The 52,468-nt window shown below is 30.8% G+C and overlaps 5 protein-coding genes and 1 non-coding gene across 7 annotated transcripts in view; 5 read left to right on the top strand and 1 right to left on the bottom strand.

The window, feature by feature from the left end:
• LOC130946470 (serine carboxypeptidase-like 40) overlaps window positions 1-5,192 on the top strand; it is a 6,702-nt gene extending 1,510 nt beyond the window's left edge. Inside the window, exons 2-7 of one of the 2 annotated variants that reach the window (XM_057875229.1) lie at window positions 1,286-1,393; window positions 1,490-1,770; window positions 2,708-2,977; window positions 3,245-3,453; window positions 4,425-4,530; window positions 4,948-5,192. In XM_057875229.1, the coding sequence (XP_057731212.1) occupies window positions 1,286-1,393; window positions 1,490-1,770; window positions 2,708-2,977; window positions 3,245-3,453; window positions 4,425-4,530; window positions 4,948-5,106 (1,133 nt within the window). In that variant the 3' untranslated portion in view covers window positions 5,107-5,192. Of the gene's footprint in view, window positions 1-1,285; window positions 1,394-1,489; window positions 1,771-2,707; window positions 2,978-3,241; window positions 3,454-4,424; window positions 4,531-4,947 lie in introns of both variants that reach the window. The other variant, XM_057875228.1, reaches the window with a different exon arrangement.
• Window positions 5,193-9,253: 4,061 nt separating this feature from the next.
• Window positions 9,254-13,508, top strand: LOC130945091 (uncharacterized). The gene is made up of 9 exons (XM_057873758.1): window positions 9,254-9,430; window positions 9,922-9,993; window positions 10,093-10,167; window positions 11,093-11,176; window positions 11,627-11,696; window positions 11,768-11,859; window positions 11,939-11,980; window positions 12,293-12,373; window positions 13,191-13,508. The coding sequence occupies exons 1-9, from the start codon at window positions 9,368-9,370 to the stop codon at window positions 13,260-13,262; spliced, it is 651 nt and encodes a 216-aa protein (XP_057729741.1). The 5' UTR covers window positions 9,254-9,367; the 3' UTR covers window positions 13,263-13,508.
• An 8,665-nt stretch (window positions 13,509-22,173) lies between these two features.
• LOC130944604 (F-box/WD-40 repeat-containing protein At3g52030) lies at window positions 22,174-29,497 on the top strand. Its single transcript, XM_057872993.1, has 9 exons — window positions 22,174-22,479; window positions 22,617-22,796; window positions 24,183-24,237; window positions 25,181-25,279; window positions 25,797-25,900; window positions 26,931-27,020; window positions 27,200-27,339; window positions 28,269-28,353; window positions 28,897-29,497. Exons 1-9 carry the CDS (start codon window positions 22,289-22,291, stop codon window positions 29,246-29,248), a joined length of 1,296 nt encoding a protein of 431 aa, XP_057728976.1. The 5' UTR covers window positions 22,174-22,288; the 3' UTR covers window positions 29,249-29,497.
• Window positions 29,498-29,920: 423 nt separating this feature from the next.
• LOC130946020 (uncharacterized) lies at window positions 29,921-31,197 on the bottom strand. The gene is made up of 5 exons (XM_057874703.1): window positions 31,098-31,197; window positions 30,926-30,980; window positions 30,754-30,883; window positions 30,313-30,642; window positions 29,921-30,226 (listed from the first exon to the last, which is right to left on the bottom strand). Exons 1-5 carry the CDS (start codon window positions 31,195-31,197, stop codon window positions 29,921-29,923), a joined length of 921 nt encoding a protein of 306 aa, XP_057730686.1.
• An 11,423-nt stretch (window positions 31,198-42,620) lies between these two features.
• On the top strand, window positions 42,621-45,264 carry LOC130946010 (N-terminal acetyltransferase A complex catalytic subunit NAA10). Its single transcript, XM_057874694.1, has 2 exons — window positions 42,621-43,045; window positions 44,662-45,264. Exons 1-2 carry the CDS (start codon window positions 42,746-42,748, stop codon window positions 44,983-44,985), a joined length of 624 nt encoding a protein of 207 aa, XP_057730677.1. The 5' UTR covers window positions 42,621-42,745; the 3' UTR covers window positions 44,986-45,264.
• Window positions 45,265-46,838: 1,574 nt separating this feature from the next.
• LOC130947059 (U5 spliceosomal RNA) lies at window positions 46,839-46,956 on the top strand. Its single transcript, XR_009072471.1, has one exon. It is a non-coding gene; the product is annotated as a U5 spliceosomal RNA (small nuclear RNA).
• The last annotated feature ends 5,512 nt before the right edge of the window (window positions 46,957-52,468 follow it).

The following is a 52,468-nucleotide window of genomic DNA, read 5'->3' as shown; positions in this document are numbered from 1 at the left end:
ATAATTTGTTAAATTAGGTAATCATTTACAGACATGCCTAGTTTGTCAAAATAACAATTATTAGTAATCAAATTAAGAATCTTGCCTGAAAAACTAGTCATGTACATCCTCCTGTATCAATGGTCTATTTTGTTTTATTACTTACTTATTTAGTTTGGTCTATTTTTCACCCTAAGCCAAAAAATATCTTTAATTTACTTGTAACTAATATGTTGGTTGAAGGAAAGTACAATAACAAAAAAGATATTACCCCTACCTTCCCAACATTATTTAATTTGTGCTTAATTAATACTTAAAAGAAGAAAATTTTTGGACCTATATCCTGAGATCTCACCTATTCACAGGAGTAGTTCAACCAACATATTTTCTCAATCACACACTCTCAAAAGTCATAATTATTTGGAAACGCTCATTATTCTTTATTTTCTTATGTTCAGTGAACTGTAATGTTAAATATTTATTTAAGATATAGACTGATTAAATAGATTAATAATATGCTAAGAAGAAATTATTTTAATAATGAGTAGTTCCTTTTTTTTTTAAATTGTTATGCCAATGTGCTCTCACATTGGCGGTGATTTGTGTGATGTAATTAGATATTAATTGATCTCTTTGATTATTTAACTTGCCCGTACAGTTATATATTGGAATAAATATTTAAATTCGTCCCGATCACTTATTTTTTAAATTGATTTTAAAATATGTTTTTAATCAAATTTATTTTTTAAAAAATTTTAAATTAATCATATTGATGTTTTTGTTATTTTTTTTTGTTAACATCAAAATTTATTGATATTATATATTAAGTGATATTACAACACATACCTAAAAATTTTAATTAGCTGCTAACATTACAAATTTATAAAATTAGATCAAATCAAAATTTAATAGAGAGAGAATTTTGAGGCATCATAATTCCTCAATTTGAGATTTATTTAATATAATTTTATAAATTTATTATATTAGCTAAAAAATTATCTAAATATATTAATCTGATTAGATGATCGTATTAAATTTTTTTACTATTAGTATATTAAAGTTAACACACACATATATGTTTGATATCATAATTTTTTATCAGAGTAATCCACTATCAAAAAACAATTCACAGTAAAATAATCAAACTTTTTACACTTGAATAATTAATTTTGTTCATAGCAAAATAATTACATTTTTTATGAATATAAAAATGGGTCACCAATCAGCAACCATCATTTTATTTTTTATGCTTTTAATTTTATAGATGTTTTTGTTATAAATGTTAAAGAATCTGGTTTGACTATAGGTCCTGGATGTTCATCCCTTGCCTATGGAGCAATGCAAGAACTTGGACCCTTCCGAGTAAACAGTGATGGACGAACACTTTACCTAAATAGATATCGTTGGAATCATGGTATGTATGTATATATATACTAGCTCAATTGAGTTCCTTTATTTGAGTAATTTATTTCTAACATATTATGTTGTGACTTAACTGAATAAATTGAAGCTGCAAATGTTTTGTTCCTGGAGTCACCTACTGGAGTGGGATTTTCTTACTCAAACAGATCATCAGATTATGCTGATTTTCATAATGGTGACAAGAAAACAGCAGCAGATAACTATGTATTCTTGGTGAATTGGTTGGAGAGGTTTCCTGAATATAAGAAGAGGGATTTCTTCATTGCTGGGGAGAGTTATGCAGGGCATTATGTTCCTGAACTTGCACATACTATTCTCTACCATAACAACAAGGCCAACAAAACAATCGTTAACCTTAAAGGAATACTGGTATTCAATTACATTTTTGCCTCTCTATTTCTCCCCTATGGATATTGTGATTCTTATTTTAATAATGTAACTGTTTTTTTTTTTTTATAAATTCATATAAAGATATTCTGGAAAAAAATAATATATCGAGTAACATTATCAAAAATAAAAAAGACTATGAGAATTCCATGCATTTTTAAATTTAAATATTGTGCTTCAATAAGTGAAACACGGTCTTATTAACCAAAATGGGATAATAATATAATATTGGAAAAAACTTCACATGAAATTGATAGTTGAGAGTCGTTAAATAATTTGATTGATTTGACTAAATTTTGCCTAATAATATAAGGGCCATCCGTGGATTGCTGTGTTTTTAAATAAAATAAAATTGGGATTTAGACATTCAGTAGAATTCAATCTCCCCAAACTGTTTTTTCTTTAATTTTAAAAGAAAATTATAAAAAAATGAGTCTCTACTTTTTTAATTCGAAGATATATAAATCGTTGGTTAATTGAAAATATAAAAACATCCTTAATCTTTTAAAATATGAAATATTTAAATTTTTTTATTTAAAATAGCTAAAGGCTAATCAGTCTTTTAAAAGGACTTAAATGTGTCAGCATTTTAAAAAGTAAAAGACTTTTTGTATTTTTATAATTAGTCAATGATTTATTTCTATTTGAAATAAAAAGTTAAAGAATTTTTTATGTTTACTCTGATAATTTGCAATCAGGCATTTCTAAATTGTATTGTTTGAATTTTTCTAATATATTGTATATTTGCGTAACGTCTCCATATATACATAAAACACTAAATTCTCCAATAATACTGTATTTTATACTTAGTCCCCAATATATAAAAAAAACCTAGCCGATTTCATGAAGTAGTATGAGAAAAATGATATTAATGAAACAAAACTATATTATTATTATTATTATTATTATTATGATGCAGATTGGGAATGCAGTGATAAACGATGAAACAGACGATGCTGGAATGTACGATTTTCTTGCAAGCCATGCAATAATCTCAGACAATGTTGCACACGACATCAACACATATTGTGATTATAAGTCTTCAGATCCTTCCGATCCGCGTAGCCTCCTGTGCGATACAGCATCGGATGCATTTAATAGGGCTACTCGTTTCATTGATATCTACAACATCTATGCTCCACTTTTTTGCCCCAATGAAAACCTCACAAAACGGCCCAAAAAGCACTCTGTGAGATTCGAATTCCAATTATTGAACCTTCAATTGTGATACAAGCTAAGTTAGTGAAATATTTGATGTGTTTAACTTTTGAATATCATAATTGTTTGTCCATACATAGCTTAACTAATATTTATATATTTTAACCAACTAAAGTCGGTCTAAGCTCACTTATTCATTGAAATAAGTGTTAGAGTTCGAATTCTGTTTTGTATATACAACTATTCATTATATTCATTGGTGGATTTTAATTATTTATTTTTGGTGTGTGTGTAGCAGCTTGTTACTGATCCGTGTAGTGATTATTATGTGACTGGCTATCTTAACCGGGCAGAGGTTCAAGAGGCCCTCCATGCGAATGTTACCAAACTCAAGTATGACTGGCAACCTTGTAGTGGTGTCATGGGCAGGTGGGGTGATTCCCCTTCAACCATGCTTCCCCTTCTACATGAATTCCTTCACAACGGACTAAGGCTCTGGATTTTCAGGTACTCATAATAAGGTTTTGCATAACATATATACTCCATTCGATTTCTTTTTACTATATTATCTATCCAGATTTTATAGAATTCTCTTGGTTTTAGTCCGATTATTTCATTTAGAGTTATTAGAGTAGGGTCTATTTTTTGGAAATATAAGTTGAAGTAATAATAAGAATATTTCTAGTGGAACATCTTTATTATATCACGAATTAAAAAATCTATAAAGAGTAAATTTAATTATATTAGTGTCTATAATAGATTTTTTTTTGTATAATACTAATCAATAAAATCTCATTCATAAGTGTTACAAGATCTCATACATTAGATTCATTAAAAAAAAAAAGAGAAAAGAAGAAAGAAAAACTTACATCGATTTTTTCTCTCTCATTCTATATCTCTAATTATGAAATATGTATGAGAGCAATTACTTTTTGTCTTTTGAGTAAAAGTTAGATATCGCCACATAATATCACTTTTAATTTGATAAGATTTTGATATAAATATATACGTTTCATATTGAAAGTAAAATTTTTTCAAATAAAAATGATATTATCAAATTTAGGTGTAATGATATTCATTCTCTTAAACTCATTGCTTAAATAGTACTATCCTTTTCGTATTTTTTTTGTTTGGTAATCAAGTAATTTTGGTAATCATTCTTTTCATATGTTTGAGTCGTAATATATATAACATTTTTTTCATGAAGACATATATTAAATTCTTTTCAATTTTTATTTAGATTATATAATACTTAGTAGATTCATATTTCATTAGACGTCATAATTAGTCGCCGAATTTTTTGGTTTAGAAATCAGTTCTGGTTATAAGTGTGGATTTATCCTAATCTTTGAAACAAGTTTGTAGTTGTAGCATTCTCTTCTCGTTCTTTGGTTCACGTAAATTATTCTAATAAATGTATGTGTACTGGTGAATTATTAATTATTTATTGTTGTTTATATATATCAAATGATATGCAGTGGTGACGTAGATGGAAGGGTTCCTGTTACTTCAACAAAGTATTCAATTAAGAAGATGAACCTTTCTGTTGAAACTGCTTGGCATCCTTGGTATCTGTTTGCAGAGGTAATAACCAATAATTGTTCTTACACAATTCTTTTTTGTTTCATTTTCTTTTTATGCTTTAAGAATTAGAGAAATAATACTTCCAACATCTTTTAGTACACTTTAGCAGTTAATTTTATATGAAATTCACTGTATCTAATTTTCAACTATATATTTATATGAATTTAATTTTGATGTATTATCAGTATAAAATAATTTATATGTGTATTTAATTATGTAAGGTTATGTTAATAAAAATAATTATTTTTTTATATTAATTGTATAAATAATTATTAAAAAATTAATGTAATTAAATTATTATATAAAATGTTTTATATTGGTAATGTATTAAAATTAAATATATTATATTCATTTTTTTATATTAAAAAAAAGTGTGCACAAATGTGATTTTATTTTATGAAACTTAATTGGAAACAGGCTGGTGGGTATACAGAAGTGTACAAGGGAGGGTTAACTTTTGCGACAGTAAGAGGAGCAGGGCATCAAGTGCCAAGCTACCAGCCAGCAAGAGCCTTTTCTCTCCTCAAACACTTTTTAGACGGCACCCCGCTTCCAGATACTACAAGATACACTTAATTTGTCCTGCAACAATAACACTTTTCTTTTTTTTTTTCTTTATTTAATATAATAATAATAATAATAATAATAATAATAATAATAATAATAATCTCTCGCTAGAAGGCAAATTAATTTCGTATTGGATTTTGATTTGAACTTCTACTGCATGAGAATTAGTGAAAATAATAGTGTTTATTATCGGCTTATTAGTAACTTTTTATTGGATGTTTTCTTTTTTTTTTATTCAATTTTTTTAACAGAGTTTGTGGAAAAATATAAAATCTAGATTTTGTGTAGAATCTAAAAACTGGATTAAATAAATAAAAATATAATATTATAATAAGATTTAAATAATAAAATAGTTAGATTTAATAAAAAATTTATAAAATCAATCGATTCATTTAAAATTATAATATTAAAAAAATTTAATAATTAAATTGGATTCTATCATGTTATGCGAGAATGGAGTCGATTTATAGAGAACAACGGATTTCGCTTGCATTAATTGTAGCCAAAATGACGTGATATGTGTGGCCTTGGAAGTACAGGGAAGCCAACTCCGTTCTAGACTTCTAGCACAATGGTAAAATATTTGATGGTCTAAACAATTTCCAAATTATTAAATGGTGGTAATAATAAAATAAATTTTTTAATAATTATTAAATAATTTTTATTTAATTTTAATTATTAATTAATTTTTTATACATTATTTAATTATAAAATTTATTTTTTATTTTATAAATAATTATTTTATTATTTATTAATTATAGTCTATTTTATCTTTAAAATTTTATCATTAAATTCTATAAATATTTAACTGTAATGTCTTTTTTAATTTTATTTTAATGTTCAAATCTTAGTCTTGTATTTTTTAATCTTAAGATTATTCATTTCTTAATCTGTCATCAATTTGTTTTTCAATTATCCAATTCTATAATTGTAATATTTATGAATCTCCTTTCGTGATTATCACACTACAAGAAAAAAGGTATGCCGCCACGCTTTTTATTGTTATACTTTAAAAACATGGCCAAAAGGGGTCCATGGCCACGCTTTTATAAGAATGACGATTGATTAGAAATTTGTCGTGAAAAATCTTTTGCAAACTTTAAGATAAGTAAACAAGGTTTGATTTCTCTAAAAGTATAAATATCTCCGAAACCCTTGACTCTCACCATCACTATCTTCTCTCAAATCAACATTCAGACTCTCTATTCCTAAGCATTCAAGCATTCAAGGTTCTCAAGCTCTCGGCAAGATACAAGTTTCACCCTCATCAATCCATGTTATTTTAATTTAATTAGGCATTTAATCTAATAATTGCTTGTTCAATTCTTTAATCCTCGTGGGAACGATATCCACTCACCGTGGTATTACTTCAACGATCCGGTGCACTTATCGGTATTAGTGAGTTTTAATTTTTGCTCATTAAAGAAACAGAGATGGTGGCATATCAAAGCAGCACCATAGAGGAGAACAAGAATGGCGAGTTCAAGTGGAACCTGGGAGGAGCATAGACGATGTGCAACCAGGAAAACCGCACTCATCACCATCGAAGAGCAGGGGATTCAAATCTCCTTTTCCTCCATTTTCTGGCGATAGTGTCGAAGACAAGTGGCGGTAGTAATTTTGATGGTCGTGGTGGTTTCAAATCTCTCTCTCTCTCTCATTTGCATTCTCTTTCTCTTCTTTCATGGTGGTGACAGCGCGGTGGCAGATTTCTCACTATCACTACCTAATCTTTTTTTCTATCATATTTTCAAAATATATGAATTATTGTGATGTTGTTGTTGAGTTTGAAGGATTGGATTCTTGAATTTTTTGTCTTGAATTTGAATGTTATGTTGTTGTTGATGATGGGTTCTTAAATCTGAATGTTCTGTTGTTGATTATGAATAAAATAGATAGTTGTGGGAAGAAATGGCTAATAGTTGGTGGGATAAGGCAGTGGTAGTGGTGGTGGTGGAAAATACAGAGTGTGCTGGTGCAATAGGGGATATTTTTGTCTTTTAAAAAATTATTTTTTCAAAAGGATGATTTTAATACCAAATGAAACGGGGACAATTTCGAATAAAAAATAAAATTAGGGACGAATCATAACTCTAAAAATCGAACTAGACCGACTGGTTCAACCGAGTTAATTAGAAACCGATCACCTAGTCAGTTCGGTTGATCTTATAAACCAAATGGCGAAAAATCGATCAAAAAATCAGACGAACTGGCGGTTAATTGATGAATCGCCTGGTTTATTTAAGAGTTTCCGGTTCAATTACAATTCCTCAAAATGGTGCTGTTAACGTTTAAAAAAAAACAGAAAAACCCTATTCCTCGAAATTCCCAAACGTAGCCGGTATCTAGGGGTGTTCATGGGTCGGGTGAAACTGGGTTTGTCCTGACCCAGACCCGGTCTTAAATATACACCGGATCTATTTTTTAGACCCTAACCCTCCCCTAGACCCGATAAAATATAAATATTTTCGGGCCACAACTATATCGGGTCCAAACTGGGTCTTTAAAGCTTTAACAATAATTTATAAAGAAACTTATTTATAATGCACTTATTTATAAAGAAGAAACTTGTTACCGAAAAGTTGATATCCATATTTTAATTTGAATTTGTCCATAAATTATAATTTGATGCTTGTTTGATCTATTTTCTAATTCAACAAGTGTGATTAAAAATAAAACAATAAGCTTATAATTAATATAACATAATATTAAAATTAATTTAAAACATATATATCTTTTTTAGCTCCCTTATGGTGCACATGAGTCCAGTAAAGCCGGGTTCGACCTGGACTCGACCTGAAATAATGATCGAGTCTATTTTTGAGATCTTTACCTGATCCTAGACCCGATAAAATCACACCAAATTAGCCCCTAAAATGTTCGGGACCAGACCAAGTCTTCGGTCCGGGGCGGGCCATGTGCACCCCTACCCGCAGCCCCCAGTCCCACTCCTCTCTTTCTCTCTGAAATTCAAATTGCCAGTGGAGAATCCTAGTCCCCAAACATAGCTCACAGCCCCATAGCCTCGCAACTACCGTCCCTCTTCGAAGTCATCGCGAACTCTTCCCCTCCGGAGACATGCATCGTGTGTGGAAGCTCTGTGGCCGTCGTAGGAAGCTTTGTCGCCATCCTAGAAAGCTCTGTTGCCGTCGAGTGGAAGCTTTGTTGCGATTATCGTCTTGTCTGTTCGAGCGCTCTCTCTCTGTTTTTGCTGGTAGTTCCCATTCTTCCGTCGTCGCTGTCACTTCCCTTTCTCTCTCGCCGCCGGTAAACACTGTTGGCTGGAACTTTTTTTTGCTTGTTTTGTAATTTCTACTGTTTTTAATAATATTGAGTTGGTAATTTTCAGGTTTTGATAATACTTTTGTAGTTTTGTTAATAATACCGGTATTAGTGATTTTTGTATCGTCTTAGTTTCTGAATGATTCTATTGAATATTTTTTGTTGAGTTGATTTTGTTTATTTTTTTTATGTTGGATTATTTGTTTATAAAAGAGATATTAAAATACTTAATGATGATTATGATTTGTGATGAGTTATTCCTTTGATTAATTAAAAATTTGTTTGTTAATATTTTTTTTTAGAGGAGTTTTTTGTTGACTATGATTTTTGTGCCTAAATTGCCTAAAAATAGAGATAGAAGAAGATGAGACTCACTCTTCTATTTTTGAATTCCATATCTAAAATTTAAGAACCATAAAAAGTACTATTTTTTTATGATAAAATATCATATGTTTGTCATTATGTACTTTTAGTTGTTTTTAATTATGAACTTTAGTGTTTAAAAATGTTTATAAATTTTTAATATTAAATTATGATAATAAATTGAGTTCTCAATTTTAAAAGAATTAATAAAAATAAAAAAAATATTTTTTTCTATTATTCTTATGTTGTTGTGTTGGGTTTTAGGAGTGCAATCAAACAATGAAATTATTTACTAACGCTGAATCGGTGGTTTATAATAATAAATTTTGTTATAAATAAAAGTGTATTAGTAAAAGCTTTGAATATAATAGATAATTAAAAAAATATATTTATAAAAAAAAGCAAAAAAACTTAAAAATATATTTATCTTTCTTAAAAAAAATTCGTTTTTTTTTTAAATATCACAAAAATTAATCCTCGCTAATAGTTTTTTTTTGGTGACTTCGCTAATAGTTTTGATACTAAAGATTTTTTAATAATTAAATTTTTAGAGTTTTCTTTTTTTGTAGCCTCCTGTTTCTTAGGAAGCATCTCTGTGCTTATCTATGCTACTGCGTAGAGCAACATGAGCGTACATGACACGCTGCGCAGAGGACTATCCATGGCTGCGAAAAATCCTTCGATTAAGGTATGGGACTTCTCCTATTCACACTTTGTTTCCCATTCTTATCCTATAATGCTCGAATCGAATAAATAAGCTCACGGACTGTGCAGCATTTCGCTTCCGCAGCAACAAAAAGATGACTGAATAAACGGTTTCAAATATTTTACAGTTTCTCCTCTTTCATTCAACTTTTTAATGGCTGCACTTTGCACTCTTGCAATTTAAAATTGCAACTGATTAGTTATTAGTCTTATTTTTTCTCTTTTTTTCCCTTCCCTGTAATGTAATGTAATTGACAAATGGTAGCATTTTTGTTTTGTCCCTTTTTTGGAGAGCTAATGCTGACTTTTGTAGTGGAGGTTTCGATAGATCAAAATAGTATGAGTCAAGCTCGAAGACAGATTAGTATCAATTAAATATCAATTTAATGCAATAGTATCAATTAGCCTTTTTTACAAACATGTTAAGACGTATTAGTAAAAGTAAAATTGGTTGATGTTAGTTATCTTCAACAGATTATTTTGGGTTCTTCTTCCAAGGCTCGAAGACAGATTCTTGCTGAGATGGGATACGAGTTTACAGTAATGGTATATGTACTAGCGTGTATTGTGGCTTTGTAAATTTTTAATTCCTAATTGGTTACCATAACAGAAGGCTGAGCATATTTATTTTGGCTTAAAATTTAGACTGCGGATATTGATGAGAAAAGTATCAGGAAGGAAAAGCCAGAAGATTTGGTTATGGCATTGGCTGAGGCGAAGGTATGAATGTTTGGTTCAATTATTACTGTTATTATTATTACAACTCTTCCAAATGCAATGACTTCCACCTTGGATGCTGAGATAAAAATTACAGTCCAAGTAGAGTGTCTTATGTCTTATTTTAGATAGACCCAAATTGACTCACCCTTAAAATTTCAATGAGCACCTTGTGCATTTACTCTCCATTATTACTAGTTGTTCTTAATTTGGCTGGCTTGATCTTGATCCATCAATTTTTTGGAGTAATTAGTCTGCATTGCTATTTCGATTCCGTAGTGATGTACTGCATTAGGCAGTGACAATTATCCAATGGCTGGCGAATCATTGTGCATTATCTATATCTATATGATAATTAGGGTAAGCTGTGTTTGGTAATAAATCGAAATTAAAAAATTTGAGACATGACAGAGATATGTTGCTTCTTTATATATCTATCTGTTTCTCCGAATAGGTTTGTATAACCCAATCTCCCATGTAGTTTTATCTTAGTACGGTTACCAAATGGGGCCTTAATAGATTGAATATTAAATTTTTTGTGTGTATACTAGATCGAAAAATAATTTGATGACTAAAAAGAGAGTGGGATGAAGAGATTTTGTATTCTTATTGTTCAGTTAATGCTACAAGAACTTCACTCCACTCTCATTCTCAAGCTTCTATATGAAGCAAAGCGCATGCTTGATAATGAAAACCAGCTGAAACACAATCATATATTTATTTATTTGGTTTTGAAGATTTTTTTTCTGATGAATAAAATATCTGTTCAAGGTCTCTTGCATCTAGTTGTTGTGACTGAATATGCAGAAAGATTGCAGGTTTCATGTTATCAGCCAGTAATTTCATCTAAATAAGCACATAAACTAAAAGACTGGTATGATTTTTCCAAAATTCATTTAGTATTCTTACGTTTTGATATTCTTATTAGGCAGATGCTATTGTGCAAAAGCTACTAATTGGAAGTAACTTGGAGAAAGATGGTCCCACCACTTTGTTAATTACTGCAGATACTGTATGTATGGACTATTTCTTTTATCTTTTAAGTTTTATTTGTTTAATTTTAGTAATGCATTATTGGAAAGAAACTTCAGATAACATATCTGCCAGCAACTTTCCGTGTTATGCTTTCGACATGCTTAGCCTGCTGATATTGTTTTTCATCCCAGTTGAAGTTCTATTAGCTATCTATGATGTATGCATTTTTCTATTTTTGTATGACCCTATTCTCATGTAAGTATATATTAGTGGGAAGAAAGGAGTAAAGTTACATTTTCGTGGAAAATAATGAATCCTCCTTAGCAAAAGCTTACTCCTTCCATTTTTCCATTTTATAAATCTATTGAGAACAGTGTTGTGCACTTACACTTTCTGAGGGGGCAATTCTCACATACTTTCTACTCTTCATTTAAAATTTATATAATACTTTTCTAAGCCTATTTCTGTCTTTACAAATGTTCTGTAGGTTGTGGTGTACCAAGGAATAATCAGGGAAAAGCCAACTAGTGAGAAGGAAGCTCGGGAATTCATCAAAGGTTTAATTTGGCTCTGTTTCTGTTTTATAGTACACATGCCAGGAACATTCACAAATTCAAATAATTTGCAGGATATTCTGGTAGCCATGCAGGTGTTGTAGGATCTGTTATGGTTACTAACCTCGTCACTAGAAAGCGCTCTGGGGGATGGGATAGTGCAGAGGTGCAAGTTGTTGATGCTTGAGTTTGTTCAATATTTTTCTCAATCTGCAGATAACTAACATCTCTCATTGTTAAGACAGGTTTATTTCCATGAAATACCAGATGAGGTCATTGATGATCTGGTAACCTTTTTTTTTCTTTTAATCTTTTGTAATTACACTTTTCACTCGTTTCACTGAGCTAAGTATGGAGGTGAAAATAGTACTTGAACTTGTTTTCAAGATCTTTGAAACTTTCCTTTAGGGAATTCGTGTTAGTGAATATGTTAGGGACTAGGGTATTATGGGGTTCCCAAAGTCACACGTCGAGTAATATTGGATGCTTGATGTTGTATTTAAGGAGAGTGGGTCTTCCTTCTTAATAGCTGGCTTTTAAGGTGTGATTCTCCCCGTTTCTTAGGTTTTGAGTTTTCTTATTTGTTGGGAGCTTTGCAGATTGATGATGGAGTTACATTTAGAGTTGCTGGCGGTTTGATGCTGGAACATCCACTCACATTACCATTTGTAGATGCAGTGGTTAGTTATGTTTCTTTCTCCATAACGATCTTCCTTAGAAGTTTATGTTGCTATTCATGAGCTTTAACATCAGTTCATTTAGAAATATCACATTACCAGCACAGCAAAATCCATTAACCTACTCTTCTTTCAGCATATTCTCTTTCTGGGACTTCATGTCAAGAATGTCAAGATTGTTTATCTCCCCATTTTGTTGTGGGCTTATTTTGCTTCCAAAATCACATCTTTGTTGCTATGATAATGGGATTGGTTTCCTAGATAACCAGGTTACATAATATCCCCATTACACAAACACAAATGAGTATTGAATATAACATGATATGATACATAAATACAGCAATTTTATGAAATATTAGTTACAAATTTGAGAAGTTTAAAGTATGAGATATGCATATAAACATACAATATGCATACGTGTGTAAAAATGAAGTATTTGTGGTTTGCGCATTAATATATAATTATACACCAAAGGGATAGATGTGGATTGGTTATTTAGGATTTTTATGTTTCCTAAAATTTCACATGGATTTAATTTTGATGCACTTTCAATGTAAACAAATTTTATACATGCATTCAATTACAAATATTTTTTTCCTTCTCAAGACTTGAGTCTAAGACTACTAATTAAAGAGTAATACCTAACCTTTTCTCATACCAGTAATTTACTAATTTTACATTTATTGCTGCTACACAAATTGAATAAAAAAATGGTGGATTAGTCCACTAGTCATAATGTTTCTCTTGAGTTGGATGTTAGTACAGATTCTTCTCTCTTTCTGCCATTTTGTTATCAAAACTAGTTTCTTCTTTTTGCCAGGTTGGTTCAACTGATACTGTGATGGGACTTTCCAAAGACCTAACAGAGAAACTCTTGCTGGAAGTTCTATAGCTGCTGCAATCATGTGAATTGTGTTCCGATTGATGTAATTGCTAAGATTACTGCAACCATATTCAAATGTTTGAATTGATGCGAACGATTCATGTAGTTCAAAGTATAGGCAAGAAGGTGCAAGACCTTTCTGAATGTGCAATTTTCAATCACAATATGTAATAGTATATTATTTAACTTCTGTGCTTCATTGCTTCGTACATTTTAGCAATGCCATGTATGTGTAATATTTCACTTTCCCTTAAACGGCTAAGGGAAACAAACAAAGATGAAAACCTAGATATGGTGTCTGTTTTGAGGGTTATCGGAAATTGGGTTGTTTGGATTTGAATGTGAGGTCCAAATGCCTTTAGGTGATTTGTCCAACGTCTTCTCCAACGAGGATGGATCCGTCCGAGTTGTTTGTGGGTAGAAGTAGGGGTTTGTACCTGCAAGGGACTAGGGACTCCGATGCTTAAGTTAGTAAGGGTTTTAGGCAAGTTTTAAGTCGATTGGGTTCGAAAAACACTGGAGGGTGTCAGTGTTGTAACGTCTCTTCTAGTAAAATACCTTGCTTAAGTCATGGTATTTTTATTAGAAAGAACATTACGGACACTTTTCTAATATTAACTACTTAATACTGAGCTTTTATATTGATAATTCGTTTCTGATTTAAATAAAAATCCAATTAATTTTGTTTCCAATCATTTGAAATCATATATAAAGTCTCCAAACAATATTGATCACATAATTACTAGTAATATATTATAGTTATTCAAATGAACAATAAATACAAGCCTAAGCCTATCCATATGAAGGAAATTAAAAATCCCAAACAACAAAGCGAGAAAAAAACAAATTCTAAATATAATAACTTAACTCGCAGTTAAACTCTTCTATGCATCTATAGCTACATTAATAGGACTTCACATCTGCAACTGAAAGGGTGAAAAATTTTGGGGTAAGAACTAATCCACAAGTAAGGAATAAAGCGTAAATAGTTAATTCATCTTAGAAATGTTTACTTTCATTAATTTTATAAAACTTTTTGAAGTTATGTTGAAAAAATTGGCTATTTGCTTTAAATTATATTTCCTAAAATTAATTCTGATTAATAACAATTTTCAATATACAAGTAAAGCACATACACAAACAAATCGAACAGTATAGATAAACAAACAATACACACATCAATCAAACAGCAAGGTAAATATAAATTAAACAACACATAATACAAGCACACTCAGGCAAATCATACAAATGCATATGATGAATGTCTAATTCTAGTGTAGGTCATGAATTCACTTGTCGGTTACATACCCACTCTTGACGTTATCCAACGTCCTTTGTTTGGGTAAGGTTTTTCTGTTAGCAATACTCATTGCAAATGTCTTTTGTCTCACAGGACGGCACTTGTTAGCCTACACTCACTGTAAGCGACCTTTGTCTTAGAGGAGTACACTCTAGCTGTGTTTTTCGATACCTTTGTAAGCAATCTTTGTCTTACAGGATAGGATTATAGCTAAGTATTTCAGAAAAACGTTCTTGGTGGGCATACCACCAAATATCTGACTGCCTCAGTGCAACAGATCATCAACACATACTTTTTCTTGTTCATTGTTAAAGCGGGGTGGTCACACCACCATTTATCTGATCGTCTCAGCACAATAGATGATCAGCATATAATTCCTATTCTTTAGATTTCATCTTCTCACTCATTTTTTATTAAGGCAAAATATTTTTTCACAATCATAATCGCACAAGCAGGACAAACCCACGTCCTTGCCAACAACCATATAAATCGATTACCTTTTTTCAAAAGAATTATTTAAGTTATTACAATAGTTCTTACTTTAATATCCTCAAAATATCTAGCATTAACATTGAAATCCATTTCAATTTCTTTACAAGTTAAAAATTACTTAAACCATTAAAAACTAACGTGTTCCAAGCTTAAATTCATTACTTTTAAGCTAAATCAGTTTAGTTTTTCACCCTTCACCAAACATTAAAACCAAATAAAGCATGTACCATTAAAATTCATCTTTAACTCAGGAACCCAAGACTGTCACCAAAACAGTCTCGACAGTCTAACTTCCATTCTGTTTATCAAACGAACTCGAAATCGTGTAAACTTTATGTCTACGCGTCCGTCTCGGACTAAGATTTCTAACAAGCTAAATATCATAATTTTATAATTATTCTAGCTTTAGGAATAAAGAAAAAACGTGTCTGTCCTGCAATTTTAAACCAGAAAAACAACAGCAGTGTACAATTTTCAAAATCTCATATAAAATCCAAATTAAATCCAATAACATCAAGCTTAATATGGTTCAACTAGACTTATCTAGATTTCTTTTTCAATTGGTTCCAGGTCAATACCATTCTTAGTAATTTATCCAATCTTCATTTTAATTTAGTACCACCACCTGAGATAATTATTTGAGTTTTTATCATGCTCAATTACCTTAATTACTTTTCATGATATTTAAAAATTAACATCGGCGACTAGGCGGTTAAAAATCGCGACACGCAACACTTAATGCGCCACATATCGCGAGACATGCCTCCTTCCCTTTGATTAAGTGACACTTAGTCACTAATCAAGTGATATAAAAGCACAAAATTCTCTCGCTCTCCTTCAAGAACAGCCGAAGCCATGCATGAGAGAAAATGGAAGATTTTTATTGATTTCTGATTTTTTGAGCTTGATTTTTCGAGATCCGTGACCCCCACAAAAATTCTGATAAGATAGAAGTGACCGTATCTTCTTCCTCTACGTGGTGACGTGTGTTTTGTTCGATGGAATCGCGAAGTGGAGCTGCCCTGTCAGGAACTAGTTCGGCCGAACCAAAGGAGGGGAGGAACCACCGAGTTTTCGATATTTTTGCTCCATTTGACCGATCAGAAACCTCCTTCAGTATCTTGTGTGTGTTTTGGGCTTCACAGAGGTAGGGTTTGACTTTTTAATCGGTTAAAATTATGAATTAATTGATATATATAGTTGGATTATCGACTGTTGAAGTTCGTTGTTCAAATATGTGATTGTTGGCTGTTGAAATTTTAGCTGAATTGCTGCTGGAATTGTTGTTGTGATTTGGCCATGTTGAGGAATTTAGAATGGAGATACTGTTGTTGAATAATTAATTAAAATCTGAGTTATATAATACTATAATAGTATGTAACTGAGTTCTGAAGGTCGGATTTTGATTTGAAATTAATTATAACTAAATGAATATTTTGAATGGAGGTTTCGAGTAAAAAGGAGTAGAGGCTTAGCTTTTGAGAAAGATTTAATGAATAAAATTATTTATTTATAAATATAAATTTTATTGAAAATAATTAAGTTTGATTTTTGAAGAAAAATAATTGGATTGCAATAAAGGGTTTAAAGCATAAGACAACTTTAAAAAAATATGACTCTAATTGAACGAAAAAGGTTTTATTTTGAAAACGGAAGAACCGTACTCAATTTACTTATTTCAATAAAGTTTTGAGTATTTTAAATTTGTATAATATTTTGAATAATTTATAAAGTAACCAGTGAAGATTATGTCTCTTTTATAGAAGTTTAGAGTTATTTATAGTAATTTTAAAGGGGCATGTCTAAAATGAACTCAACCATTATGTGCTTATTGAATGAGCCACATTTATATAGGCCATTAGATTTTATTAGATGAAAATCAAAGGCTAATATAAAACAAGAGCATTGATAGACTCTAATAAATATAGAATATTCTAGTACATAAATAAATACTTTAAATGGCAATACTTTAATACACAATACTTTAAAACGGCAACAAAATTTTTTATTTATTAAAATTAATTATTGCAAAAAAATTTTATAATATTAAAAAATTATATTAAAATAATATTTTAAACTATAACTAACATAAAAATATAAAATAATTAAAATTTTATTTTATATTACTTGACAAATAATTAGATTATTATATTTAAAATTTATTAACTAACTAAGTTTATTAAATATATTATTATATAATATAATTTTTTATAAAAATATTTTAAAAATATAATTTATTTAAAATATTATATATAATACATGAAAATATTAATTTTTTTATTTTTTTCAATTTTTTTTAGAAAAACATAATAAATAATATAATTTTAAATACATACCTAAATAAAAAAATTAATTTTTTCATGTATTTTATATAACTTTTTAAATAAATTTTACTTTTACAAATATTTTGATAAAAAAATTATTTGATATAATAATATATTTAATAAAATAATTAGTTAATAAATTTTAAATATAATAATCTAATTATTTGTCAAGTAATATAAAATAAATTTTAATTATTTTATATTCTATATTATAGTTTAAAATATCATTTTAATATTATAAAAAAATTTGCATAATAATTAATCTTAATGAATAAAAAAATTTATATTTTTTGTATTTATTTAATTTATATTTTTTTAGAACAAAAATTTCTACCTTTATATAGTAAAATATGTGATAATCTTCTTAATATATATTAGGGGTGGCAAAACGGGTCGAGTCCGTCGGGCTGACCCGCCGAACTCGCTAAAAAATGTGGGTCGGACTAGGATTTAAAATCGGTCAAATTAAAAAAATTTGCCAAACTCACAAAATTTTTATGCAAAATTATTTTATAATATTAAAAGATTATATAAAAATGATATTTTAAATAGTTATACTATAATAGATTTAATATGTTTTCTGATTTCAATCTTATTATATGATTATAATTATTTAATATATAAAAAAATTACTAAATAGTATATATATATATATATAGGGGTGGCAAACGGGCCTAAACCCGCCGGGTCGGCCCGCGTAACCCGCTAAAAAAGGCGGATTGGGCTGGAAAATTGGGACCGCCAAATAGTAAAAAAAAAAGAGGATATTTGGCGGGCTATGCCTGCCATTAGGCGGGAAGGGCTAGGATTTTGGGACCGCCTCACTAGGCCGGCTCGCCCCAACCCACCCCGCCTCACCTAGGCCCGCACCTTAAGCGGGACGGGCAAGCCCGCTCCGCCAACTAAAGTGGGTACAAAATGCTAGTCGTTTGACTTTTTTTTTTTTTTTGAAAAATAAAATTAATTAAAATTAACTAAAAAATAATAATTAAATAATTAATTACAAATAAAAAATAGTCAAATTATAATATAACTTTTTATTATTATTTTTAAAATTTTTAACTTCAATAAATTTGTTTAAAATAATATTTGTCAATAGAACCATCTTTATTTTAAAAAATAAGTCACATAATTTGAACATATATACGAAATTATAAAATAAAATAAATAAAGTCACATAATTAGAAGTTAGAACATATATACATAATTTAGCGAATTTTTTTAATTTGACAGGTTTCAAATTCTAACCCAACCCACATTTTTTAGCGAGTTCGGCGGATCGGCCCGACGAATTCGACCCGTTTTACCACCCCTAATATATATAAAAGAAGATTATCACATATTTTATTATATAAAAATAAAAAAATTTTATTTTAGAAAATATAAAATATAAATACAAAAAATATAAGTTTTTTTATTCATTAAGATTAATTATTATATACAAATTTTTTATAATATTAAAATAATATTTTAAACTACAACATAAAAATATAAAATAAATAAAATTTATTTTATATTACTTGACAAATAATTAGTTTATTATATTTAAAATTTATTAATTAATTACTTTGTTAAATATATTATTATATAATATAATTTTTTATCAAAATATTTGTAAAAGTAAATTTTATTTATAACGTTATATATAATACATGAAAATATTAACTTTTTTATTTAGGTATGTTTTTAAATTATATTATTTATTTTGTTTTTCTAAAAAAATTAAAAAATAAAAAATAATATTTTCATGTATTATATATAATATTTTAAATTATTTTTTAAAAGTATTTTTATAAAAAATTATATTATATAATAATATCTTTAATAAAAGTAGTTAGTTAATAAATTTTGAATATAATAATCTAATTATTTATCAAGTAATATAAAATAAATTTTAATGATTTTATAGTTTTATGTTATTATTTAAAATATTATTTTAATATAATTTTTTAATATTATAAAAAAGTTTTGCATAATAATTAATTTTATTAAATAAAAAATACTCATATATTTTATATTTATATATTTTATATTTAGTTATTTAAGAATAAAAGATTTTGTTGCCGTTTAAAATATTGTGTATTAAAGTATTGTTATTTAAAGCATTTATTTATGTACTAGGATATTCTATATTTATTAGAGTCTATCAATGCTCTTGTTTTATATTAGCCTTTGATTTTTATCTAATAAAATCTAATGGCCTATATAAATGTGGCTCATTCAATAAGCACATAATAGTTGAGCTCGTTTTAGACATACCCATTTTAAAGTACGTCAATTTAATTAAAGTAACTTGCGGAATATATAATTTTTCAAAGTTTAAGCATATTTATATATTTTAGTTCCGTGGGTATCTTCATGCATATTTTTAAAAGTATTTATAGAATTTAAGTATAGCTCTGAGATATTTAGAAAAGTGATTCTAAAGCTAAATCTCATGACCTGCTCTGTTTCAGTTTATTATTTTAAAGAAATTATGGAATTCTGCATAAAGAATTATTATATCCTGAAAGATATCTGGTTATGTGATGAGATAATTGTGTTTGGAAGTTCTACACCAATGTTTTTTTTGTCATTGATTTATCCGACGATTTGCTGAAGAGCAATACGGGCGTTATAAAGCCTATCAGGACTTCCGCCGCGGTGTCTAGTCATCGTTATTTCTGACGACGAGGACATTGAGGGGATAGAGATTGTGGATCTGACTTTTGAGGACGATGAGGATCCCGAGATGGATATAGAGATCGTGGACATGACTTCTGACAGTGATTGAGTAGCGACATCAACATCTTCTTTTGGCAGCGCTCTAGTGTAGTGGTTCTTTCGTTTTAGATACTCATTTTTGTTTTTCGAGAGATAAGATTAGAAGACTAGGTTAGTCTAGGTGTTAGATTAGGGGTTTTGTGTATGGGCCAAATCTCGGATATATATATTATCCTGTTTGTGTGTATCTGTTTATCATTTTAATTTGTAAAATCTCGTGTTTCTCGTTAGTTGCGATTTTATTTTTTTAAGGAAGATTTTTTATAAATATCGAGTTTCGTTAACCCGATTATAGGCTTGATATTACTAATAAAAGTTTTAATATAATTTCAAGTTAGTAATACTCAATGGTTCGATATAAGTATGTCATACTGAAAATTGGATCGTTATACAATATAATAAATGAATTATTATTATTATTATTATTATTATTATTATTATTATTTGCTGCCCAAATAGAACTGAACTAAAAAATAATTTTACTCAAAATTCTTAATTTTTGATTGATTAAAAATATTTAAGCTCAGACCCACATTATAACAATAATATAAAGTATGTCCACCAAAAATGGCTAAGATTACAAATTATAATTATTAATATTACATTAACTTAAACTAATTTGTATTGATTAAGTGGTCAATTCATAAGTTTAAATCCTGTCATATATATATATATATATATATATATATATATATATATATATATATATATATATATATGACAGGATTTATTATATACTATTAATTAAAATAAATTATATATATGTATTATTATATATTACTAATTAAAATATGTCATATTTTTATTATAATTAAAATTATTTTTCTTTTTGTAAAATAATTTTTTTCTTTTTTTCTATTTCTCTGATTCTTTCATTCATTTTATCTCTCTTATATATCATTATCAATGACTAATTACAAATTTGACGATTAAAATATTCAATATGACATTCTCTTATTGCATTCAAATTAAATTAAAATATAGCTATATTATATTTATAAATTACTAACTAATTTAATAATTAAAATGTGTCATATGACACTCTATTATTAAAATTTAGAGAAAATATTTCCCTCTAAAATTAGTAAACTTTCTTTTTATATTCTCTTATCTACCTCTTTTTTTTTTTCTATTTCTCTCTATCCTTTCCACTCTATATATAATTGATAATTTATATTTTATTTTAGTAATTTGACAAATCAAAATATGTCACCAGATATTTTTCATTATAATTAAAATAAAACTTTTTTTAGTTTTCAAAGTTAACAAACTTCCTTTCTCATTCTTCTTTTTTATCTTTCTCTCTCTTTTCTCTTATTCTTTATTTTTTTTTTTACCTTTTTGTTCTACAAAAAACAAAATTAATAATATAATATAATTTAAATAAAAATATATTATTATATACATATTTTTTATTTAGTTTTAAATTTTTATTACTTATCTTTCTAATCTATAATTTTCACTTCTTTTCCTTCAAATATTTATTACATATAATTTAAAAAAAATACTAATATTGTGATTAAAAGTTAGAATTAAGATTCAATTGTTAAAAAAATAAATTTGAGATAATTTTATAACTATCAATATAAATTTTTTATGTTAATTCTATTTATATTTTTATATAGACAGAAAAAAATATTATTTTTAAATAACAAATATAAAAATTAATTATTTCTATTTATGCAACAGACTTAATACCTAATCAAATATAAAAATATACACGTTAAATTTTTAAAAAAATATTAAAGTTAATTATTAGTAAAAAATTAAATTCTTTCATATGAAAATAATAACTAAAAAATTTATTATTTATTTTTTTATCTACAGAGATTCTGATTTTCTTAGTCGATGAAACTTTTGTTCTTTACAATTTTTTTTGTAAAAATAGTTTAATATTATAAATTTTTTGTGTTGGATATATTTTAAAAAATACTAATTAGCAAATAAATACAGCCACCTCATTTAAGCACATGTAGAACAAAATAGCCTTCGTCACCATAGTATTGGCCAAATGACCATCCACCGGGGGCCAGTAACTACTATCCAATTATCCAGTATCCACACAAACATTGTAAAAATAAGCTTAGCTGTCTTCAGCACTACAGTTTCTTTTTCCAACTAACGACTTGCAAGTTGCAATTATGTGACAACCAGCAATGAGCAAACGACAACAGTTTTCACCGGCGGCGGCCAATGACCCCGCTTCCACAGCCACCGCCGACGAAAGAAAGAAAAGCCGGAGAACTCAAACTACAGCCCTGTCCCTTGACCACGACATCCTGTGTATGATCTTCGCTTTCCTCGACATGTTCGAGCTCGTTCGCTGCACTCTCGTTTGCAAAACATGGTTATTCTCTTCCTCCCTCTTCTAATCTTTTCCTAATTTTTAAGCCCTAGTATATTGAATTTGAACAATAACGGGCAGATTCATCACGTGCCTCACTAAAATTTTCCGTGTGTTTTTGTCGATTGGTTTTTATGAAGGAATGCCGTCATTGAATCTTTGTCGCTGCGAGAGTTTCATCGCAGGAAGCTGATGGGTTCTTCTGAATTCCCGAAAAAGCCCCTGAGGGTAATTTTTGCAGAAATGGCTACGGAACAGCATAGGTTGGCGCTTCAAGATGGTTCCTTTCATGTTGATCAGTGGAAGGGTCATTCAACCACGTAATTTCAACTTTTTGATAGCATGTACTTAATTTCTTGGTGATGTGCATATCTGCATATATGTCGTTCTGTTGTTACTGTTGAAGGTAAATGGCAAATAGATTTTTTGACCATTTTTAGTGGAGACACACAAGCCTCTACAAAACTTAAATTTTCAAGGTTCCTACCAGTGAAACGTGAGACACATAGGACATAGTTGTCCTTTTTTTCTTGTTTTTACATCTTAATCAGTTCAGTTGCATAGTTGTTCTGATTCTTGGTAGACTAATGATACAAACACTTCTCAATTCTCACATACTCCCCCGTGATATGATGCAAAAGCTTTGTCTATACTTCTTGGCTCATAGTTTATAAGAGTAATTTTTTCATGAGGGTGGATTCTCTCAATTGGAAGATCCTCTTGACCATGTTAAGGATAGAATTTCACCATTGATTTGATACTTTTTTGGATGCATTTTAGAACCCACTATATCACACTTGACATGGGTAACTGGATTTCGCAATTGGGAGTATATATTTTCAAATTTTCATAGTCAATAACTAGTGCAATGTAAAAGTTGTAGACTACGAGTACAATTGTGAATAAATTGTGAGAACATGACACTATGAAAGGTCTTATTATTTGGTATTGAGATAAATCATATTTGGAGGATGAGGAGTTGATGGCTATTTCCACACATTCCTGGCTTTCTTTTGTTGTGGTTATTTTAGCTGTATCTAACGGTGTTTATTTAATGTTTTTCTCATCGTCATTGGTAACAGCTTACTTATGACAAGCTTAGAGATGATAAGTTTAAACCTGAGGGGCAATGTTAAAAAAGCCAATGACTATATATATTGATACTGTGGTGTATCTATACCTAAGCACTCAAGCGATCAAACTATGCTGACTTACATTCAGCCTTCACTTCTCATTCTTTTCCATTTTCCTACGAAGTCAAGACTTATCTTTAACAACTTTGACTAGTACATTATCCCTAATATGCCTCTTAGGATGTTTGTTATACATGCTCGCCAAGCAAATGATCCTTATGAATTTCAGATTCTTGCTTACAAAGAAAAAAAAAAAACTAATGTTGTACTCATATGGAAATACTATTCTAGCTTCTGGCATTTTTCCCATACTCCAATGACGATCACCACAGCCATTCATGTTTGCCATACCATAGTGGGTAAGTGGGTTATACAAAAAATCTTTTAGTGATGTCACTCCAATTCAAAGAGTATTGATGGATTCTCAATGTGAAATTCTGTATTACATGCCATGTCTTTTAGTTTTGTTTTGTCTCTTTTCCGCTCCCCTTTTGGTGTGTGTCTGTGTGATATACATACAATACATCATTGGTTGGATGGATATTGATGTTCCCTGCTTGGATTTTAAATCAGGGCTGCTCAGTGCCGAATGAAAATGGGCACAGTTGCTACTGGTGTGGGTGATAAGGTAAATAAATACACTATTTGCATATCTCATTATTTTTACTGTTTATTAAATTCTTAATGGATTATTAACTTTCATTTTTCTATTTATTTAACTTTGCTTATGGAAACAAAAAAATCATATATTGGGTGTACTAAATACAAAGTAGGTTTATGACTTGAAAATTGTGTTTTTTAAAGCATGAATAGTGGTACCTCCTTATACAGCTTCACCTCTATACCAGATAATATGTGAAGGCCTTGTGTTGTCGAAGAGCTGGTAGGGAAAATGGAAATTAAGAGGAAGGTTTCTATGTAATGCTCACCTCTATCCATATATATTTAGATGAAACTATGAAGATAATGTGAAAAAATTGAAATGATGCATGCAGGTATAACTAGAGCTACTAGTACTAGTACTTGTCCCTATAACTTTGTTATTCTTACTTCTTAGTAAAGAAAGAAAAAAGGTGAATGGAGATTCAACATAGATTATAGTGCACTAAATAAGTTAGCAGTGGCTAAAAATTCCTGTCACTAGCTTTTGTGTTGCTACTTTCTAGATGAATCAAGCTGCTAGTGTATTATCTAATTTGGATCTTTAATAGGGTCATTACTAGATGAAGGAATGCGACATATTGACCATGGAACTCAATCCCTTGCCTCCCTATTGCTCTCCTAGTGTATACCCTTTTAATTATGATCCTGCTACAACAATATTTTGATATCCAGACAATGTTCTCTATTGTGTTCTTAGGAGATGTTACACACATGGTACTTTTCTTTCTTGTACTTGTTTATGTTACTTCCTCCAATTAAGGTTATTTTGCTATTTTATTTTAGTTGAGTTTTACTTGTAGCTGACCCCACCGAGTAGTAAACGGGTTATTGTTGTTGTGATTGTTATTTTTTGGTTTTTTATTTTTTTTGTTTAGCTCTTATACTAACTATTCTTGTCATTCTGTTAGGTTATTCGTCTCTGGTCAGTAAACAGCTATAGATGCATAGAAGAGTACTCAGTACCAGCTATGCTTCCTCTGGTTGACTTTGATTTTGACGAGAGCAAGGTGAAATGGCTTGATGAATATTATATGTATTTTACTATTTGTCTTGGAAGACATGATTCCACCTGTTTCAAATATAGTATAAGCTTTTGTTGGGAGTGGAAAATCTTAGTTACTCTCAAATTTTATCTCAAATGTTTAATTTGTTAATTCTTAATCCTTTTGCATTCCTTAAAGAAAGCACGATTATTATCTATGTTATCTTTTATTTGATATGAAGACTTGATAGTTGCCAAAAGAATGTAGACTTAATGTCAACCTTGTCATGGTAGTTGATCACAAGGTCATTATTTTATCATGTTCATGTATCTTTTGCTTCAAATTTTCTGTTGAATTTAATTATGATGTTAAACATCTCTGGGCCAGTTTCTATTTGCCATCATAAGAAAATGATCGCGGCAGTTCGTGATTATAGTTTCTTGCTTGCTTGTGTCTGTATGCTCTCTGATTTTATTTATTTATTTTTATTTTTTTGTCATGCATGCTCTGTGATTTCTGAAACCTCTTTAATTATCTGTAGATTGTTGGTCTGATTGGTAGTCGTTTATGCATTTGGAGACGGAATGGGAAAAGAAGCATATTTTCTTCCCCTGAAGGTGCAGTTGTAAAAGGGTCATGCATGCGGTAAACTAAAATGAATGATCTGGCTATTAATTTTATTTTCTAAACTATTTCACAAGACAGTCAGGTTCTTCTATGCATAGGGTGAAGCAATGGCATGATATACAACTTGGTCATCTATTATTAATGGTGCTACATTGCAGCAACGATATCATGGAGTTTGAATGTTTCTGCATTTTTATTTATTTAAATTTTTGCATGGTTTGTTTTTTTATGTTGTAATTTTTTATGATCATGGGACTTGAACCAATACTCAACGGCTAGAAATGACATGTTATGCAAATTTTGTTCTCTTTGTAGAGTGTAGACTATAGAAACTGCAGATTTCTGGTGCTTACACTTCCTTCTGTATTTAACACTATGCATGTACTTGCATCTCCATTTCTGACAAGTTACTGCAACTCAATCTTGCAGTAACCCACCATTATGTCAATTCTAGTGGCTCTTTCCTGGAAAACTATATTCTACTTGTTACAATGCTTTCTCAAAGAACACTGCAGTTTCTCAAACATAGGTGGGCTACTAAAAGTTATCAACCAAATCTGGCTTTCTAATTCTCAGATGTCAACATACCCTTCCACTACGAACCCACACTATCTGCTACCTTCCATGCTGCCACATTCAGAAACCTACTTCCATCTCATCTTTCAAGAATTTGTGCCTAGGAGTGTGCATCGTCTAGCAATCCCTTTGTTTCTTTGTGACTTCTCTCCTTGAAAAGGTTTCTTCACCAGTGAGTTTAGTCCCGCTTTTATCCTCCAAACAAACATAACCAAGAAATAAAAATGGAATATGTTTCTGAAACCAAGTTGACCGTATGTTAGGACTTTATGATCAAGAATCTAAAGCTATAATAAACAGCAAAGAGAAAAGAAAAATAAAATCATTAGTTAAAACCTAGTAAAGGGCAACAAAGATAGAGATAAACTTTTACATATAAGGATTTGCAGCTAGAGATCCTTGGCTGAATTTTCTAGAATAGCTGCTTATGCCAACTGTAAAAGTTTTTGTACAAATTGTTCTGTACTTGCAGCTATTTTGATCCAGAAGCTATGGTTGGATATGATGATGGGGCCATTCGTGTTTTTGACATGTACAGTAGGAGCTGTTCTCAAATAATAAGGTATTTTGTAAGAGAGAGTGTCCCCTGTGCCTCTTTTTATGTCCTAAAATAGTCAGCTGCATTGAAAAGAATACAAATTGCATATTACGTGAATAGGGGAAAATTATAGGTTGATTTATGTGTTGTTCAGTAACTTAATATGTCATCTAACATTCATCATTGCAACTCTCTCTCTGCAGGATGCATTCGGCACCTGTAACTTGTTTATGTGTGAGTGAAGATCAACTTATATTGAGTGGCTCCACTTCGGGGAGTATTACAATTTCAGATCCTTACTCTGTCCAGCAAGTGACAACACTTAGATCAAGTGATGGCAGAGGTAAGTTTATCCCTTTTAATTGGCTATATTTGTCAGCATGATCTCTTTCAGTATACCCAACCATTTCTTAGCACAAACACCTTTTGTGGTACCTCTTGCTGGTAATTCTCTTCTGCTACTTGCTCATTTGTTCATTGTCTCTATCCTGAAGGCTCAAGTTTCCTATTTTAACATTAATCAATTCTTGTATTTTTAATGCTCTAATTAGGCTGCGTACATTACACCCTTTGGGTGCGGCTCTTTCCCAGACCCTGCATTAACACAGGAATTCAACTTCAACTGATTCCTCATTTTAAACACAAAGTTTGTCTAAGTTTTGTCAAAAACATACAAGACTATGAAAAATATGAAAGAAGTCCGGAAATAATGTTAAGAGTATAAATTCATCTGAAAGAATATTATAATAAATAGCTTAAATAAAGCCTACTAATATAAAGAGTTAATGACATAAAGTACTACATAGTTATGTAAAAGCATTGGGGTTGGTTCATATTCCTTAATCAAGTAAATTGTAACATATTTTGTTATTTCCTAAATGTAATAGTGCTTAAACTAAAGAAGGCGCTTCTCGGTTTAGCGCCTCCTAGTAAGTAGTCAACACAATAAATAAATAAATAAAAGGTGCCACCGTTTTGAACAGTTCCATCTGGCTATATAGTTTGGAAAAGGGTTGGAAAAGGGTGATATTTTGGTAATAAGTTTTAGAAACAGTAGTATGTTGGGAAAACAATTAAGAAAGAATAATCCCTTCTGACTCTAATTGGGGTTTAAGAAAATGCTAGGGGAGTAAGGTAGAAGTACTATACACGCTATAAGAACGAACGATAGGATTTTATAGAATACTGTATTCTGTTTTGAACCAAATATTTCAAAGGCATTATTATTCTTTCTGTGCTGCAACTGAATCTAATTTATGGCTTTCCTGTCAGGTATAAGGACCTTGTGTTTAAATCCCTCCTCTCAGCTACTGTTTGCAGGATCAGCTGTTGGATATACTTATTGTTGGGACCTTAGGTAAGCAAACAATGCCGTAATACAGGCTAATTTTTGTTCATTAATTAAGCAAGGACACTGGACACCTAATTATGTGAAGCTAGTATATGTACATAGAAATCCAAAACTAAATGGTTTTAATAAAGTTTGCTTGGACATTCCTCTTGCGTAGTTGTATCATTCTGAAAAATTTAGGACCTTTTAGGCTGTGTTTGGATTCTGTCATTTAGAAAGAAATACATACAGATAGAAATAGAGACACACGCACACGCACATACATACATGCACATACACAGGCACATATGCGCGCGTATACATGTAGAAATTGTATCTCTATCCTCTCCACAAGTAAGCAAGTATCTGGCTGCACACACTGTATTTTTATCTGAGATACTAAAATATCCACACATTGTTAAGGTTTGGGCCTTGTTATTTCATCTTAACATAATTTTACTTCATGCATATACCCTTTGTGATCTGTTTTTATAATTTAACCAGTAACCACAGACTATTTGCTGCATTTTATTTATCATGTCCTGAACCTCTTTTGTTCTCATCACGCAGGACAAGGAAACAGTTGTGGGGCAAACGAGTGAGTCCGAATGTAATATACTCTGTGCAACATATGCGTGGTGACAGATCAACACTAGCTGTTGGCGGAATAGACGGTATCTTAAGATTTGTGAATCAAAATGATGGTACCATTGTTTCAAGTTGTATCATGGAGGATAAATTGATATCAAGTCCTTCAGGATCCTTTCAGAGAAGGAAAGGAAGAAGGTTGCCAGATAACTACCTAAATATTGATATCATTCCTACGAGTGCTAGACCTTCTATCACATGCCTAGCTGTCGGAATGAAGAAAGTTGTTACCACACACAATTCTAGTGATATTAGATTGTGGAAATTTACCTGAAAAGCTGTACTTCATATTTTGCATAGTCAAAATTTTATGTTATTGGTTTGTGGTTGTCTTCTAGGATGAGAAGTTTACCATCTCTTCACGTGCAGTACACCATAAAATTAAGTTGGTTAGTATTAGAGTCGTTATAGTGTAAAAACGGAGAACTTTTAATAAGAAAAAAATAGTAGGTATAGAAAATGATTGTGTATGAAAATTATAATGTTCATAAAAGAAAAAAAAAATCAATGCCCTTTGTATATGATTAAATTGTCTAATCCTTTTCAGTAATTTATTAGATGATTTATACTAACCAGTAATTACCGTTGAGGTTTGCTCTAATTATTCTCAGTCCCCTATAACTGATTAAATTTTTTTAAATTTTTTTTCAAGGTAGTAGGTTATATTTCATTAATCAATGAAAAATAAAATATAAGGATGTCCAAAATAGAACAGCATAGCAAAAAGTGGGAATCTCCCAAAAAATACATCGATGGTATACATCCAATTTTGTATAGTCAAAATAAGAATAAACTAAAAAACAAAGAAAGGATAGAGTATTAAATTAGTCCTCTATGTTTAAGTGTAATTCTGTTTTGGTCTTTAAGGTTTAAAATGTCCTATTTGAATTCAAAAAATTTTTATTTAGTTTCAATGTAGTCCCACTGTGAGGTCAAAGTTAAATAATTAACGATATGTCTTACATGGCAGCAGTACAAGAATAAGGTCGATAATCTGGAGAATATGGGCGGTGGCCTTCTGCTTGGCCAACCAGACCCTCCTATAAGTTGGCATGAACTCAAAGTGTGCCTCCGTCGCATTCAGCAGTATCTTGATACACACGGATGCATCAGCTCTAACCATCGGCATAATGAAGGCCGAGATCACCTGATAATCAAGATTCCTGTGATCGAGATCGACGTTGCGAGACAAGTATGAGGTTCGTTGTACCGTTTTACCTCCTAAATACCTTTGCGCTGTCGGAGACTTAGCCTAATCAACCATGTGCACCCGTTTCCAAACTCAGAACACTTTCCTACGTACCGGCGATAATCAGACTCCACCACTTTGTACTGTACCTGGCTTCGGATGCTATACGTCTTCACGCTTAACACATCCTCCTCTTTATCCTGAAACTGCTGACCAACTTGAAACTTTGTAAGACCCCCAGTCCCCTGGGTATCTCTAGCACCAAATTCAGTGGGTTCCGCAGGAACCCCCTCCTGTCTCATGGCATCCAAGTCCAAAGAAGAAAAGTGCGGAGGGTACTGCTGAGTCCCAGAGTTAGAACCACCACTAGCCCCAGCTAGGTTACTCGCTACAATGTCATCGCCACTATCATCAGCAATGAGGTCAAGCTCCACATCATCATCCAGCAATGCATCATCGATCTCAGCCAGTGTCCCACACTGCAAAGAAATCGGCACCCTCTCCACGATTCCAACCTCTCAGCCACCACTGCAGTTGAGATCAACGACGAACGACGGGGACGCGACAGGCTCCTCCCTAGGTGCATTCACGGGCACAGACGAACATGCACCAACGGGTCTCGAGCTAGAACCGGCTACGGTTCCTAGAGTTTGGATATTCCGGTTCGAACCTCCCAAGCTAGATACCACATCAACCAACTTTGCCAACAGCTCAGGTGCTCTGAACTCGCGAAACTGGCAATGACAATGGAACAGGACCTACAAATCCTCGTCACTCCCTATAACAAAAGAATCGTACTTCACGTCATCTCTAAGCACTGAGATCAAAATGCGGTAGAATAACTTCTGAACTCGTTTCACGCCTTGCGGCCCAAGTTTCTATATTATAGAATTCAAGAAGTCATCGAATCTCGTCGTTAGTCTCATAAAAATACTCAGAGAATTTTTATCAGTAAACTTCACACCGGAGCGTGTCTTTCTTTTAATCGACCCTCTATAATGCACCAACACTACAAAACTCTCCTCACTAGCCATTTAGTCTCACTCAAATGAACTCAATTCACGTTCACACCATATTTATACACGTCTGGGGCTTCTTAATTCGAAATAGCCCAATTCGAATTACATACACATCATTCGAATAAGATAGATTCGAACTCCCCATGACTAATTCGAATCGAGGTGATTTGAACTTCTCCTTACATAGTTTGAATCAGTGTGATTCAAACTATTCACACTGCAAACTCCCTCACTAATTCGAACATGGTTGATTCGAATTACTAAGATTTTTAGTTCAAAAGAATTTGATTCGAATTATATAGAAACATGCTTTTAGTTGATTCATGTCTCATTTTTTCGTTTGGCTTAATCACGTAAATTCTCATGCAAGCTGGCTTAATACTGCCATTTGCCCTAAGTTTTGCTATATAAACCAAACCATTAACAATTGATTGAGGTGTAGATTAAAAATTTGACAAAAACATAAAAATAACTTTAATATATTTTAAAACAATAGTATTTAAATACTTAATTTTTAAAATATTGGTAGCAAGAAAAAAACATTGTATTTACTCTAACTTTTTTCCTCAAACCTTCGCAAATTCCCTTTCTTTTAGACGGAGACTCTTTGTTCCATATTTATCAGCACTGGTAGAGAGGGAATGAGATTGGGAGTGTCGATAGAGGCAACAGGACCCTAGGGTATGGACTAAGGAAGAATTCAGACGGTTGGAGACGATTTCTCTCACGATCTTTGTGGACAATCTCTCGGAAGGTGTCACACAAAAAAAGTTGTTTCAATTGTTCAAATAGAAGGGGTAGGATCAATGATATCTACTTATCTGGGAAGTTAAAGGAGGAAAAACTATATATATTTGTCTTTATCAGTTACACAACAAAGGGATAGCAGAAATGAATCACATGAGCTTATTGGAAAGAAGACTGATTGTTGATGAAGCTAGGTATAGGGGATAACAAGACAAATGTGGTGAGTGATGTTGGGTCAAGAAATGAGAGAGTGAGCCAGTGAGGGCAGGTGAGGATTTGGATGGGAGGAGGCAACTGAAGAACAATAATGATGTTCAAAGAGGCTAGGTGGAAGGTCTATGCGGCAAGAGCGTTGTCAATGACGACTGCTAAGGAAGTTTACTCAACACTACAAAAGGTCTCATTGGCAGCTCGCTTGAGCCGATAGACTTTTAAAAATTTCGAAGGATGCTGCAGGATCGGTGGCCTAATATCAGAGTTCATGAGATGGGTGGGTATGAGGCGATACTTATACTGGGGAATGAGATGAAGGGGGTAGACCCGGTGGCTGAATTGCCGGTGGAGGATCGGGACGAGGATATAAGGCAGAAAGGCAGAAAGGCAGAATAGTAACTCTACGAGATTTTAAATGAGTCGTGATTTTCTTATTATTATCACAATTCTGCAAAGGGGAGTGTTAGAACCAGCAATTTTTGTGTTTTGTAACAATCATTAATAGTATTTTTAATAGTGTGAGATTACATTCAATAGTGAGAGATTATTCAGTTTTCTTTTGATAGTTAAGTGCTAGCCACAAAATACAAAAGTTGTTGACCTTCTAGACTTTTCCTTCTGGAAAATCTGCTCCCAGGATTGTTAAAGAGCATCAGATGTGTCTCCAGTAAAAGTGAAATTGGAAGAACTAACTAAACAGAATCTTAAAATTATAGGAGAGAATGAGTAGCCCAAGCCCTTGTAATATTGTTTGATGGAGTCCTGATTTAGCCAAAAACACTTTAGGAGCATGAAGAAACTTGTGCTCGTCGTGGTGCGAAAATCTCTTTGTAGAGAAGCCCAAGACAGATTGGAAGAGAGAAAATCCAAACACAGATATTCAATTTGGTGGGAGAAGGGAGAAGGGACAAGGGCGAGACTTGATGGCTCTGTTAGATTATGGAATGACGAGTTGAGATGGAACTAAGTTTGGTTGTAGCTTGCGGTGGTATCAAATTGGCAGAAGGTGAATTCTTTAGCACAAAACAAAATAGGAGTTTGAAATTTTAGGATAAGTATCGCCTCATACCCACTCATCTCATGAACTCTGATATTAGGCCACCGATCCTGCACCATCCTTCGAAATTTTAGAAGAGCATGATAAAGAACTTTTGAATTAGTAATAAAGTTGATATTGTGGATGTGGTAGAGATTAAAAAAACGGAGATAATTATGAAATTTGATATGGTGGAGATATAGAGGAGTGGTAGTGTAAGGTGGGAGTTTGTAGGTTATGAAAAGGTATCGAGAGGTTTGATTCTTATGTGAGGGAGGCTATCTTTAGGAAGATCAATTATTTCAAAGGTGTGCGGTGACTAAATCTCCATTTTGGTCCCTAAGATTCATGCGATTACTCATTTTGGTTCCTGAAATTCAAAATTACCCATATTGGTCCTCTAGATTTAAGTTTAGGCACCAATATGGTCCCTCAATTCTTTCCGACGATGACTAAGCAAACGAAGATTGCACCCTCCTTGTCACACTAGATGATGAGTAAACGACATTGTTTACCTTTGCTGTCCAAACAAGTTAGAAATGAAGAATAGTAAAGGTAGAGAAAAAGACGAATACTTTATTTTGGGTCTCCATTGTTTCTTCTCCCTTTATATACAAAATGATAATATTTCTGACTTTTTTAGGTGCCAAGGATAAACGGCGTCGTTTACCCATCATCCAATGTGGCATGAAGGGTGTCATCTGAGCACTCCGTTTGCCTAGTCATCATCGGAAAGAGTCGAGGGACCACATTGGTGCCTAAACTTAAATCTGAAGGACCAGTATAGATAATTTTGAATTTCAGGGATTAAAATAGGTAATCGCGTGAATCTCAGGGAACAAAATGGGTATTTAGTCGGTGTGCGGTGGTTGTGTGCAAAGAGTATTTTGCTGAAAAATACTTTTCATTGTGCTTTTTATGTGGTATTTCACACGAGTGAGGAGAAGTTGGAGTGTTGGAAGGAGTTGAGTTTTGTAAATGATCTTTACCAGATTCTTATGTACTGGTGAAAAATTTTAATGAGATAGTATGAAAGAAAATGAGCAATTAGCTGCCAATATTTACAGAGTATTTCAAAATTTGGACAAATGACAAAACTTATAAATCTTCCTCTTAATGATGAGTAGGAACAAAAGAATTTTTTGAAATCTAAAAATAGATGTTCAAGAAGTTATCCACAAATCCTTTATAAGTGCGAAAGACTGTGAGAAGGTTTAGGTGTTTAGAAAAGGTGTAATAGTGAGTATATCTTTATTTTATTAAATTAAGCCTTTATTTTGTGTTATTATTTACCTTGTAATAAGTTCAATTTTATTATGTTGAGCTTTTTTTTAAAAGATTGTATTTGTTTTTTTTTTTTACTAAAAATAGGATATTCAAATTCGTAACCTCTTAATTGAGCATGAAAAGACTATGTTATTTGAGCTATTACTCATTGGCATTGTATTTGTCTTTTCATCATCAAGTGTAAATAAGTATATATCCTTCTCATCTTACATTAATTCAAAAAAAAATTTGATGAAGGATAAAATTGGGTAAAAAATAAAAATTTTAATTAAATTTATAAAGAATAATTTTTTGTGTGTCTTTTTTACTAAAAGAAACAATCTTTATTTTTCACAAAAATTTCATATTATACTATAGCATTGTTTCATTAATTATTATTATTTTCCACCAAAACAAATAAACTCATCTTTTATCTTATCTAATATCATGCTGATATTCCATTAACAACCGTAAAGATAGTGAATAAGAGTATTTGTAAAAACTAATATGATTTATAAAAAAAGTGACTCTTACCACAAAGTTATTAAATTTGTTTTTATAAGAAGATGTTTTATTTTGATTGTTTGGTGATTATATGCTATATTGGATTTGCGTTTTTTTTTTATTAAAAAGTATTTTTGTTTTTTTTTTTAAGTATTACTTTTGCCCTGATAACAATATTTTAACTATTTTTATTTTAAGACTTTTTATATTATTTATCATTATTTTATTTTTTAAAATTATCTAAAAATAGATAGATTTTCAATTTTTTTATTTTTTCTATATGAAGAATTTTTTGCTTTATAATTTTAAGTGCATGATCTAATATTTGATATAGTTATTCTATTAATTTAGAAGAAGAGCTTTTGTTTCTTTCTTCATTTCTTTTTTTTATTAAATTATGTTTTCAAATACAAATAATAGATATTTCTCAACATAAGTTTTGAAAATTTTCTTCAATTAATTGTTTATTGGGTAAAGTATATTTTTTGTCTTTAAAGTTTGTTAAAAATTTTAAAAATTTTACTAAGTTTTAATTTGTTTCAATTTTGTTTTTGAAACTTTTCATTTACATCAAATATACTCTTGAGAACTAAATTTTTAGAAAATTTAGGAACAATCCAGCAATAATGCATGACATATGTGTCTTATTTGCTTGTGTTGAAAGTTATTCTTGTGAAATTATTGCTAAATTCAACCTAAACTTTTAAAAAAATTAGCTCTTAAGAATATATTTGATGCAAATCGAAATTAAAACTTCTGAGACAAAATTAAAACAAAATAAAACTTAAAAATATTTTTAAACTTTTTAAAAATTTTAAGAATAAAAAATATACTTTAGCCTTTTATTTATTGTCATTACCTAAAATTTATTTGTCTCTCAAATTCCATTACTTCTTTTTGAAAACTATTATATGATATTTTAAATATTTTAAGAGTAAACCTCACTCCATCCCCTAACAATTTTTATAAGTGATGACCTGCACTCTAACAAAATCAAGATATTCTAACTCTTTTGTTAAATTTTCTGTCAAATGGTAATGGCAAAATTCTAATTGTATCGTTAGCTGCATATGTGTCGTTGTACAATTTTGTTAGGACACATAGCGCCCCCTGTTGAGTGGTTAAGATGATTGCGTCACTCCCAAAACGAAGCGTTTCACTTTTCCAGCATCATATGAAGAGGATTTTCCAACCATCTCTATTCGCACCAACAATTACATGAAACCCTAAGAACACACTTGGAGGAGCAGTTGACGAAGGACCAACGACGACTTGATGTTGCAATGACGGCGAATAACTGACGGTGGAATGACATCATCTTGACTGAAGTAAGTCATCACTTTGTGCTCTATTTTTGAAATCTTCCAAACCGGTGGTATGATCCTCTGTTCTGATCCCACAAAAAGCTTTTCCAATGCATGTTTCCATCAATTAGGAACTTGCATTTTGGTTTGGCTGTGGTCTCTATGGCAAACAGCTTTGCCATTGGCATATCTCCATTGCAGAGAAATTTCTGCTTCTGAATTCTCAACAGGCCTGTGATTCTCATAAGAGAAATTTGAGAAATCAACTTTCAGTTGCTGATGGTGCTGCACCGTTGAAGAAACTGTCGGAGACATGAACCTAGAGCTCACCTCCCAGACCTTAGGTCGGCGGTGGTTAAAAGGTATCGACAGCGGTGAAAGAAGATGAGGGACAGATGTATCTGGAATAACAGTAGAAGTTTTGATTTTCGCAGAATCCATTACAGAATTTGAGGTTCTACAAAATTACATGGTTCTTGTACTTGGATCAAGAAAAAATCCTAGAATGGGTAGTGTTCAAATTGGGGTAAATGAAAACGATAAAGCTGGAGATTTTGAGGAAGAAGAAGCGTGAGTGGATCGAAAGCAGAGGTTTTGAATGAAAGAGAAAGAAAAAGACGATGTTATTGAAGTAGCCGTTGGAGTAGGCAAAACTGGTATTGATTTGAGAGTGGGCAAAACACAACCGTTTTGATGACTCAGTAGGGACTATATGTCCTAACAAAATTTTACAGTGACATATATGCAGTTAACGGTATAGTTAGAATTTTGTCGTTACCATTTGATGAAAAATTTGATAGAGAGGCTAGAATGTCTAACGGAATAAGTGGATGAGGGTCAGGATGGAATCTTGAAGTTAAGGTGCGGGTCTCACTTATAAAAATTGTTATAAGGAATTGGGGTGATGTTTTACTCATATTTTAAAAACTTCTTTATTTATTTTTTATAATAGTAAAAAATAAATAAAGTAGTTTGTCCTTTTGTAATAACCACCCTTTCCCATTCTAGAAACAAAATTAAATTTAAAATTTGAAAATCAGTTAGGAGATGAGTTTAGAATTTTGACTATGGATAGGAATCTAATAACGTTCCTTCTTTTAAATTTAAAATTATACCAGTTACCTTTTTACAAAAAATATATAAATAGGGATACATCAATAGGTAAAAGATCACCCCTTTCAAACACTAATCCTCCACCTTCTCTCTCTACAGAAATATTCTGCAAATACATGAGTAGAGAATTATGCTTTTTACTTTTATGTTTGGTATGTATTATGCTCTATTATTATTTTTACCATCTATCCATGTTATCATGTTTCGGTGTCTTATGTCATTAATTATCTTTTTCCTCTCCTTTATCCATATTGATCATGTTTACCCATTATGTTATTCATGTCCTCTTAAGTCATTAGTACATTCCTTCTTATAAGTTTTATTCAATTATTTAATATGCCATATTTTCATTATGTGCATTTATATAATTTTTTAATTTATGCCATTATATTATTGAAATTCCTTTTGGATCGAGAGTACATACCCTTTTATAAGTTTTATTCAATTATTTAATATGCCATATTTTCATTATGTGTATTTATATATGATTTTTTAGTTTATGCCATTCTATTATTAATATTTCTTTAGAGTCGAGAGTACATATCTTTTTATAAGTTTTATTCAATTATTTAATATGTCCTATTTTTTGTACTTTAATATGATATTTTAATTTATGCAATTATGTTACTAATATCTCTTTAATTAGAGAGTACATGCATATACTCTGCCATATAAAAAAAGAGTGATCGATTGAGATGATTCTTCGGTAAGGGAAGGTAATCGCCAAAATATTCGAGATAAGAACTTCGATAAGGGAAGGAGACTCTCATTTTTATACCGGTTTGAGCTCAATACCCCTTCCATAAAAGCTACAAGTTAAGAAAGGAGAACTATAAAAAAAGTTTGATTATAATTATATTTTTAAGGTTATTTTATTAAGTTATGATTATGTTGATGTTTTATAAGTTATTATCATTTTTATTTTACGTTTTTACAAGAAAGGTTCATAATACATGCCATGTCATATGATTTTTAAATTCCGCATATGAGCTCATGATAGATATGGAGGTATTACATAACACTTTTACAAAGACTTTTTAAGTTCTCATCCCTTCTTTTTTCATACTATCTCTAGAGGAATATGACACAGCGGATGAAAACGACGTAGAGTAACTTATGAGTATGATCCCTTGAAGCAGTTCCAACTGCGTGTCGTAACCTTCCTAGATACGAACACTTCAGCACTTCCTGAACGCTGAAGTATTTGTATCTAGGAAGGTTACGATAGGCAATTGGGGTTCTCGTTCTACAAAATTTCGACTTAAGTAGATAGTTTTGAGCATGGTAGTAGTAGTTGTAACTACCCACGCGTGCTTCAAAAGTCATACTCAGAAGTTACCTCATGCGTAATCTTCTACCTATTGGTGTACTCCTATTTATATACTTTCGGTGGTAGGATAGTTGGGATAATTTTAAATTGAAAAAAAGAGCTGTTATTAAATTTCTATTCCTAATTTAAAATTCTAAATCTATTTCCTAACTGATTTTTACATTTTGAATTTAATTTTGTTTTTAAAAGGAGTGAGAAACGGTTGTTACACCTTTCAAAAAGTTCTTATTTTTTATCTTGGTAATATACATAAATCTATTATTTAATAATTGTCAATTTGATTATTTACCTCCAGAAAAGTTCTTTTCAAGTTGTTATAGATATGATTATATTTATTTTTTAAGTTTCTTTTACTACTATATACATTATTCTATTATTCTCATAATTTGTTGTTATTTAGGTAGGTTTAATTAATACTTATATGATACTGATATGAATCCAATTTATTTTAGATAATTTTTTTATGATCTTTATTTTTTCTTTTTGTTTATTGATTTTTTACATCATTTATTAATTTTATTTCTAATTCTTCATTAGTAGATTTTATTCTTATGGGTACTTCTAATTGGAATTTTTCATAATATACTTTTTTATTAAATAATTTTTTGAAAGTATTTTGTTTAGCAAAAAATTTATCTGCATTTACATCTAAATAAGATTTAAGATAGTTGGTTTTTCATTATTAATTAACGTTGTTATTTTATAGAAATCAAAATCTTCCGTTATTTCAAGACTTTTCAAATTGTTGTTCATAATATCATATATGTAATTTACAAGAAAATAATGAGTAAGCTTTAAAAATACTTTTCTGGAAGAAATCTTTTTTTTTTTAATTATTGTAGTTTGTTATACAAAAGGCGTTCTATTCAATTTTTAGCTAAAATTATTATTTTTTTATCTATTAATTTAGATAACTCAAATATTTTTTTCTCTTAATTTTTCTAATTTATTTATAGTCATGCTACACATACAAGTTTTTTTAGTTTACAAATCTTATAAGTTGGGTCAAACTCGACAGAAGCTACACTCACTCACAAAAGTGTGTTAACACGCACATCACATTTTCAAAGCGCTCCCTCACTATTAAGAACGACTCTTCTTCTTCTTCCTCGATGAAAATCATAACTTTCATTTTTTCTTCGCGTTTCTCCTCCTCCTCCTCTTCTTCCTTCTTCTTCTCCTTTCTCTCCTTTTTCTTTGTGTTTCTCCTCATTTTTTTCGCGTGTTTCATCTTCATCGTCGTGTTTTTCCTCCTTCTTCTTTTGATTTTGTAACATTATGTATTTTTTTTTGTTTGATTTTTTTCTCAACAAAAAATTATGAGAATATGAAATAAGAAGATAAAGAAGAACAGCAGAAGATGAGGAGGAGGAAGATGAAGAGTTCTGAATTATGCAGAACTTATTAGAATAAAAATACACCCAAATATCTTCGTTTTACACTAAAATATCTTCGTGTTACACTCAAATATCTTCGTTTTACACCAAAATTTGCTGCAAATACAGAAATAAGTTATGTTACATATACACTAAAATCAACTACCAAAGTTAGTCATCAGTATAAAATACATATTGGAATACAAATAATACATTGAAAATAAATTAAAGCACGCATATTTTATACACAAATACATTGGTGGTTGATTTTAGTGTACAAATAGTACTTTTGTACAGAAAAATATTTTTTCTAATGCTGCATTTTTTTCTTCTTCTTCTTTTTCTTATTTCTTTCTTTCTTTTAGTTAAATGAATGTAAGTTCATCCTCTTCCAAGTAATTTTGCAGCATTATATGTTTCTTCTTCTTCTTTGTTTGATTTTTTCGTTTTTATTCTTGTTAAGAGAGTAAAACAAGAAAAAACTTGAGAAGATAAAACAAAAAGAAAAAGATGAATAAGAAAAAGAAGAAGAAGATGATGATGATAATGATGAAAAAAAAAGAATCAGCAGAAGATGAGGATGAGGAAGAAGTAGGTTCTGAATTACGCAGAACTTATCAGAATAAAAATACACCCAAATATCTTCATGTTACACCCAAATATCTTCGTTTTACACCCAAATTTGCTGCAAATACAGAAATGAGTTATGCTACGTGTACACTAAAATCAACCACCAAAGTTAGCCATCAATATAAAATACATACTGAAATACAAGTATACATTGAAAATAAAATAAACCACACATGTATTTATACACAAATACATTGGTGGCTGATTTTAGTGGTTGATTTTAGTGTACAAATAGCATTTTTGTACAGAAAAATATTTCCTCTAATGCTGTATTTTTTTCTTCTTTTTTCCTTATTTCTTTCTTTCTTTTAGTTAAATGAATGTAAGTTCATAATTTTCCAAGTAATTTTGGAGCATTATGTGTTTCTTCTTCTTCTTTGTTTGATTTTTTGTTTTTATTCTTATTAAGAGAGTAAAACAAGAAGAAACTTGAGAAGGTAAAACAAAAAGAAAAAGATGAATAAGAAAAAAAGAAGAAGATGGTGATGATGATGAAAAAAAAAAGAAGCAGTAGAAGATGAGGAGGAGGAAGAGAAAGAGTTTTAAATTATGCAGAACTTATCAGAATAAAACTACACCAAAAATTCTTTAAAATACACCCAAATATCTTCGTGTTACACCCAAATATTTTCGTTTTATGTTATGTGTACACTAAAATTAGCCACCAAAGTCAGCCACCAGTATAAAATACATACTGGAATACAAATATACATTGAAAATAAATTAAACCACACATGTATTTATACATCAATACATTGGTAGCTGATTTTAGTGTACAAATAGTATTTTTGTACAGAAAAATATTTCCTCTAATGCTGCATTTTTTTCTTCTGAATTGAACCACACCTAAGCCACTTGATTGGATTCAAAACAATAAAAGGAGGAGAAAACTTGTATGAGAAAGACACTTGTATGTGGAGAACAAACTGCTCACAAACACCACAGAGGAGCTGCAAAATACACAAAAAATATACCATATTAAAATAAGCATAAACTATAGAATGTAAATACAACTATAAAATCATCATAAAAATTGACAAAAATCATATTCATGAATCATCGTTAAACAGAAACTAAAACAATTGAACTAAAATAATAAGACAATTCACTCTCAGTGAGATGAAAAGTCATAAAATGTAAATACACCCAAACTTTCCTGAAATATACCTAAATATTTATGATTTACACTCGAATGTCTGATATAAAATGCAAAAAATTCATTAGAACTAGTATATTATATTCAATTCAAACAAGGGAATAATGAACAGAAAATTTCACAGATAAGGTTCACGCATTATTCAACTACACAATTATAAACTACTAACTGGATTTAAATTCAAATTCAAATTCAATTATTAACTGGAATTAAACCACACCTCAGGAACTTCATTGGATTCAAATTCAAAATCTACTTCGCTCTGATTCATCTGATAATCTGAAGTTAAATCATTCATTATCTTTAAAATGATTTTAGAGCTTAATTTCAGAAACAATGGAAAACGAAAAAAACAAAAAAAGAGAACAGAGAGAGAAACTTACGTAAATAGCGAAAGAGAAGGGAGAGAAAAATGCACGAAAGAGATCGAAGAGAGAAGACAAGAAAACGCAGAAGGAATTCAAAAAAGGAAACGAAATTCTTTTGAAAAAGAAAATTATATATTTACATGTTGATTGATTGAAAAATTTGTTAAGGAGACGCGTGAAATATACATGCCATAAAAGACACGGAGATTAATGGATTTACTTAATGACTCACCTTTTCTCATAAGCGATGATTTTAAAATGTGATTTTTTTTGGGTGACATTTTAAAATGTGACTAAACTAAACTAATATGTTGGTAGAAGAAAATGAAGTACTTAACTAAAATAATATTTTAAAGATGAATATAATTCAAATGTGAAATTGGAAGAAATGATTCCACCATTTATTGATTGTGAATTAGGTCAATAAGGCAGGTTCGGCCCCAAATAGAGCTCTCACTCTCAAAAGTGGTACTTTTGTCGGAAGTTGAATCCCAAGTCCCTAACCCTTGCTTGAGGCTCGATGGTATGCATAAGGAAGGCAACGGTGGATGACCTGCTGGCTATGCAGGCATGCAACCTCTTCTGCCTGCCAGAGAACTACCAGATGAAATACTACCTCTATCACATCCTCTCCTGGCCCCAGCTTCTCTACGTCGCCGAGGACTACAACGGCCGCATCGTCGGCTACGTCCTCGCCAAGATGGAAGAGGAGACTTCCGAGTGCCACGGCCACATCACCTCCCTCGCCGTCCTCCGCACCCACCGCAAGCTTGGTCTTGCCACCAAGCTCATGACGGCTGCTCAGAACGCCATGGAACAGGCCAGTTTCTTATTATCAACTGCTTATGATTTTGTTCCCTTCGATTTCCTTCTCTTTGCGATTTTGTGGTGATTCCCTTGCAAAATCACAGGAAAGAAATTCTCTATACTTTTGTAGGATTGATCTCATTTTGAATTGATTACTGCTATTAGGTCTTTATTTTGTTGAGTCCGTCTTTTGTCGAGTGTCTTTTGTTGAGTCGTTGTTTTGTGTTATTATTTATCTTCTAACAAGCTCTACTTTACTTTGTTGAGAGAAAAGTTATATATCATATATGTTCGGAGAATTGATAAAATTTCACTTATTATGGTATAATTGAGTTTAACTCATAATCAATTATAAATTTTAGCTAACGGGAAAATGTACATAATTGATTTTGATCCACCATAATTGATTACGGGTGCATCAAACTGGGGGAATAATCTAAACATGCTCTAATTAATGTTGGAGACACTTTGATATGTTGTTTCTGCTCTGAAATTGCTGGAATTGAGTTACTCATGGTTTCTGTTTTATGTCTCTACTACTATCCCCATTTAAATTACAGAATGGTCACCTTGATTTCATTCTTCTTGGGGTTTTGTGCTGATTCCTTTGCAAAATTCTAAAATAAAGCGATTGTAATTAACTAATGTGGAAAACAAAAATGAGTGACACTTTGGTATCTGATTAATCACTTTGCTACTGAATATTGTAGTTTCTGACTTTCTTTCTGAAGTTGCTGGAATTGAGTTATGCCATGGTTTCTATAAGAGAAGCATTTTATATTTCTACTACTATCCGCGTCCCCATTTTAATTGCAAATTGTTACTTTGATTTCATTATATGTGGGGTTTGTCGTTTTTCCTTTGCAAAATCATAAAAGAAGTTTTGTAATTATTCATTGTTGAAAAATGAAATGAATGTCACTTTGGTATCTAATTAGCGATTTTGCTACTCAAATTGTTGTTTCCGTTAAAAGATTTTCGGAGGTTGAAGATTTGAATTACAGGTTTCTTATAGGAGTTAGTTCTTGCAATTGAATGGTTGCGTACAAAAAGAAAAATGTTTTTAAGGGTTTATCTTGATGTTATTGGCAATCTCACGAGTGGAGTTATTTTCTTCCTCAGCTTGTCTGTCAATCTGTTTGGTTTTCGGTGAGCAAGTTCTGGGTTTCATTTGCAATTCAAAAAATGCTTGCCAGGGCTTGGTTTCTCTGTAGTTACAAGTTTGGTTATTATGAAATTAGAGATATTGTAAGGGTATATATCTAACCAATAAGGGTTAGGTGTGGTGGTAAGCTAGTTGGTCTTTAGGGTGATGACCAAAGGTTGAACTATGAAAAACGCCTTCGGAGTTACAACAACACATAGTTGATTGTTTCATACCGTCTTTGTGAATACTGTCAAAGACAAAAAATATTTGCTTTCTAAATGTTGGTTTAGTAAATGTTTTTCCAATTTTCTCTCTCCCTTTCTTTATGACTTCAGTTAGCAAGCCATTTAAGTTCAAACATTTTTATTAGATGCTAATTTTTGTAATCACTAGTCAGTGTAGTTATCATCAAGTTGTATATGTGTGCTTTATAGAAGGGGCTTAGTATATGAATTGCGAATTGTGGGTACCAAATGTGACAGGTGTTTGGTGCTGAGTATGTCTCCCTACATGTCAGAAAGAGCAATCGTGCTGCATTTAATTTGTACACAGAGACATTAGGTTACAAGATTCATGATGTGGAAGCAAAGTATTATGCAGATGGGGAGGATGCTTATGACATGAGGAAGCAGCTCAAGGGGAAGCAGACACATCAGCATCAGCATCATCATAGTGGGGGTCATCATCATCACCACCACCACCACCACCACCATCACCATCATCATCATCATGAGCATGGTGGTGGCTGTTGTTCTAGTGAAGCAAAGGCAGAGAAGACAGAGACCAGAAATGCAAAGGCCACCTGATTGTGAGAGCAATTTTCCTACATTTTGTCTCTTTGGATTTTGTTGTTGTTGTTATGGAAGAAACTGGGTCAGTGGCCAGTTTTGAATGGTCGAAATGGGTTGTCATTGTCTTCTGTACTTGTAGATTTATTGGTGTTTGTTGACGATTTTGTCTTAATATGAACTTTTACTTTATGATGCTTGAATAGACATGCTGCATTTCAGCTTATCTGCAGATTTATCACTTGGAAATAATTTGGAAACTATTGATGGTTCTGAAGAAGTTATGTCCATTGTTGATATGCCTTTCTTTCTCTTTTTTTCCCCTCCTTCTCTTCTCTCTCTCTCTCTCTCTCTCTCTCTCTCTCTTCGGTTTAACGGTTATTTTTTTTGTGTTTCTATCATAGTCCACTCTTGTGAACGAGGTTAGTAAATGAAGATGATTAATAGTTAGATTCAGTATTTTTACTTCTGATGTATGTAACTCAGAAAGGATAGCTTGGTGTTTGTGAAGAGTTCCTTTTTGTTACGCTTGAAAAATATGACCATTTCCCAACTTATAATTTTAGTAGTAGTTTGCTTGTTGATCAATAACTTCTCTATGGAGATTGCCAATATTTGCTCCACACTGGATTTTGACCTGGCTAAAACATCCATGGATGTCATGGGCTGTGGATGGTAGAAAGGGAAAGCGAGTGTGTGGTTTAATTTAACCACCTAAAGTATTTCATAGCAGATACTTTTCTGCGTTAATATTTCTCTTGCCTTTTGTTTTTGGTTATGAATATCTTAACTTGTGTCCTCTCGACAATTGGATGCTTGCTCAATCATCATTTTCACATTTTTTCTCTTTTTTTCTATTTGATATTAGACACCCATTTTTATCCTTTTCTTCATTTGTCGGATGCAACTAGGTGTCTAGTTGAGTAGGAGAGGATTTGACATTCAGCTATAGGTGTAAGAGAGGTTAATTATAGGTCCTTTGATTGAGTCTTTGTTTGCTTTTTGTTTTATTTATTTAGTTTTTAATAAGTTTCACGTCTATTAACTATTACTTTTAAAAAAATAATTAAATATTAGTATTTTTGTATGACCAAAATTTTTTCAATTGCTCACTTATGTATAACTAGATCTTTTACCGATTTTTTTTATATGTTTAAACTATCTAAGGCGAGACTTTACTAATTTTTTTAACAATAAACGTTATTCTAGTCTCCCATATTTTCTTTCATTATTCGCTATACATATATGGTTACTCATCTGTCAAAACATCCTCATTTTGGTCATATAAGTCTATGTTTATGTTATTTTTGACGTCTAATACTCCGTTCTACACAACATAACTGATTTAATAGTACTATGATAAAATTTATCTTTAAATTTTAAAAATAATTTTGTCATAGACAAAATTTGAACCACTAGCTATTTTGACAAACGTGCAGGTAGTAAGAATAAGGAATTAAATTTGAATATCAAAATTGCAAAATTTACACGGTATCTTCCAAAATTTTTAATAAGACATGAGAAATAAAGAAAAAGGAAGTGCATCATATTGACCTCGTTCATAATGGATTGTCTTTCAAATACTAATTGTTGAATATTTTGTCAACTCTTTTATTGGGTTGTCGCGGCAGGCACAATTTTCCATTGAAAGCTTTTTTAACTGAATTTTGAAAATCACATTATACCTTTCTAAGAACATGGAATTATAAGCCTGATAAATGAATTGTAGTAAGGCAACAGTTTTGACACTTTGCAGCAAAAACCAATGTATGTGCTTGTCTTTTAGCAGGTCCCACATCGATGAAGTCACTTATGCTTCTCACATGAGAGTCATTAGAAATAGCAGCGTGGACAACAACACCAAACCACGCAGCCACGCATTATGTACAAAGCGAACTATTCTTTCGCCTTTTACTAAAGAATACCGTGTACATGTTGCATTAAGTGGCATACGCCAATTTTTGAAGGGTTTTCTCCTATTTTAGGAGTTGCCCACAACAAGTTATAAATTTTGGTAATTTTATTAATAAGTTTTAAATATTTTGTAATATTTAGATATAAATTTTGTTAATTTTATTAATAAAGTAGTTTCTAATGCTTTTATAATTTTGAAAATGGAACAAGATGATAGAGTATTATTATTTTACTAATATTGTTTTACACTTTTACTAGAATGAGATCATATTTGGTAAATTAATTATTGATAAATTAATTATAGTATATAAAAAATAGGGTAAAAAACCTTAATAAGCCAAGTCAAGAATCATGTAACGTAAATACGCCGCGAAAATCGTTTCAGCAATAAGTCAAATCATATTTTTATATAATTCGAACCATGTTGGTTTGAATTCCATTTCTATATAATTCGAATCATGTAGAAATGGAATTCAAACCAACATGGTTCGAATTATACACAAACACACGCACACACATAATTCGAACCAGCTTGGTTCGAATTACACACAGTAATTCATGGTATAATTCGAATTATGCTGTTAAAAAAATAATAATTTATTTAAAAAAATTTATTAAAAAAATTAATAATTTAAAAATTAAAAAAAATATATTTTTATTTCATACGTTAAAAAAACTAACAAAATATTTAATTACGAGACTTCTTTAAAATATTAATGAGCTATCAATTCGAATTCCATACAATACTTTTCTGTCCATTTTTAATAGTTCATGAATATTTTTTAATAAATTTTTTTAATAAATTTTTTTTAAATTATAGTACAAAAAATATTTTATCCTATGCAAAACAATTTAAAAAAATAGCTTAAAAAATGTTAGGAGTACTATAAAAATTTGTAATGTTATAATAACTTAGGTAAATACATGCATGTACTCAAATTTTAAATAAAATACTCTACATAGTCAATAATAATTTAGAAATGAAAGAAAATATTTTATTCCATACAAAATAATTAAAAAATATATTTTATTCTATACAAAATAATTTTAAAAAATGGCTTAAAAGATGTTATGAGTACTATAAAAGTTTGTAATATTCTAGTGATTTAGGTAAATACATGATGAAAATATTTTTTCTTTAATTTCTAAATTATTAGTGACCAGGAGTATTTATTTAATGTCCTAAGTCATTAGGACATTACAAATTTTTATAGTACTTCTAACATCTTTTAAGCCATTTTTTAAATTATTTTGCATAGAATAAAATATTTTTTGTGGTATAATTTAAATAAATTTATTAAAAAATATTCATGAGCTATCAAGAATGGGCAGAAGAGTATTGTATAGAATTCGAATTGCTCACCATATCATTTGAATCAGAGTAATTCGAACTTCCCTATGCGTAATTCGAATCATGTAATATCTCACCATATAATTTAAATAATTTTATTAAAAAATTATCATGAATATTTTTTAATAAATTTATTTAAATTATATCATAAAAAAATATTTTATTCTATGCAAAATAATTTAAAAAATGGCTTAAAAGAGGTTAGAAGTACTATAAAAATTTGTAATGTCCTAATGACTTAAGACATTAAAGAAATACTCCACATAGTCACTAATAATTTAGAAATTAAAAAAAAAATATTTTTATCATGTATTTACCTAAATCACTAGAATATTACAAACTTTTATAGTAAACATCTTTTAAGGCATTTTTTAAAATTATTTTGTATAGAATAAAATATATTTTTTAATTATTTTGTATGGAATAAAATATTTTCTTTCATTTCTAAATTATTATTGACTATGTAGAGTATTTTATTTAAAATTTGAGTACATGCATGTATTTACCTAAGTTATTATAACATTACAAATTTTTATAGTACTCCTAACATTTTTTAAGCAATTTTTTTTAAATTGTTTTGCATAGGATAAAATATTTTTTGTACTATAATTTAAAAAAATTTATTAAAAAATATTCATGAACTATTAAAAATGGACAGAAAATTATTGTATGGAATTCGAATTGATAGCTCATTAATATTTTAAAGAAGTCTCGTAATTAAATATTTTGTTAGCTTTTTTTAACGTATGAAATAAAAATATTTTTTTTTAATTTTTAAATTATTAATTTTTTTAATAAATTTTTTTAAATAAATTATTAATTTTTTAACAGCATAATTCGAATTATACCATGAATTACTGTGTGTAATTCGAACCAAGCTGGTTCGAATTAGTGTGTGCGTGTGTTTGTGTGTAATTCGAACCAAGCTGGTTCGAATTATGTAGAAATGGAATTCGAACCAGCATGGTTCGAATTATATAAAAATATGATTTGGCTTATTGTTGAAACGATTTTCACTTTGGCGTATTTACGTTACATGATTCTTGACTTGGCTTATTAAGGTTTTTTACCCTAAAAAATATTATAAGAAATATTAAAAAGGGCAAATATTTAGGCTTTAAATTTATCAAAATTTAACTTTTACATATTACATACGTAAATATAATTTTTTACTAAATTATATAAACCGTTAGGGGTCTTACAGATTCTAAATGTACATAAACCGTTACACTTTTTTAGCAGTTTATGTTATATGCAAAATGGCTAGGAACCGCAACAAGGGTTTTGTGATTTCTGTGTATATGTGAAATGTGCATAAATTATGACAGGAGTCCAACAGTTTATTAGTATAAATACGTGAGAGGGGAGTCGCGGAATATTCAATTTGAGCCATTTTCATCTTTTTAGAGAGAGAAAGAGATGTTCTAGAGAGAGGAAGATAGGAAAGTGTGGTGAGGAAGACAAAGTTCTTTACGTTTAGCGAATTTGGCCATTCTAATTTTGCTGAGGCTAGGACCATAGCGGATGAACGCAGTCTTTACCCGCTCAACGACGTTGCGCACGATGTCGGCAGCATCAACAAAGAAGTAAGTTTATTTTTTTTAGTTATTGAATTTCATATAACATAAAATGTAGTTTTCGGGTGCAGTAGTTAGAACACATAATTTAGGATTGGCCAGTTTAGGATTTCAAAATTAAAACGTAAAATTAAAACATATGATCAAATGTTTAAGTAGAATGATGATTCTCTTGTATTTAAGATATAGGGTTCAAATTTCAAGGCATGTAGGCTTGTTGTTTTAGTATCGTATTTAAAAATTAAGATTTAAAATTTTAGCCTTTAAATATGTAAGTTTAAATTCTAATATTATAGTTTTAGTTGTTTAGAGTTTAAAATTTAAAGATTAAATTTTGTAAATAGAACCTAATGGTTGTATTTTACATTCTTAAATTTTAAAATTAGGGTTAAGTACTTTTTTCGTCCTTAAGGTCTGAGGCTAAAATCAAAATCGTTTTCGACATTTTTTTGTTATTAAAATCATCCTCAACATTACAAAACGTTATAAAATCGTCCTTTTGTCCATAAACAACATTTTTTAAACAATTTTACCCTTAAACAAAAATAATAAAAAAAATCTCCATACCCTCATCATTAACTTCACATCATCATCATTGCTTCGTATCTCCTCCCTCTCCCTTTCGTCACCACCATCACCACTGCCACCATAACCATGACCACTGCCATCATAACCAACACACTTTCTTTATCGCTATTACCCGTTCATCATTCTAAATTATTATCACCCGCTCATTACTCCCGACACTTTTCTTTCAGTAACAACAACAGTCCCAAAATGAATCAACAGCAACATCCACAAAATAAATCAACAAAAAATTCAGATTAAATAATAATTCAATAATCATCAATAACAATTTCAGATCCAAAATCAGCAACAACAGAAATTAAAAAAATTAAAAAAAGAGATAATTTTTATGTTCTTAAAAAATTAAAAAAAATAAAAAGAATGGAAGAACGAAGATAGAAACAGAGAACTCAAAAGAGGGGTGGTGTTGCTGCCATCCGTTGCCGTCGCAGTTGAGAAAAATAGGAGGAACGACGTGTGAAAAGCTACTGCTACTAGCGCTGTCGCAGCTATGGTTGAAGAAAGAAACGACAGTGATGGAGAACGACGTGATGGCGGCAGCCAGAGCTGAAACCACTGGAGTAAGAAATCCAAATCGGTGGCCAGAGCTGAAACGAAGCCGTTGAGGTCGATGCCGACATGGTTGTCATTGGTGGGTGGCTGAGAAAGGTGAGGCCAACGCCAATGGAGGAAGGGTTGAGATTAGTGATGGAGAGGAAGAAGAAGGTGGAGAAGGAGGCAAGGACGGAGATAGTAGGACAGCAGAAGGGGAGATAAGAAGAATTGGAGTTTGGGAGTTTCGAAGATAAGGGTATGAGGAAGGGGACAGAGAGAGAAGAAATGGAAAAGATACGAGAGTGGGGGTGCAGGTTAGGGTGGTATGAGGAAGGGGATGGGGAGAGAAGAAAGGGAAAAGATACGGGAGTGGGGTGTAGGTGGGAGTGGGGTGTAGGTGGGGGGGGGGGGGTTATTTTTAATATTATTTTTATTATTTATGAAGGTTGCGGTAGGCTTAGAGAATGAGAGGTTGAATCTATGCCTTCCTTTTAAGTTGCAGTTATGACCCTTTAAACAAATTTTTAGTTCTGATTCTGTTTGTACTCAGCAGCAAAAATTTATGAGACAATTTATTTTGTCTCATGAATATCAGAAAATAAAACACAACAGAGAAGAGAAAAGTTAACACCAGCATATATCCTGGTTCAGTTGCCTTATGCTATGCAACCTACGTCCAGTCTCCTCTACAACAATGGAAGAATTTTCACTATAGTTAAAAGTATTACATACACCAATTCTACAGGATTGACCCAATCCTTTCACACTCAAATTCTAACCTAACTTGACATTGACTATGCTAATACCTAACTATTCACTCTTAGTGCTAACCCAACTAAGAAAGGGATACCTTACAGGTACAAGATACAAGACATAGACATACCTAAAGAAATCTGAAAATAATTCTAGGCTTTTCTCTCAAGTGTATCACTCAACCTTTTTCAACTCATGGCTTTTACTTGAGCTCTCTCACTGTGCCTTTACTCAAAAGAGATTACAAAAAGATAAATATAGAAAAGTACATTACAATCTGTAAAACATGAAGGAGATTGACTTCATCAACAGCCTCTTTGCTATATGCAAAACCAGATTTGCAAACCTCAGATTCAGTTCTTCAATATTGGCCGAATGCTTCTTTGAAAGAAAGCATTATCCAAGTAGAGGAACTTCTTTACAGAATACAACTCACCAAACTCTGGTTTTCTCTCCTTGGTTCTGAATGAAGAAAAATCTTCTTTTATCTCCTTGCATGTTGGTTGCTCTTCCTAGGTCAACTTCTTGAGTCTTGAGCTTCACCAACCCAACCGTTCACTTATTCCTCTTAATCATCAAAATAGGGACTTTGCTTTTGACTTCTCTATCTTGACCGAAAGTCACATTATCAGCAGAGAGTGATTTCTTCAATGGTAAACCCAGATCTTGACCATTGAAATACAACTTAGTCCCCAAGACATATTCTCACCCGTTGATGCACAGCAGTAAAGAATAGAAATTCTCTTTTTCATATCACGCAAAATGGAGTGGCAGAGTGTTGAAG

The sequence above is a fragment of the Arachis stenosperma genome, chromosome 8 (genome assembly GCF_014773155.1).
Source record: "Arachis stenosperma cultivar V10309 chromosome 8, arast.V10309.gnm1.PFL2, whole genome shotgun sequence".
NCBI classification, from domain to species: domain Eukaryota; kingdom Viridiplantae; phylum Streptophyta; class Magnoliopsida; order Fabales; family Fabaceae; genus Arachis; species Arachis stenosperma.
Note: the sequence above shows the minus strand (reverse complement) of the source record. Positions and strands in the feature narration are given on the sequence as shown.

Coding starts and splice junctions, on each gene's coding strand:
- LOC130944604 (XM_057872993.1), top strand. CDS start 22,289: ATGAGCAAACGACAACAGTTTTCACCGGCGGCGGCCAATGACCCCGCT. Junction 22,797..24,182: donor TGGAAGGGTCATTCAACCAC/GTAATTTCAACT, acceptor ATTTTAAATCAG/GGCTGCTCAGTGCCGAATGA. Junction 27,021..27,199: donor AGCTGTTCTCAAATAATAAG/GTATTTTGTAAG, acceptor CTCTCTCTGCAG/GATGCATTCGGCACCTGTAA.
- LOC130946020 (XM_057874703.1), bottom strand. CDS start 31,197: ATGGCTAGTGAGGAGAGTTTTGTAGTGTTGGTGCATTATAGAGGGTCG. Junction 30,884..30,925: donor ATAGGGAGTGACGAGGATTT/GTAGGTCCTGTT, acceptor TCGCGAGTTCAG/AGCACCTGAGCTGTTGGCAA. Junction 30,643..30,753: donor GTGCATGTTCGTCTGTGCCC/GTGAATGCACCT, acceptor ATTTCTTTGCAG/TGTGGGACACTGGCTGAGAT.
- LOC130946010 (XM_057874694.1), top strand. CDS start 42,746: ATGGTATGCATAAGGAAGGCAACGGTGGATGACCTGCTGGCTATGCAG. Junction 43,046..44,661: donor CTCAGAACGCCATGGAACAG/GCCAGTTTCTTA, acceptor CAAATGTGACAG/GTGTTTGGTGCTGAGTATGT.
- LOC130945091 (XM_057873758.1), top strand. CDS start 9,368: ATGAGCGTACATGACACGCTGCGCAGAGGACTATCCATGGCTGCGAAA. Junction 10,168..11,092: donor TGGCATTGGCTGAGGCGAAG/GTATGAATGTTT, acceptor TATTCTTATTAG/GCAGATGCTATTGTGCAAAA. Junction 11,697..11,767: donor AGCTCGGGAATTCATCAAAG/GTTTAATTTGGC, acceptor AATAATTTGCAG/GATATTCTGGTAGCCATGCA.